Below are 71,126 nucleotides of genomic sequence, written 5' to 3' on the forward strand. Positions count from 1 at the left end.
AAATATGCCTGCAATTCAAATATCTGTCAAATTCCATCTAGTGTCTAGATTCTACACTCTCAAAGAGAATTCCATAACACTGAAATATAAACACAAAGTCTGAGGTTTCTCCTCCTTGTTAGAGACCAGTCAGAGAAAATAAAGGGCCAAGAATGACCCAGAGGAGGGGATTTCCATAGGGAGCACTGAAGGTCTGGGTCTGCGCACCACTTACATCACCGGCCAAGAAATACCCTTTCCTTGGAGAACACAGTCAACTTAAAGCCTTACTAAAGTCTTTAAAAAGAAATGTAATTTCCCATCACATCCAAGAAAAACAGTTAAAGCCAGACTTAGTTTGATGAAGACTAATTTGATAAGAATATCCTGAATTCTCTAATGAGACTATAAAAACATGAAATCAAATACAAGAGATTTTACCATCATAAACATGAATCATGAAAACATGCATTGGGCAAAGAACGATAATCAATTCTCAAGTTTTAGATGCCAACTGATATAATAATAAAGGAATGAAAAAAATCTGGTAAACAGTTGAAAAGACAAAAAAAATAGAGCTACATTGAATTCATCATTTGGCATTTCACCAAGTAGCAAATGTTCATTTTCAAAAGAGAAAAATGGAGGAAATTAAATCACACATGAGAAAGGAAACATCTTTTGAATGATCATCCATCTTTAAAGTCATGCACGTATGACTGTCTCCTCTCACTGGAGCTTCACAGTTCGTGCAGGGAAAAGCCACATACTTTATCTGAGGCACTGCGGTCACACTTACTGAGAAAGTCCACTCCTCGAAAGCCCGCAGAATCTCGTGATTGTTCTTCTCAGCATGGTATTAGAAATGCTGGTAATAACTATTTGGGAAAGACATAAAATATATGGGTAAAAAGTAGTAATCCACTGGACATGATGATAGGCTAAATGTTCCAAGAAAAGCATCCTCTAAACTGCTATAAATAATGAACGAGTTCAGCAAAGACTCAAGCCAGAGGAAACCCACACAGAGCCATTGTGTTTCTGTCAGTGAAAAATATCTTCTTATTAATGAAAGCATAAAAGGAAATATTCCATTCATAACCATGAACAAAAATAAAGTTACTTGAGAATTTTCCTTGAGCCTCAAGATTTACTCTAAGAAAACAATGAAACTATAACAGTTTAAGGAGGATATGAGTGAATGGAGAGCTACACTAGGTCATTGTTGGAAAAACAGCACTCAGTGAATGTGAGAGTTTCAAAGTTACTAGATCGAATAGGATCTGAATAATGGGCACCAGTCTTAGAGAACAGGAAAAACAGAACTCTGCCACAGGGTTTAAAATACATTAAAACTGACAAACAAACCCACACTTTTCAAAATACTCAGTTTCTAAGTGGGAGGAAAATCAGCTTAACATATCTATGTAGAATTTTTTGAGGTTATAATATAATTACATTACCCCTTTCTCGTACCTCTAAGCCCTCCCATACACCCCTCCCCTATACCCCAAATTCATTATCTCTTTTCTCACTAATTGCATGCATATATGTATATTCATATATGTGAACATATATATTCATATATATTCCTAGATATAACCTGTTCGGTCTGTATAATGCTACTTGTATGCATGTTTTTGGGGCTGACAATTTGGTATTGGATAGCCAATCGGTATGTTCTTTCTTGGGGAAGACTCCCTCTCCCACTCCCAGCTTTCCTCAGGTGCCTATAGTTCTTTGGGTAGGATCGGAGCTTCATCCATCCTTTCCCCCATCCACTTAGGCACGGCCATTGGTGTCATCCTTGCCCAGTTCATGTTTGGGCAGACATGTTGGTGAAACTTTATGGGTTTAGCTTCCAATATTACTGGGAGACACGACCTCAGAGGGAACTCCCAGATCTTTCTGTCTCTTACACTCTTTTTGCTCCCTCTTCTGCAATGTTCTATGAACCTTTGGTGTGGGAATGTTTGGTAGACATATTTAGGATAACCTTCCACGCTTAAGAGAACCAGCACCAAGTTCTGCTCTTCCTACAGTCAGCTCCATCTCAGGAAAACCACTACTGCAGCAAACTTCCATGGTTTGCCTTCCCTTAATAAAGGTCTTTGTGTTGGTGACTTTGCATGCCCTTAGTGCAGTGGTGTTGAGTTGATGTGGTGGGACCTACATCATTGTATCCTTGGGAAGGAGTAAAGGTTGGCAATTTGCAAAGAAAGCATTCATATGAAAGCCCGAGTCTTACTTGAAGTGGCTCTCTGGCTTACTGTTTGCCAGCGTGATCAGTTGGTCACACACATGTTCCTGCACTTTACCGTTCACCATATGATACAGCTGAACCATCACCAGAACTGGACTGATGGAGGTGGCTCTGTCCTCGAACCTCCAAACTGTGAACTAAATAAACTTCTGTATAGAGTTAAACTGCCTGGGGTGCTCCCTTATACTGATGCAGAGCTGATCGATACAACCACCTTTCGAATAAATGACCTGGCCAAAACCGATGCATCATCCTTGACCTTCCTTCTTTGCCTTTTTGCTCTAAGAGCTGTAGATCCAGAATCTACCCTCTCACACTCTGGCCTAAGCTATCGTAGCCTCTTGTGACACCACAGTTCTTTAACAGACCCCCTGCCTCTGTCATTGCTCCCCTATGATTTTGCTTCACCAGAGCCAGAGTGACCCTGGTAAGCTCTTAAGCCAGATACTACCTGTCTTTTGTGCAAAGCCATCCAAAGGCTTCCACCCAGAGGGTGAACACCTTGCTTTTCTGTTGGATGACCACTCTTCCTTTACTCACTCTGTGGTGACCTCCACCTTCCTGGTCTTGGAACCTCATGCTCCTGGGCACTTGTCTCTCTATTGGAGTCTTTGTTCTCCCAGATGTTTGTATGCTCACCGCCTCCTCTCTTCCAGGTCTTGTGCAGATGTCATATGGTGAATGGTCAGTCATCCTTGTGATAAGAATATCAATATTTGGGAGAATACACTGTCCAGAACTTATTTTTAAAGATAAAGAAAGTTACCTTAAGTTGGCTTGTAACATTTCTCTACGCTAAAAGGTCTACAAAAACCCTTGGGGAGGCTGAAGCTTTGAAGTTAGGGCTTAATTTATCCTCAAAGATGTAGCTAACCTTGACTGATGGATTCCCTTGTCTTCCAGGAAGGAGAAGGCAAGGGAAATGCCTAGGGAGACAGTACTGAAACATCAGAGGCTGTGCCCAGCCTCACCAGAGACTAGTGTCAACTGAGAAGACCATACAGGTAGAACAAAGGAGTATTTCTGCTGGCTCCAGTGGCACTGGAGATGGATGGAGACCAGAGTGTGGTCCAGTGCTGAGGCATCCTGGTGTGGTCCTAGAACACTCTGCATAGGTGGTAGGATGTGTGAAGATGTTAGTGAGAATATGGTGAGTTGAAGAGCAACTGTGATTAATTGTCCCACTGTCTTAGTTATGTTTTCTATTGCTGTGCTTAGTTTTAGATACCATGACTAAGACAACTTATAGAAGAGTTTGTTAGGCCTTACAGTTTCAAGGACTAAGTCCATGACTATATGCCAGGAAGTGTGGTAACAGATAAGCAGGCATGGTGTTGGAGCAGTAACTGAGAATTTACATTTTTATCTGTAAGTAGGAGGCAGAGAGAGCTAACTGGGAATTGTGTAGGCTTTTTTTTTTAAATTAATCATTCCATTCTTTTATATCTCAAATGATATCAGACTTCCAGGTTACCCACCCACCAGCCCCCATCCCACATCTGCCCTCCCCAACTCCTTTGCTTGTATGAGGGTACTCCCCGACCCAACCACACTCTTCTACCCCACCACTCCAGCATTCCCCTATGCTGGGGTATCAAGCCTCCCTGGGATCAAGGGCCTCTCTTCCTGTTGCTGTCAGACAAAGCCATCCTCTGCTACATATGTATCTGAAACCATGGATGCGATCAGGTACACTTTTTGGTTGGTGGTCTAGACTCTGGGAGAACTGGGTGGTCAGGCCAGCCTATGTTGTTCTTCTTAATGGGGTTGCAATGGCCCTCTGTTCCTCCAGTCCTTCCACTATCTCCCCCACTAGGTCCCCGAGCTCTTTCTAATGTTTGGCTCCAAGCATCCATATCTGCATTGGTCAGTTGCTGGCTGGACTTCCTCAGGAACTGCCATACTAGGTTTCTGTCAGCAAGCACGTCTTGACCATGACAACAATGTTGGGTTTGGTGTCTGCAGACAAGATGGATCCCCAGATGGGGCAGTCCCTAGTAGGCCCTTCTTTCAGTCTCTGTTCCATTTTTTGTCCCTGTTCTTCCTTTGGACAGGAACATTTCTGGGTTAAAAACTTTGAGATGGGTGGGTGTCACCATCCCTTGACCGAGGCCATGTCTATCTGCTGGAGGAGGTCTCTACTGGATCTCTCTCCTACTCAAAGCCCACGTCCAGTAACACACCTCCTTTAGCAAGGTCATACCTCCTAATCATCCTCAAAACATTTCATCAACTGGCAATCAAGTGTTCAAGTATATGGGCCTATGGCGGTGATTATCACTCAAACCACCACCCCTGCTCACACTGCAGATCCATGGGAGGACAAGACGTATTGCCAATTCGGGTGCCTGGATTTAAATACTTGGATTTGAATTTTTTTGACAATTTTCTTTCTTTTATTGGATATTTTTTATTTACATTTCAAATGTTATCCCCTTTCCTGGTTTCCCCTCCAGAAACCTGCTATCTCCCCCTGCTTCTATGAGGGTGTTCCCTCAGCTACCCATCCACTCCCTCCCACCTCCCCTCCCTGGCATTCCCCTACACTGGGGAATCAAGCCTTGACAGGACCAAGGGCCTTTCCTCCCATAGATGCCTGACAAGGCCATCCTCTGCGACATATGCGACTGGTGCCATGGGTCCATCCCTGTGTACTCTTGGGATGGTGGTTTAGTCCCTGGGAGCTCTGGGGGGCAGGGTCTGGTTGGTCGATATTGTTGTTCTTCTTATTGGATTGCAAACCCCTTCAGCTCCTTCAGTCCTTTCTCTAACTCCTCCATTGGGGACTCCATTCTCAGTTCAATGGTTGGCTGCAAGCATCTGCCTCTGTATTTGTCAGGCTCTGACAGAGCCTCTCAGGAGACAGTTATATCAAGCTCTTGTCAGCATGTACTTCTTGGCATCTGAAATATTGTCTGGGTTTGGTGGCTCTATATATATGGGATGGATCCCCAGGTGGGGCAGTCTCTGGATTGCCTTTCCTACAGTCACTGCTCTATCCTTGTCTCCATATTTCCTCCTGTGAGTATTTTTGTTCCCACTTCTAAGGACTGAAGCATGTATACTTTGGTCTTCCTAATTTTGGGGTCTAACTTCTTGAGTCCTTTGTGTATATTAGATATTAGCTTTCTATTGGATGTAGGATTGGTAAAGATCTTTCCCCAATCTGTTGGTTGCTGTTTTGTCCTAATGACAGTGTCCTTTGCAATTTTATGAGGTCCCATTGTCGATTCTTGATCTTAGAGCATAAGCCATTGGTGTTCTGTTCAGGAAATTTTTCCCAGTGCCCATGTGTTTGAGGCTCTTCCTTATTTTTTCTTCTATTAGTTTGAGTGTATCTGGTTTGATGTGGAGGTCCTTGATCCACTTGGACTTAAGCTTTGTACAGGGTGATAAGAATGGATCGATCTGCATTCTTCTACATGCTGACCTCCAGCTGAACCAGCACCATTTGTTGAAAATGCTCTTTTCCCCACTGGGTGGTTTTAGTTCCTTTGTCAAAGATCAAGTGACCATAGGTGTGTGGGTTCATTTCTGCATCTTCAATTCTATTCCAATGATCTACTTGCCTGTCTCTGTATCAATACCCCAATACCATACAGTTTGTTTGGTTTTTGTTTATTTGTTTGTTTTATCACTATTGCTCCGTAATACAGCTGGAGGTTAGGGATAGTGAGTCCCTAGAAGTTCTTTTATTGTTGAGAATCATTTTTGCTATCCTAGGTTTTTTGTTGTTCCAAATGAATTTGCAAATTTCTCTTTCTACCTCTGTGAAGAATTGAGTTGGAATTTTGATGGGGATTGCATTGAATCTGTTGATTGCTTTGGGCAAGATGGCCATTTTTACTATATTAATCCTGCCAATCTATGAGTATGGGAAATCTTTCCGTCTTCTGAGATCTTCTTCAATTTCTTCAGAGACTTGAAGTTCTTGTCATACAGATCTTTCACTTGCTGGGTTAGAGTCACACCGAGGTATTTTATATTATTTGTGACTATTATGAAGGGTGTCGTCTAACTAATTTCTTTCTTGGCCTGTTTATCCTTTGAGTAGAGAAATGCTATTGATTTGTTTGAGTTAATTTTATATCCAGCCACTTTACTGAAGTTGTTTATCAGGTTTAGGAGTTCTCTGATGGAGTTTTTGGGATCACTTAAGTATTCTATCATATCATCTGCAAATAGTGATATTTTGACTTATTCCTTTCCAATCTGTATCCCTTTGACCTCCTTTTGTTGTCTAATTGCTCCAGCTAGGACTTTGAGTAATATACTGAATAGGTAGGGAGAGTGAGCACTCTTGTCTAGTCCCTGATATTAGTGGGATTGCTTCAAGTTTCTCTCCATTTAGTGTGATGTTGGCTACTGGTTTGCTGTATATTGTTTTTACTATGTTTAGGTATGGGCCTTAAATTCCCAATCCTTCCAAGACTTTTAATATGAAGGGGTGTTGAATTTTGTCAAATACTTTCTCAGCATCTAATGAGATGATCGTGTGGTTTTTATGTATAGTGGATTACATTGATGCATTTTGTATATTGAACCATCCCTGCATCCCTGGAATGAAGCCTACTTGACTATGATGGATGATTTTTTTAATGTGTTCTTGGACTCAGTTTGTGAGAATTTTATTAAGTATTTTGGCATCCATATTCATAAGGGGAACTGGCCTGAAGTTCTCTTTCTTTGTTGGGTCTTTGTGTGGTTTAGGTATAAGCATAATTGTGGCTTCATAGAAGTAATTCGGTAGTGCTCCATCTGTTTCAATTTTGTGGAATAGTTTGGATAGTATTGGTTTGAGGTCTTCTATGAAGGTCTAATAGAATTCTTCACTAAACCCATCTGGTCCTGGACTTTTTTTGTTTGGGAGATTTTTAAATGCTTCTATTTCTTTAAGGGTTATGGGACTGTTTAGATGGCTTATCTGATCCTGATTTAACTTTGGTAACTGATACCTGTCTAGATTTCATCCAGATTTTCCAGTTTTGTTGAATATAGGCTTTTGTGGTAGGATCTGATGATTTTTTGAATTTCCTCAGATTCTGTTATTATGTGTCCCTTTTAATTTCTGATTTTGTTAATTTGCATACACTCTCTGTGCCCTCTGGTTAGTCTGGCTAAGGGTTTATCTATGTTGTTGATTTTCTCAAGGAACAAGCTCTTGGTTTTGTTGGTTCTTTTTATAGTTCCTTTTGTTTCTACCTGGTTGATTTCAGCCTGGAGTTTGATTATTTCCTGCTGTCTACTCCTCTTGGATGTATTTGCTTCTTTTTGTTCTAGAGCTTTTAAGTGTGCTGTCAAGCTGCTGATGTATGCTGTCTCCTGGATGCACTCAGAGCTGAGTTTTCCTCTTGGCACAGCTTTCATTGTGTCCCAGAAGTTTGGGTATGTCGTGCCTTCATTTTCATTAAATTCTAAAAAGTTTTTAATTTCTTTCTTCATTTCTTCCTTGACCAGGTTATCATTGAGTAGAGTATTGTTCAGCTTCCATGTGTATGTGAGCTTTCTGTTGTTTTTGTTGTTATTGAAGAGCAGTATTAGTCCATGGTGATCTGATAAGATCTCTATCTTCTTGTATCTGTTGAGGCCTGTTTTGTGATCAATTATATGGTCAATTTGGAGAAGGTACCATGAAGTGCTGAGAAGAAGGTATATTCTTTTGTTTTAGGATGAAATGTTCTATAGATAAGTCCATATGGTTCAAAACTTCTTTTAGTTTCTCTGTGTCTCTGTGTAGTTTCTGTTTCATGATCTGGCCATTGATGAGAGTGTGGTGTTGAAGTCTCCCACTATTATTGTGTGAGGTGCAATGTGTGCTTTGACCTTTAGTAAAGTTTCTTATATGAATGTGGGTGCCCTTGCATTTGGAGCATAGATATTGGGAATTAAGAGTTTATCTTGGTGGATTTTCCTTTGACAAGTATGAAGTGTACTTCCTTATCTTTATTGATAACTTTTGGTTGAAAGACTATTTTATTGAATATTAGAAAGGGTACTCCAGCTTGTTTCTTGGGATCATTTGCTTGAAATATTTTTTCCCAGACTTTTACTCTGAGGAAGTGTCTGTCTTTGTCACTGAGGTGTGTCTTATGTATGCAGCACAATTCGGGACCCTGTTTATGTATCAGGTCTGTTCATCTGTGTCTTATTATTGGGGAATTGAGTCCATTGATGTTGAAAGATATTAGGAACCAATGGGTGTTGTCTCCTATTATTTCTGTTGTTAGAGGTAGAATTGTGTTTGCGTGGCTGTTTTCTTTTGGGTTATTTGAAAGAAGATTACTTTCTTGCTTTTTCTAGGGTGAGGTTCCCTCCTTGTGCTGGAGTTTTCCATCTATTATCCTTTGTAGGGCTATATTTATGGAAAGATATTGTATAGATTTGGTTTTGTCATGGAATATCTTGATTTCTCCATCTATGGTAATTGAGAGTTTTGCTGGATATAGTAGCCTGGGCTGGCATTTGTGTTCTCTTAGGGTCTGTATGACACCTGCCCAGGATCTTCTAGCTTTCATAGTCTCTGTTGAGAAGTCTGGTGTAATTCTGATAGGTCTGCCTTTATATGTTACTTGACCTTTCCCCCTTACTGCTTTTAATATTCTTTCTTCATTTTGTGCATCTGGTGTTTTGACTATTATGTGACGGGAGGAATTTCTTTTCTGGTCCAATCTATTTGGAGTTCTGTAGGCTTCCTGTATGTTTATGGGCATCCCTTTCTTTAAGCTAGGGAAGTTTTTTTATTCTATAATTTTGTTGAATATATTTACTGGCCCTGTAAGTTGGTAATCTTCACTCTCTTCTATACCTATTATCCTTAGGTTTGATCTTCTCATTGTGTCCTGGATTTCCTGGATGTTTGGAGTTAAGAGCTTTTTGCGTTTTGCATTTTCTTTGACTGTTGTATCAATGTTTTCTATGGTGTCTTCTGCCCCTGAGATTCTCTCTTCTATCCCTCTTCTATTCTGTTGGTGATGCTTGCTTCTATGACTCCTGATCTCTTTCCTAGGTTTTCTATCTCCAGGTTTTAATCCCTTTGTGATTAAAAAATTGTTTCTACTTCAATTTTTAAATCCTGGATGGTTTTATTCAATTCCTTCACCTGTTTGGTTATGTTTTCCTGTAATTCTTTAAGGGATTTTTGTGTTTCTTTTTTAAGGGCTTCTACTTCTTTACCTATGTTGCCCTATATTTCTTTAAGGGAGTTATTTATGTCTTCTAACATTATCATGAGTTGTGATTTTAAATTAAAGACTAGCTTTTCTGGTGTGTTGGGGTATCCAGGGCTTGCTGTGGTGGGGAACTGGGTTCTGATGATGTCAAGTGGCCTTGGTTTCTGTTGCTTAGGTTCTTGCCCTTGCCTCTCGTCATCTGCTTATCTCTGGTGTTATCTGGTCTTTCTGTCTCTGATGGTGTCTTGTCCCTCCTGTAAGCTTGTGTGTCAGCACTCCTAGAAGATGAGCTCCCTGGGAATTTATAGCTGAACATTACTAAAATAGGTGAGGAAACTCTAAACTTGGGAGAAGGGAGAAGGAGGCCTTTACGACATTCATACTGAAGATGATGGGGTGCATCCTCAGCCTGCCAATATCCCACAGGCAGCCTGTCCAGTGTTTCCCTTTGCCAGAGGTCTGACATCAGGGGCACTTCCTCTATGAATTGGTTCTAGTGAAGCAGGACTATTCTTTAAATAGAGTCATGAGACCACTGGTACTGGACTATGGGGCCTCATGGACCCCAGTGTGTGGGAGGTATGTTCAAAAACACATTCAAGAATTTAGGAAGTGGCTAGTGCTTTTCCTCCCCTTCCCAGGCTTGTCTATTGGCTGAGGGTGGGTGGTGTCAAAATTAAACCCTGATGTGCTTGCATTTTTTCTGGGAACAACTAGAGACTTGGCTGGACGAGTGGTGGATGGGCTAGCAAATCTAGAGACTGAGTGAAGGGGCCTGAAGGGGAGTGAGAAGTGTCTCCTGGGCACTTTTAGGAAGCTCTTCTGTATAATGTTCTCTGTAACCTCCCCCTCCATGTTCCCAAAAGAATTTCATTAAAGACTGACATTTATTTTAAGATCTCTTTTGGAAGCCAGATTCAGATTTATTTGGAATGCTGTGCCTTGTGGAATGTTATGATTCTCAGTTCATATACAATAGTAGGCCATGGGTATAAGGTTGTTTACTCATATAATTTTAAAATATTTGTTTTTGTGGTTATGAATGTTTTGGCTGCATGTATGTATGCATACTCTGTGTGTGCCTAGTGCCTGACAAAGCCAGAGGAGGGCACTGGATCCCCTGGAACTTTATTATTTTGTGTGTGTGTGTGTGTGTGTGTGTGTGTGTGTGTGTGTGTGACACTTGTGGGGTAAGTGTGTGTCATGGCTCATGTGTAGAGGTCATAGGACAACTTTGTGGAGTTGATTCTCTCCTTCCACCTTTACTTAAGTTCCTGAGACCACCCCTAGGTTCTCAGGCCTATGTGACAAGCACTTTTACCTGCTAAGTGTCACACTTGCTTTTTATGGAATAATTTGGTAAACACCCCTGTATTGAGGAGCCATGATAAGAGATAGGGATACAGAGATAGTTAGGGTACAGCTCCGCCCTCATATTATCCACAGCATGCTGGAGAGACAGGCAAATACACATACGAAGGGGAAATTCCAAGTACACTGTAGGTAACTGAATGACATAAAAAAGTATGGGTCCTAATCCCTGGAGCCTGGGCACGCTCTCATACCTGGTGGGCACTCAATACTATCTCAAGATATTTTATAAGAGGAAGATTTGATCACAGAGAGAAAATAATGTGATTAAAGACGTGGTGATTGGAGTGGTGCACACTGAAGATGGGGTAAGAGGTCCCACAACAAAAAAAAATTCTGTAGGCTTCTAAAAATGAGAACAGAGAAGGAAACAGTTTCTTCCCTCAACCTCCCTAGGGTAACCATCCCTATGACACCTTGATTTATCCCAGTGAAACTTGGGGCTCCCAGAACTACAGTAGCATTAAGTCAAGAATTTTATGATACTTTGTTATAGCTGCCACAGTGAAGTAAGGGTATAGAATGGAATGGGTGCTCCAGCAATCACACTGTAAGGAGATTTCATATACTATAGGAAGGTGTCAGAAGGGAATTCAGAGAAGCAATGCTAACTCTTTCAACAAAGGAGGCTGTCTGTAGAAGGAGAGCTAAGGAACTGTGCAGTTCATACATGCTTGTTGATTGAGCCAACATTTTTGAACATCTGTTATAAATTAGGTCCTGCATTAGGATTACTAGGATTTGAAGACAACGAAGGAGCGTCAAGGAACTGAATGTCCAGAAGGGAGACTTGTTATAAAAGTCCTGGCTTATGGTCATACTGAACCAGTTAAACTCTCTGTTCGAGTCCCTCTATGTCAATCATAAAAAGAGTTGGTTCACTGAATGTTATGAGGACTGAATGATAAAATACCTGGGGAATTGTTTTGTAACTGTAAAGCATTATAGAAGTAAAAAATACTATAGAAATTAGGTATGTGAAAAATAAGACTTGCATCTTAATAGCTTCAAGGCACATGAGAAAGAGATAAGTGGTGTAGGATTCCTGGGGAGTAATAGAAGTGACAGATGATGCCAGCTTCAACCAAGGGCATCAGGACCACTTCCTGGAGTCATGGTTAAGCAGGCAATGGAGACAGGAGGGTTATCACAGAAATGTGAATGTGGCTTGATGGGAGGCATGGCCCACTGGTCACTGCCTGCCACTTTCCTAGGTGACCCTAAGCCCCCAGGAGATGAGGTGCAACGTTTCCTTAGATGAAGTGCGAAGGCTACCATCTTTACTTTTAACTCTCAAATTCTCCTTGGCTTCCCAGTTTCTACCATCTCCTCCCATAACTGTTGCCTGACTGCTTATCACAATGTTCAGGGCCAGCCTGGCTGCAAGACTGCAGTCAGCAATCTCTTTCAACACCAGGCTGGAATTAATAGTAGAACTTCACCTTCCTTGTTCTCTTTAAAACATCCTGCTGTCCTTAAGAAAATAGTTTTTTGTTGTTTTAATGAGAAAATTGTTCATTGTCAGGCCACAAGAAAGATGAAGAGAATAGTTGTTGGGGAGACAGGCTATCATTTTAAATCTAAAAGTCAAATGATATTTAAACTGTGCTCTATTTGACCTCTGCTAATATTGCCAGATCGTGTTACATTATGTTGAGAAGTTGCTGGAGAATGTTTTTACTGGAACAGAAGACTATGTTCAGATTTTAGTTCCTGGTTAAAAATAATAATGAGAGAAATGGTTGTTCTGAATGTTGTATGCTCCTCTCCAAGGGCATGGGAGGTTGCTGAATGCCTTCTTTCTGCCATGTGTGCCCAGTGCTGGGCAGCCTAGTGCACAGTGCAGGCTGGGGACTGCTGGGAGATCAGGTGAAGTTCTTGTACCTTGGTGTCTGAACTCAGAAATTAAAGGTTATGATTTTTAAGAAAAATTATAAAGCCCACAATCCTCTCTTCTTCTGATCACTGGCTGGAAGTCAGCCTCTTCCTTTTCTTCCTCTTCTCTCTCCTCCTTCTCCTCTGCCTCCCTTCTGTCTTTCATCATCCCTCCTTCCCCTTCTGTACACTTCTTTATGAGAGTGGTGATCTTTTATTCTATATTTCCAAGAAAGTTCAAATTTCAAATATTTTGTCTTCTATTCTCATATTAAATTGCAGTGGAAATGCAAATATTTGGATAACCAAGCAACAGTTTTGAAATATTTTTATGTTCTCTGGTAATATAAATGGCAACTATTTGCATAACACCATTCTCCTCCTGCCATTTAAATGTGAATGAAGAAAGTGAGGTGCAGTGTTGTTAAATGGCTCATCTAAGGTCCTTTTGGTCAGATTTTGTAGCCTGAGGTCAGCCATCATCTCTCTCCAACTCCTCAAATATACGTGTTTGTTTTTGTTTTTTTTCTGAAAAATTTGCCTGACGCTGTTTCACACTAATGGATAGAAGCAGTCATGGTCACAGGTCCACTGAATGCCCCTCTGCTCAGGCTCCACATAGCAGCCCAGCCTGCGATCATGGATTAGCTTATGAGCTCAGAAGGGCAGAGGCAGAGAAGAACAGAAAGACAGCTGGAAGAAACGGGAAGATTTGGGAAAGTGCTCACAATTATAACATTAGGTAAGTGGTACATATATTATGGTATTAAATATATATATGTATATGGTGTATATGTAAAAACACTAATGCACTATAATATAGTAAGAAAATACAATTGTTGACATTGGTTACTTCTGGATGGTAGAGTTAAGATTTTCTTTTCTAAGCTATAGCTCAGTGGAAGGACCTTTCTCGAACTCAGAATTCAATGATATGGCTACTATGACTCTGAAGCTTATCCTGTCTCTGCCTCCAAACTGGGGTCACAGGTGGGCCACACCCATTTAGCAATTATTTGGATTCTAGTGATGCCAACTCTAGTCCTCCTCACACTTGTGAGGCAAACACTTTAGCCACTGAGCCAACTCCCTGGCCCTCCTCTGGCTTTTTTGTTGAATTGACTCCACTTCTGCTAGGTCCTTGTGACCAGTACTTTTCTATGACCAAAATGAGCATTCAGAGGAATCAAATAACCAGTGACCAACCAGAAACTGACTAGCAATTTGTTCTATGGTCACACTGCTTACTATGATGAAATCTTACCTCAGGATTGTATTCTGTGGCCTTGTAAGATGACTTCAGAAAACTCACAACTTCACTCACAGGTAGAGAAGTTTTACAAAATATTTTCTGTTGATTATGATATTGATAAAAATGTATTATTGCTAGTTGGAAAACATGGAAATAATAAAGAAATAAATCTGCAATTATAAATCTTGGTAATTGACTCTACTAACACAACTACTTTTCTTTGTAATTTGTAGTTCCTTCTGCCTTTTTTTCTATATGTAATTTTTTTTCCAAGAGGGAGTCTTACTCTCTGGTCCTGCTTAACCTGGAACTCATTAGATAGTCCAGATGGCCTTGTGAACAATTGTCAATTCTCCTGCTTTCCGAGCACTGGGATTATAGGTCTGAACCATTATGCCCAACTTATAATACTTATGTATTAGTGTATGCATGTATATGATGTGTATGTATGTGGTATGCATGTGGAGGTCCCAGGCAAGTTTGTGGAGTTAGCCCTCTCCTTCTGTTTCTATGGGAATCCCTGATCAGACTCGAGTTGATGCCTTTGACAGCTGAGCCTTCTCACCCACCCCTTAGGCTTCGTTCCTTCCCACTCCTTTAACATTGTGAGCATTTCTTCCCTCATGTCACACAGTATTCTTTACAAACTCTTGTCCGTGATGACTGCATAAGATTCCAATGTAATGATTAACCAGCCCACTATAACGGTTCTTCCAGCATCAGAGAGCAGCCATTTCCTAGCTGGGAAGATTTAAATATTGCGGGGGGAAAGTCCTATGTACCCCAGACCAGAGGACAAACAGCATCTATGAAATGTTCTTGTAAGAAAATGAATATTGAATCTGCTTGAGTCTCTAAATCTAACTTCTAGGTTGTATGATAGGAAATACGGGTAGCAGGAAAACATGTTAGAGATATTAGGGAGCTACAGACTCTTGGAGACTCTACAAAACAAATAGAGTGTATTTTTGTTTTGCTTTTGTTTGGCAAATAAACTACCAGGGACTAAGAAATGGATAAAACTTTTGAATGAAAAGAAGTTTAAGAGGCTCCAGCCAGTTGTAACATATGAATGATATTTGGGTTCACACTTAAACTCTAAATACAATGTTTTCCAGAAAGTGAAATACTTAGAAATTTGGTTATTACATTAATATATTGTTAATCTCTTTAAATGTGATAAGAGCATTGTGGCTATGCTTTTAAAAAATGAATGTTTTAAAGACAAATATCAAAAAGTTTCATTTGAATGCATGTATTTAGGATCTGATTCAAAAATATAATTGGTGAGACATAGGAACTTATACATGGGAAAGACTGTCTTGACTGGACACAAACTGAAGATAAGTAATGGGTGCCTGAAGGTTGTTCTGCTGTTTCTTTTCTTTGGTCTAGGTGTGTGGTGCTTTCCATAACTGACAGAAAAAGGATGAAACAACATGGAAGTCAGCATCCCAGAGCCAGTCACTGATCTGCTCTATGGGGACAGATCCTGAATAGGACAGAACTCAGCGTAGTCTCAGCTCTCGTAGTTACTAATGTCCCTGGGCTTTTAACCTCTGAACTCCAGTCTTCACTTCTCTTTTTCTTTTCTGGTGTGTGTGTGTGTGTGTGTGTGTGTGTGTGTGTGTGTGTGTGTGTGTTTAGAGTAGCCAGAGGAGGGTGTTGAATGTCCTTCTCTGTTATTCTTGCCTTATTCCCTTAATACAGGGTTTCTCGCTGAAACTGGAGTTTGCTGTTTTGGCTAAATTGTCTGGTCAGCTAACCCAGCTGTCCTGTCTCTGCTTCCCATAATGTTAGGGCTTCAGGCAAACAGACAGCTACATCAAGCTTTTTACATAGGTGCCGGGGATCTGAACCCAGGTCCTCATGCCTGTGTGGTAAGCATTCTTACCCTCTAAGCCATTTTCCTGCTGCCCCTACATGCTTACATGGTTATAAAGTCTCACAGGGTTTCACTGAGAAGGAAACATGATGCTGTCTGGGAAAGCTCTTGGGGAAGTGGAGAACTTGGGTGTTTTAAGTCATGTATGGAAGATGGAATAAGGTGGAACAAGGGTTGCACCTCTTTCCCCGGAGTTCAGCCCCCACCCCCACAGCAAGGTAAGGCTTCTCTGTGTAGCCCCGGCTATCCCGGAACTCGCTTTGTAGACCAGGGTTGATTTGGACTAGAGCTCTGCCTGCCTCTGCCTTCTGAGTAGATATTAAAGGTGTGCGCCACCATGCCTGGCTGGCCTCAGCTTATGGATTGCTCTAGTGACTCTGCCATTTCTTGCACTTTGACTTGAGTTGTTTAGCTAGTGGTTACTGTGTAGTCCATATATCCAGAGCTGAGCTCAACTGGACTGTAGAAGGGTTTCTGGCAGTTGCTATAACCCAGTTTCGGTTCAGATCCATACCTACTATGGTTTTCTAGTATACAGAAACATTGCTCACAATAGTTCTGCTTCTGCTCCCCCAACCCACCCATTCCTGTCCCCACTCTTTTGGAGGTGATGCAAGAATTGGGGATTTTCTTTTTTCTTTTTTAAGTTAAATAGAAAATTGTGTAATGCACTTTATATTTAATCCTGTCATTACCCTTACTGACTCCTTTATCCTTTCATATGGTTTTAATTTACTATTTATGTATTTTCATTTGCTCCTGGAAAACTCCCTTGGTATTTCTTATAAATAAGACTAGCTTAGTAATAAACTCTGTTTTTGCAACTATCTTAATTTGTTCAGTTTGAAGACTAATTTTGATGGGCTCAGAGTTGCTGGTTGACAGTCTTCCTCTCAGAATTCCAAATCTGCCATCTCACTGTTTTCGAGCCTCTGTGGGTTAAGAAAATCAGCTGCTAACCTAACCAGGATCTTGGTGCTGGAAGAGTCTTTTTCTTTTGTTAAGAGTCTGTCTTTCAGAAGTTATTATGTTTCTAGGTCTGGATTGCTTTGAGTTTATTCTCCTTGGAGTATGCTGAACTTATATGTGTAGACTAAAATCTTTATTCCCATTGAGAAAGTTTTCAAATATTTAAACACTACTGTTTCCTGCCCTTCCCTCCTCTCCTGTCCCTTGACTCCCATCATGAAGGTGTGGGACATGGGCTCAGATCCCATTGGTCTCTGTGGCTTCGTTCAGGTTTTTTTCCTTTGCTAGTCATTATTCCTCTTCTTCAGAGCTCAGCTGGCTTACCTTCTGGTTCACTGGTTCTTCTGGCTGTTCATCTGATGATGAGACTTTAGGGGAGAATTTTAATTTTAATTGTTGTGCTCTTTTTTCAATCCCATAATTTATTTATAAATGAATAAAAAATTCTCATCCTTCTTAAGATTCTTTATTCGGCAAGACACAATGCTCATATTTTTTCCCAGTTTTCCTTTAGTCTTTGAACATATTTGAAGTTTACAGTTTTGTTTAGTCATGCTGTGCCCACACTTGCCTGGGGACGACCTCAACTGTTTACTTTTGCCCCGTGTGTAGGCTACTTCATTACATTTTTTACACATCTTGCTTTTTTTGTTGTTGTTGAAAACCAGAGCTTTTCTTTTTTTTTTACATTTATTATGTGTGTGCATGCAGTGCTAATGTGGAGGTCAGAGAGCAGAGAACTTTGGGTTGGTTCTCTCCTTATACTATGTAGATGCTCAGGGATGGAACTAAGACTATCAGGCCTGGACAAAAGTCTTTACACACTAGGCCTTCTCAGCAACCTGCAAAGCAGACACTTGATGTAATGGAGGGGAATCAAGGTTTGTTGATATTGCTGCTGTGTAAAATATTCTGAGCATAGCACAGGACTTGAGCTAATTGGTCTTCAAGCCCAAAGTTCTTCAGAGAGGACTTCCTACATGCTGGTGTGGAACCCACATCTCAGGAAAGCCCATGGCTTGAGATCCCAGTGTATTGGATGATGAATCCCTTTAAGGGTCCCCCAATACCATAGTAAGATCTGCTCCAATCCCTAAGGCCCTGCCATCTATAGCATTTGGCTTGTTTCCTCAGAATTACTAGAACATGCTGAGCTCCAGATGTCAAGTTCAAGGATCCTGGTCCATGCCTGGGCAACCTTCTCTGGAGAACTAACTGGACAAATTGAAGCCATCTTCTAGCCTCTTAATTCATGCTCAGATCAAACAAGAATGGTTCCTAAACTGCTTCAAGCTGAAATGATCAGTGCCTGGGACAGTAATTAGCCAGGGTGTCAGAGATGGCTGCGGCAGGTAAGGAGAAAATAGAAAAGCTCAAGGGAAGCCAGGAGAAAGGAGCAATGGCCAAGAGAGGTCTTTCCTAGGAAACAGCTCCTCTTCCTTTCCTGGTGAGGTTTAGGGCTAGCAGTGAGGTGATAAGAACAGGGGTCTGTCAGAGGTGTCTCCGGCCATTTCCAGACTGTACAGTTCATCTGAGAGGAGCACAAAGACAACACTAAGGCCCTCCAACCCCCAACCCCTCCAGCTCTTCCAAGCTGTCCATCTGTGCAAGAAGCTCCCATGAAACGGCTCCTTAGGTACAGTGTTGTGACAAGAGTGTGGGATTTGAATGCTGCAGACCTGGGTTTAACTGCAGGCTTTGCCACTTCACCACTGTGGTGAGTTGGCCGAGTCGTTAAGATTCTCTGAGCCTCTGTTTCTATATTGGTCAAAGAGGATGTTAGCCTTTGGTTTGCAGGACAGTAGCAGGGGATAGGATTGCATTTTTAAAGAGTGTGTCATACATGCTTGGTAATTAGTAAGTACTTTTCTGGTCCATCTTGTTAGCAGCCTTGGAAAAGAAGGAAGAACAAACCACTTCCTCTCTTCATGTAGCCTTTCTCCACAGCCTTCTTCACCTTGTCTGCCTGAAAGCCTGGCTTAGGGTCCTTATTATGAGTTGTCATAGCACCTTTATCTTATTACCTCCATTTAGCTGATAACTAGGGACTTAGCTGGGGATTTGCATGATTAATCCCTGTTTCTTGGAGTAACTTTAAAAAAATGTTATGCCTTTAAAATTTTTTTATATATTTACATTTTCAAATTACGTGTGTGTGTGTGTGTGTGTGTGTGTGTGTGTGTTTATGAGAGAGAGAGAGAGAGAGAGAGAGAGAGAGAGAGAGAGAGAGAGAGAGAGAACACATATGTGTGGAGGTCCAAGGACAGCTTGCAGGAGTTGGTTCCTAGGGATCCAACTCAGGTCGTCAGGTTGAACAGCCTCACTAACCAAAATCTTAGCTTATATTTCAATTCTATTCTTCCATTAAAAGAAGCAAGTTCTGTTTGGGTGGATCAATGATCTGTAGGTAAGAAAGATTGGTAAAAGAAACTTGTTTGTCACTATCCCCTCCATATCCTCTCTCCTCCCTCTTCGGCTGTCCAGCCAGGGTGCTTGAGGGCACTCTCTCCTGTAGCACGGGTTTCCCTGAGGGCACTCTTTCCTGTAGCACGGGTTTCCCTGAGCTCAGTCTGCAGCTTTGTGCTCTGTGTTCCTCCTTCAACTCAGCAGTCTTCTGTCCAGGAGGCTACTTGCCATTTGAGGCAGAGTTCTTCCACATTCCCCATCTCTTTGCGACAGCATCACCAATAGATGGGCTGGGATGTTCTTTGATTTGAGTTAGAGTCAGAACAGAAAAAGAAAGCTGAAGGAGGAGGTTTCTTGGATATATTGGGATCCCTAATTTTTTCTTTTTGAAGTCCTAAACTGGGGACCTTGTACATGCTAAGCAGGTGCTTAACCACTAACCTACAACCCCAGCCTTCCCGTGTAAGAGGAATATAGGCCCTCATCTCTCTCCTCCCTCCAGCCCTTTATCCTTCCCTCTCTCCCTTCTTCTCCCCACCCCTCTTTTTCTCTTTCCCCCTCCCCTCTCTCTTCAACGTTTTGAACACACTAATGTAACCTAGACTGGCCTTGAACTTTTGATCCTCCTGACTCAGTTTCTCAGTGCTGGGACTATAGGCATGCATGGCCATGCCCAGATCCTAGTTGTCATATCCCTTTCCTCGTGGCCTTTGCTATGTCTTCAGATTTTTCCTCTCCTTAGAGAACATGTTTCTCCTCGTACTTCCCCTGGCAACTTTGCATTATGACATTTGCCCTTGCTTTGTAGGGTCCTTTTTCTTCATTGTTTCTTCATTGAGAAGGCTCTGAGTCCACTCTTCATTTGCAGCACTGTCTCCCTGGAACTTAGTGTACTGCAGTGACTTATCCATAACCTCTTCGGAGCAGTCATGGAGCTGAGTCTGGACCCTAGACAGAGCCATGGGGATCGGCCTGTGGGATTTTCTGTGGTCTGTGGCAGCTGAGGTGGAGAGAGACAGCCACTCTGTGTTCAGTAGCTGGCATGAGCTACTCTGCTCCCTCAGCAATTCCAGGACAGTGGAGTCTGGCCACCCTCTGCCCTCAAGAAACTAAAAAGGAAACCCAAGGAAGAAATGTGCTCTACTGGCAGAGAGGCCTGCCCTGGGAAATGGGGACTTTCCTCCCGAGCTACAGTCACTACCCACCTCCACTAGCTTCAGAGCCTTCTGTAAGAGGCTGTGGGACACCCATCAATGTCCCCTCTACCCTCTTGCTGAGGCCCACAGTCTGCAGGAGGTTAACCTCAGGTCTCTTCCTAGTTGCTTCTGATTCATTTTCCTGCCTCTGGCCGGATAGAGGTTTAGAGGTTTGGCTGGGCCCTACTGCTTCGATATCTAAGCTATAGTTCTCGGCCCTGCCTGTGAAATAGCAATGGCCAGAATGAAGGGTGTCTTACCCCCCCCCGACCCCCAGCATTCTATCAGTCTCACCCTCCAGCCATAAATCTCTAGTTACACAACAGGAGACTGCTCACCTCCAGGGGTAGAAGAACTCCAGCTCTGTCACTTAGCTTGCAGAACAGCCAGGCCCTGATGGCCCAGTATGCACCCAGAGGGTCACACTTAAATCATTGGGGTGTCTTGACAATTCTGGCACCTGGAATCTGAGCCTCACCCCGAGATTCTGATTGTGTAGATATAGGCCAGGGCTGGAATCAGGATTTTGGAGGTAACCCAGATAATTCTGCATTAAGCCAGGGTACCTTTCATCTAAAACTTTGTCTATTATAGTACTTGAAACAGGAAAGCCCCTGTTGTTCTGTTGTTGCAGTTTTGACCGGGGTGGGGTGTGTGTGTTGGGGGCAGGGTGGTGGTGGTGTTTGTGCCTAGCAGGACCTTGACCTGCTCTGGTCCACCTGGATAGTTCTCCCAGGGAAGTCCATATCTGTGGTTTCCCTCTACGTATAATAGGAAGAACAGGTCTAATGCCTACGTGTAACTGCAGCTTCCCTTCCTACTAGGCTTGTTCACTTTCCAGGCTACCTAAATACCTCAGCACCCTACTGGGCCTGCCAGTTCTCCCTCCCCTGGACAGCAGGGACCTGTGGTCCTAGAGATAGATTCCTCCTTTCAGACCCTTCAGGCCCTTGGAAAGAGCCCAACCAGCCATTTTCCCAGGCTGGGCTGGGCTGGGCTGGGCTGGGCTTGAGGTGGCCGGGTGGGGGGGGGAGCGGCCAGGCCTGAGGTTTGGCGGCTTTCTGTGCTTTTCCTATTAACAGATATGCAGATGAATGCTTTTGAACACCAATAGTACAGAAGGTTTTAGAAACAAGACTGAAGCCCAGAGAAAACCTAATCATACACCTTGAAAAAAATCTTAGAGCTAGCTCCCTCCCACCGACTGTTGCTGCCCACGCCCCAAAATCAACTTTTCCCATGACTCACACGTGGCAGCTTGTGCACTTCTTTTATTATTAAATATAAAAGCAGCTTCCTATTTTTTAAATAGATATTTAAATGACCTTATATAAAATAATTCACCACTTCCAAGTATAAAAAAACGCAGTCTCACAGTTGGTGAGGCAGTGCTCCCTCTGGGCTTTCTTGGAGGGAAGAAGGGGTTCCTGTGCAGGGAAGCTCCAAAGGTGGGTTTGGGGCTCCTCCTGCTCTTATGCAACCAGGCACCCACAAAGAGCCTCTTGCAATGGGTTGGATTTGCTCTTCTGTCTTTAATAATGTATGTTTAAGATGGAGGGGTAGGAGAATGCCTTTTGTTTGTTTCTGTGTTTTTCTTCTATTTAAAAATACGTATTTTCTAGTGTGGAAATAGTCTGTAACTAGAAGGCTAAGTAAGCCCCACGGGAAAGTCTCCAGTGTCCTCACCCCCTCTGTTGTCTCAGGACAGGGCTGGTGGAGCCTATAGACCACTCTCCTCCGGATCCATGGCCTGAAAGATTAGCGACCCAGTAGCCAGGGAGGGCAGGAAAGGGGGGAGGCGGGGCAGCAGCATAAAGAGACCAAGGAGCAAGTAAGAGCCCTGTCACCCATGCCCAGGTCACCACAGACTAGCCTGGCTCAGGAAACAGAGCATCAGAGCAGAGTTGGAAGTAAATGACCCATTTTTTTTGATCCCTCTCTAGACCTGGCTTGCTTGGCTAGAGATGGCAGGGGGGGGGGGTAGGTGAGACTGGGAAGGTATCCTTCCCTACCAGAGTCAGGTCTGGAGAGCAAAGGCCAGAAGAGGGTGGGGCTGGAGCACAGAGCTCCATACCCAGAGCTCAGGACCAGACAACCTGCTCAGCTCCAGGCTTCAGGCAGTAGGGGAAGGCAGCTGGCAAGGGACTGGAGTATAGAGATCAACTTCAAGCTTAGGGGTACACACATATTTTCAAGACCCATTCTCATTTATAGCTCTGCCTGTGGCCTTTGTCTCTGTCTCCCCTTCTTCTCTCCCTTCCCCTAGTCACTTCCCTCCTGGGAATGTCAAAGTGCAAGATGCAAAAACCTGGGTAAGGAACACAGCCTAAAGACCAGCTCTGACTGGTAGCCCAGGCAGTTCTCCCACAGCTTCACCCTGGACAATCAAAGGCTGAGGCGGGGGAAGGTCGGGCTTAGGGGCTCCCTCAGTCAACATGTGAGGCCAGCTCAGTGCAAGAAGCTGAGGAGAGGTTGAAGGAAGTGGGAGAACATTCGGACGGATGATCGCTCATAGGGATGGATTGGACAGGCTGTTCAGCAGGCAGGTTCAGTATTCACAGTGCAATGGCTTCCTTCATGAGGGGTGCCTCTGCTGGCAAAAGAACTCTGGCAGGGGCTATGGGCAGGAGGAGATGAGGTTAGAGCTCAGTCTTCCTCTTGGCATCATGAGCCAGGTCAGATAGGTCCGGAGGGCTGGTCTCCCTCCTTCCTGGCTATCAGCAGAGGGCACTTAGGCAAGTTGAGGGTGTAGACCCCTTTAAGCTGTCATCACAAGCAGCCAAAGGCCTCCTCTTCCCGTTTTTTGGGCTTCGTGCCTTTATGCCTTTACGGGAAGTTGGGCAGATGCTGTCCCACCCTTTGAATGTCAGGCTCTCTTCTTGGGAAACAGGCCCCTGCCTGTCCACGTTGGGATTCCTTGGCACCAGTTGGGTCTTCTGGGCACAGGGCTCTTCTGCTCCTTCTCATCTGTCCTGATCTCCCATGGGCCATACAGGCTAGTGTGGCCCTTGCCAGGTTCTGGTTTTGAGAGGAGGGAACAGCCCCTAAGGGAAAGGGTCCTGAGCTGTTGAGCTGCCCTTCCTCAAATGCAGCGAGCCTCCAGGGCCCACAATAAATAGTGGCAGGATACTGGGGGCATCCTCCAGCCCTCTCTCTTTAGTTGAGAGTCTAAGGGTTAGGATGGAAAGATCCCCATCAAAGCTGCTTTCATCCAGTCTTGGTAGGCAGGAGCTCTGGTAGTGGCAGACCACATTCCCAGGAAGATGACAGGAGAGGGTAGTGGTGGACGTTGCCATAATGTCTCCTCCCATAAAGAGATAGTCCTGTGTGCCCAGCTGTAGGGAAAAGAAGGGAAGAAGGCTGGTCAGCAGAGGGAGTATGGGGAGGGTCGCTGAGGACATAGTTGGGGGAGGTGTGGCATTCCTGTGGGTTGTTGGCTGGCTTCAGGCAAGACTTCCTCTGGTCATTTCCTTGGCCCTCTAGGTGACCCCAGACACCACAGAGACACCAGGCAGCTTTGCCTGGCAGCAGTCCAAGCCTTTGGACAGACTGGCCTCACCTCCTACCTCTCCTCCTGGGAGAGTAGTGACCACAAAATGAGGGCCTAGGACTGGAGGAGGTCTAGGCTTATTGCTCAAGCAGATGGAAGCAGGGAACAAGCTCTTGAATGTCCCTACTAGGCCACTCCTCAGGTAAGGCCATCTTAGTAGTCTTAGACCAATGATCTAAGGGGATCTCTGCCAACTCTAGCAAAGAATTTTTCATGCCTCCATACCATGCCTTAGAGAGGGTCTGCACAGAAGACACTTGCTCAAAAGCAATCAAGTAGAAAGAAATTGGGCTTGATGGGCAGAGGGTAGAGACAGTGCCAGGAAAAGGGAGGGCTTGCCCTATCAACAGGCATGCTCACCCTGAGTAGCCTAGCCTCCTCCCAGATGGGATGAAGGACTTGCCTCTTGTCATCCATGGAAGCCAGGGCCCTGCCCTCTCTCCACCCCACCCCCATCTTTGTCCCCTTGCCCAGCATCCTCAGAACTCTTTGTTCCATAGCAGAAATCCCCTGGACTCTAGCCAACAGTTTGACTTTGGACCCTGGGTGGCGCCTCCCTAGTAATGTCCATAGCCCTACTGGTCAAGCCTGTGATGGGTAAGGAAGGAAGATGAGACCTACAGCCTTTGGCCCCCAGCCTATTCCCAGGCTTTGGATAGGAAACAAGCAGGAACTATAAACTGGACATGAGCCTTGTGGTATAGCCAGGCCACAGGCTTTGGCAGGGTCCACTGGGGAAGAAGGCCGCAGAGGGCATGCTCTGGCCTCTGACCCAACTCCTGCTTCCTGGGACCATGGACCCGAGTTTTCTGCAACCTAGTGTCCTTCCCTTAGTCCCCACTTCTGTGTGTCCCACTCATCTTCTTGTCAGAGTACTGGTCAGTCAGTTCCCATAGACTCCTTGAACCTGGAATGGGGACCAATTTAGATCTGAACCAACTGAGTAAAATCTTGAAATCCTTAGGTGAGAAACTTGAAGTCTTGGGCAGGTCTGAGAGTTAGGATGTGTGTAAAGGACAACTGGGTACAGAGAAACCAGGTCATACAGGTGGCAGAAACACAGCACTGAGCCCCAAAGTCCGCGGCAACCTTTACTCCCTGATTCAGTTTGGAGAGGCTCTGGATCCTTTGCAGTTGCTCCAGTGAGCCAGCTCATTCATCTCACCCATCTCCACCCACACTACAGCCAAGTGGGTCTGCAAGAGTCTAGATATGGGTTGCTGCTTGCTTTAATCCAAATAAATCTCCCTGGTTCTGAACATCTGTGAGATTTCCTCTGTCTGGGGAAGAGCTGAGACACATCATCCTACACACGGGACAGTTTGCTTACATGTGGCAAGGGGTATAACTGGAAACTTCAACAGATCACACAGCTACTTTGCCATCCAGTCAGTTAGCAAATCAACTAAGCACTCTGCTAGCTGGTTAGCCAATCAGCTCATCAATCAAAAATTAGTCAGTTAAGTAGTTACCAGCTAGTTAGTTGAATAGTCAGTCAGCTAACTAGCTGGCAAGATGAGTTCATCAGTTGGCTGGTTAATCACCCAGAAGGCTGATCAGTTAGAGAATTCTGGCCAGGGTTAATTGGTGATTCAGACCTGAAACCAGCTACCAACATTTACTAAATTTTTGACGAGGATGGAGGTGGCACTGTCTGTACTAAAATCCTGGATCGAAAATGAAGTGCAGAAAAAAATGGAAGATAGTTCCTGCCCTCTAGGGACTTACAATCTTCTTAGAAGGGCAAAATTTACATATACATATAAAATATGATTTAAAATACATAAAACAACATCCAAATGTGTATGGATTGATATAGCATGAGCCATATACAAAGGAGCAGAAGGGTATGAATTAAAAGGACAACCAGAAGGATGTGGGATATACTTCAGGAAGGAAAAGCTTCCTGACAGGCTGGTGTGGGTGGAGATAGAGAGGAAGAATACAGGTCACATCTCCATCAACACTGTGGACAAGGACAACAAAAGACATGCATCAGTGTGCAGGGGACCCAACGAGGAGTTCTAAAGTGACCAAAGTAGGAGCTAATACACTTTCCGTAGGCTCAGGGCATGGACAGAAAAACAACAAGGAGTTTTAACAAAGGTGAGCTCCAACTACACTTTGGCTAAAACAGTTAGGTGTCCAAGTGTGGGAGTATGGGATGGCGAAGGTCTGCTGGACAGAGGCTCGTGGGAAATAGAACTGGGGTTTTTAATAGACTACAAGCTCAACATATGACAATATATGATGCAGCTGTTAAAACTAATGTGATCTTAAATCTGCATGAGTAGAAGAGCACTGTCCAGATCAAGGAAGACAACCGTCCCACTGTACTCTGAGCTGGTCAGACAACATCTGGAGTACTGTGTCCAGGGCTGGGTGCCACATTTTCAGAGGGACATTGACAAACGAGTGTGTCCAGGATGGTGAGGGGTCTGAAAACCATATCATATAAGGAATGTTTAAGGGGCTTGGTCACACTTAACACAGAGAATTTTTAAAGGGGACATGAATAACTGACTTTAAATATCAGGCCTCAGGAGAAGATGAGAGAGGACTGGTCGGGAAAGGGGAGAAAGGAAGGCAGCTTTGCCCACATAAGGAAGGAATTCCCCCAGTGTTGTGTGCTGTGACCCCAGTGTTGTGTGTAGTTGAGCAGACTGGCATGCAGAGCACTTGCCTGAAACTGTGTGTGTGTGTGTGTGTGTGTGTGTGTGTGTGTGTGTGTGTGTGTGTGTGTGTGTGTTCAGGAAGCTGGCTGACTCCCTGTGGGGGTGCAGAGTAGCCCTTTTAGCTGGGACACTGGGCCAAATGACCTCTTGACAGCTCTCCCAAGACTAAATTTCTATGGCATCATGATCCTAAATCAGGGAGGCAGCAGTAACCTTGGCTTGGGAGCAGGAACAGATAAGGCACAGTTTGGTAAGAAGAGGATGCTGAGGAGGTCAGGGCTCAGTACCAAGCTGGGATTGCTTGTAATTGAAGGGGGCTGGCAGCCATGCAGAGGCTAGTGAAAATTCTGCATGGTGGTAAAGACCTTGTAAAAGCCTCATTAGAGGAGGAGGAATGTGGTTGCTTTGGGATCAGATGTAGCAACAGCAAGAATAGAAACATAATGAAGAGGTCACAGTAACTGGTCTCAGCTGGGGAGGGGATTCAGGAACAAGGGGAGACCTGAGGCCTGGAAGAGAGGGGCCTAGCTAGACTTGATGATGAATGAGTGGACTTGGGAGTAGGGTGGAGGAGAGGAAGTCAAGAGTGTGTGGACCGCCTGGGAGTCAGGTGGTTTCTACAACAGGGGTGGGTACCTAGTTTTTTTTAAGGGATAGAGAGATATCAAAGTCAGAGCCTTACCTTAGAATCCTTTCTACACTGGCAGTTCCACCTGTCTGTCCTCATCCTGGGCCAGGGAGCTGCAGGCGGAACACAGGGTTGACATAAGACTTCAGCAGGAGCATGGAACTGAGGGGACCTACTAGCTTATCCCCAACTTGCATATGGGTTCCATATGGATGAGATTTAGAAAACCCCAAACTGCTCAATTCTAGGAAGAAATCAGGAGAAAACTCCACTGTCATGGGAAGAAGAGAGGCTCTTCTTTCTTTGTACCCACTCTGTTCTGCAGCTCTGTTTACTTAGGGCAAGGGGGAGAAGCCTCTCTTTCAATCTAGAGGGGAAACAGGTCCCAAGACAGACATCAGTGACTCCTACAGCCCCACTCCAACTGCTCACCTGCCCTCTGGTCGCCCCACAGAAGAATCCAATGTCCGAGGGTCTCGATGGCTCTGAGAACAAGAAAGATTTATCTTACTGAGGTGCTGGCATGCCCCTAAGTGTTACTGAGTTGCAAGAATTCCTCCCACTGCTCCAAAGCATGCACAGCTGAGGAAGATTCCTGGACCTCTGAGGATGGGCACTCCTTCTTCTGTCCCCTCCTGTGTAGATCACCACCTATGGGCCCTCAAGCTCCCAGAATAGCATTCCTCTCCCTTCCTCTCCTCTCCCACTTGGTATTAAAATTCTCTCATTTTCTCATTCTTTCATTCTTTCATTCTCTCATTCCCTCATCCCCTCTCTCTCTCTCTCTCTCTCTCTCTCTCTCTCTCTCTCTCTCTCTCTCTCTCTCTCTCTCTCTCTCTCGCTTTCTCTCGCTCTCATTTCTGTGTAACAACCCTGGTTGCCCTGGAACTCACTCTGTAGCTCAGGCTGACCTCAAACTCACAGAGATCTGCCTGCCTCTGCCTTCTGAGTTCCCAGCCAAGAATTCTCTTTTTAACATGATTCTGTTCTCGTTCCTTCTTAATGATCTCAAGGAGGCTGGAGAGCTCTTTAATTAATTAATTAATTAATTAATCAGACAGAATCTCTCTATGTAGCTCTGGCTAGTCTAGAACTCATCCTTTCTTAATGATTTCCAGGAGGCTGGGGACCTAATTAATTAATTAATTAATTTCTCCGACAGGATCTCTTTATATAGCTTTGGCTAGCCTAAAACCTGCTTTGTCAACCAGTAGATCAGGCTGGCCAAAGAGGCCTGCCTGTGCCTCTGGATTGCTAGGGCTACATGCACACTACCACGCCTGGTAGCTCCTAATTCTTGAAGCCACACTCCATCACTACCTTCTACCCTTTGGGCTGTCATCCCCACCTTCCAGCAACTGCAGAACCTATTGGAACCTGGCTACCCTCCAGCCTGTAACCTACCCAGCCTTTGTCTTGCCCCATAGGATGTCCTCTTCTCCCGGAGTTCTCCTTACCCTCCGCTTCCAACTGTAGAACAGGAGGCCCCCGACAGCCAGCAAGACTAGGATGATGCCTAGCACCCAGAAGACAAACGCAGAGGTCTGGGGATCCTGAATAGAAGAGCCTGTGTCGGTCAAAGGAATGGAATTAAAACGGGCCACAGGCCTGGCTGCCCCCTCACTTGCTGGTCCTCCTTTCAGCTCTGCGGGGCTCCTTCGATCTCTAGTACTTTGGGCCACAGGCCTGGCTGCCCCCTCACTTGCTGGTCCTCCTTTCAGCTCTGCGGGGCTCCTTCGATCTCTAGTACTTTTCTTGCCCTCGAGCTCCCCAAGGGGCAGTACAATGCCCCAAGAGTGGCTTTTGGGAGGCAGTAACTTAGCATAGGGGGTGGCTGAGTTGCCGACTCGTTGGGGATTCAGTGTGGCAAAATGGGGAGAGCGTGGCTCCTGCTGGTCTTCGCGCAGTGTAGATGAACCATCCGTCTTCTCAGGAGTATTATTCAGTGTCTGGCCAGTGGGTCTCATAGGGTTCACCTCTGTCAACGGGGTGTCTGTTATATTCGTTGGCTGTTGATCCTCTGTTAATTTAGGGAATGGAGAAGATGCTGAGCGGGCCCAGGGTCTGTCAGTCTCTGCCTGGATGCTGCCCCCTACAGGATTGGAGGGGGAAAACTTCCTTTCCTGGGTCAAAAATCCCTCACTAGCCTCTCCAGAAGCTTCTTCTAAGACCCAGTTAGTGCCCATTGAAGATTCAATAATGTCTTCCACCCCAGGGATGGGGGCCCCCGCAGAAGGATGAGGTTGTGGGTCCTCGTGATTTGGTTGCTCTGTTGACTCGAGGGTCTGGCAGGTACTCCTGGGCGGTCGCTGCTTAGCACTGCCTGGGTCCTCTATGCGAAGAGGCAGATCACTGGGCAAGAGGGAGCTTCCCTCTGTCCTCTGAGAATCATCCCAAGCCAAGTCAGCCAGAGGGGCCATGGAGGGGGCAGGGGGCTGGTGAGGGGAGGCAGAGGCCAGGTCGCTGCTAGGGGTGGCTTTAGGGTACAGGCAGTTGCAATCAGGCTTGGTCACCACATCTGAAAGAACCACAGAGAGGGGGAGAGAGAAAGATGGGGAGGAGATAGAGTCACCAGCCTCTAGCACAGCTCCCCCAGAGGGGCTAAGAGGGGGATAAGGCTCTGGGGCATAGGAAGGGGTCCCTCTTCTAACAGCCCTGGGGCTGGGGAGAGGGCAGGACAGTAATAAACGATCATGACACAGAACTCAGGCATGAGGGATCAATATGCAGGGTATCATGGACTAGGGACCAAAAGCAAGGTACAGACAAACAGAGCAGGACTTGGGGTGAGGAAGATCACAGGACAGTGTACTAGGGTTCTAGCTGGCCGGAGGCCAAGCCAGGGGTTAGCAGCACCCAGGCCAGGGGCCTGAGCAATAGCTCCTGGATTAATACAAGACACTGAAGGCATCCAAGACACGGGTTTCATGCACAGCCAGGAGAGGAACCACCATAGCTGCTGTCACAGACAGGACAAGGCCGGGAGCTGGGAAGCAGCCAAGTTTGGAATTTCAGAATTGAAGCACTAAGGCTGGACTTGGCTATTGTCCGGTTGCAGGACCTCAGCCCCTGCCTTAGGGAGTAAGGCTGAACGTAGGACACACGTGGCACAGGATGCAGAGATGAGTACACGCAGAGTGCACAGGTAGAGAGAGTTTGAATGATGTTCAGACTTCAAATCCAGCCTTGTCCCTTGAGGGGACATCCAAGGCATCCTGGGGACTTCCGGAGCCAGGTTATCCTAGTGTTTTGCAGCCAAGCTCCTGGAGCAAGGACCCTGATTGCCAGGTGGAGCTCCTGCTCTTTCCACGGAACCCCCATTTATTCAGCCAGCCTGCAGAGCCCGGGGGGAGGCCACCATGCCTATGGCTTTCCGAGGAAGGTCCCATTACCCATTCACTACCATCACGGCCACCAGCAGGGGCCTTCTTGGTGCTGCCACATGAAGTTTGGCAGTGAAACAGTACATGCAGGCATAAGTCAGTGTGCATGCACACACATGTCAGCAAAGACATGTGCACAGGACCTTAAGGTACATGAAGCCACACGAGTACACAAAACACACAGAAACACAGTTAGCACCCAGGCTGCTTCTGGGATTCCCCCAATCCCATATCCCACCTTGCACACACCCTCCCTGTAGCTGGCCCCTTCTGTGCTTACCTCTGCTAGAGCATTTAGCAAAGCTGTCATTGCAGTTCTTGCTAAAAATATTCCAGTCCTTTTCAAGGAAATTCTTTGTTTCGTTAAAGAAATTCTTGATTTTCTCCAGCAACCGGAGAGGACTCTCTTTGTAAGTTTGGACACAGGCCTGGGAGAAGAGTGAAGCCCCCTCTGGTAAGCATGAACATGGGCCTCCTCTGTTATCTCTATCCAATTCTCTTAGGTTTTCTCTTTTCCCCCTTTGTTTCCTCCCTTACATCTCCTCTGCTTTGCAGCAGTATCAGTCTTGAGGTTGAGAGATGTCATTTCTCCAGACATCCATCTAACACATATGTAAGTGCCAGGTATATTGCCATATATTTACCTGGGCATTATGCAGTGAACAAAAGAGACGTGGTTCCTAGCCAAGCTGGGCACTAAGTCCAGCAGACACTAGCACTAAACCCATTGTTACAAGTCACAGTGGCTCCCAAGAGAGTGTCCTGAGCCATGTGAAGGCGTATAACCAATAGGTGCTAAAAGAGGGCCCAGGGAGAAGATCTCCAAAAGGATCAGCTAAAAGCTGAGTAGGGTAAGAGAAGGAAGTGGGGGTAGAGGTGATAGAAGATGCAAGGACCCTGGGACAGGAAAGCATGAGACGCCAAAAGACTGAAAGAAGGCTGGAGAGGCTGCAGCTCTGCAATGTAGGAAGAAAGTGGCAAGAGACACAGCTGGAAAGAGCCCTGCCAAGACCAAGAACTCGTTGGCTCTGCCAGGAACTTGTAAGCCACAGAGCCAACAGGAAACTGAAAACCTGCTGGGGAGGTGGTCCGTGGTATAAGACTTATCTTTCAGGAAAATCATCTTGGTGTGGTGTAGAGAGCAGACCTGGGTAGACCAGAAGAGATGAGGTCCTTGCTGGTGCCCCATTTTAGAGGAAGTGCCGAGGATGCCCTGCCCTGCCTGCTGAATGGCATTTCTCTTCTGCACTGGCCCAAGTGCTCACACACCCTCTGCAGCTCTGAGAAGTCATGCCCTCCTGGGTGCTTCCCTCCTCACCAGCTGCTCCTTCAGGCTCTGTGCCAGAGTTCCTTCTACATACTGCAGTGCCTCGGGGTTCTGCTCTGGGTCCACCTCACCTCTCACAGCAAGCTGTTCTGTGTGTGGTTACAGTCTCACCTACAGCCTATTTCCAGAATGCCAACTCTCTCCCTTAAAGTTGAGCTATTCTGGGAAGGCCAATAGGTTTTCCAAGGCTACTACAGCTCCCTTGATTACATCACTGCATCTCTCTGGCCCTCCCATAGCATGCTTATAACAGTTACTAGACAAATGAATGAATGAAATGACCTGGGCTTGGCTTCATCACTCAGCAGCTAGGTGAGAACAGACAGATGACTGGCTTTATGCGGATTCATCCCCTTGTTTGTGATGTTAGAACAACAGCACACCAGCCTCTCCCAGGAACTCTTAAGGCAGGCCAGCTGCCTCTGTCCTACATATGTCCCTGGCCTTATATGCTGTAAAAGAAACCTGGCATCCTCACCTAGAACCCTGACACCCAAGCTTTCTCAGCATGGAGGCGCCTGCTGGTTCAGGAGCTCATAATCCTTTTCGGAGCAGTGTGGCTGGCCTTGGCTCCTTGGGCTTACACTCTTTCTTGCCCCCAAGTCACCACTCAGCATGCACTGAGTGAATAGTCATCGACCCAGGGAAGACTGAGGAGCTTCTATCTCAACCATTGATGCGGCATCATCTCAAAACGCAGATTCCCAGGCTCACTGATGGGCCCAGGAAAGTCGAGTCTGTAACGGTGTATGCTGGGCCTCTGCATTTTCAAATAAGCTCTTTAGGTGAATAGCTGCACAGTATAGAACCATCCTTTCCTCAACCATATAGCCACTCCAGAAAATCTGGTTTCCTGTCCCCTTTGGGAGCAGAGTGTTTCTACTTTGTGGTCTCTGTTTCCTCTCTCTTCTCCCCATCTGCCTCCAACAGCAATCTCCATGCTTCCAAATCAGATGGACCAACAGACACTGTCACCCCTTATCTTACTTGACTTCTCAGCCTCCTTTGATAAAGCTTCTGGCTCCTCCTATCTGTAAGCCCTGAGGTGCTGCCCTCTCTAGGCTTTCCTCCTACCTCAGGCTTGTGTTTCATTCAGGATCCTGGATCCCGTTCTCCTCTTACCAGGGTGAGAAGGGTGGACTGGGCTGTGCAGTTCTGTGGTTCCACACACAGTGTCTGTGTGTCCATCATTCACAGTCACAAGCAGCAACTACAGCTGTCTGATTTGCCTCACACCAAACTGAGCTCTTCCTTCAAACCTACTCTGCCTGTGGTCATCCTTCTTTTGACATCAGTGAGAGCTCCAGGGACTCCAGATGAAAACATCTGCCTCACCCTTTCCCTTTTTCCCAGGAAGCATCACACCCTATCTGTCTGGAGGGATCCCGCTCACTCACCTTCATTTTCCCTGCTCTGCTCTGATTCAAGTCACCACCATCTTCAGCTTGGCTGAACCTCCCACTGACCAGTCCACCACCAGATGGCCTTCCATCATATCATCGTGTCACTCTAGTTTATGGTGGCTTCTTTCAAATTTAAGACAAAAAGCTCACCTCTTCAACACCATGAATTAGTGGTGTGCTTCCTGACTTTGCTCCCTCCTGTCAACATCCCATGCCTGACCCATGCCCTTTGGGCTTCTGAATGCGAACCTCTCTGGTTACCCTAGGGCTTGAGTGTAGTGCTCCTCACTCCAGAATGTTTCTCTGTGTGTGGCTCCTACTGCTCTTCCTCGTGCTGGAGCACCAGTTAAAGTCTTCTTGCTGCCTTCTCTTCCCATCTGCATCCTCATTCTGTTAGGGTCCTCACTGCACTCTCAGTCTCAGGTTCCTGTTCCTCCCACTACTACTCAGGGCTCCCCTCGCCTGCTCTACTCTTCTCCAATGCTATTATCACCATCAGCCGTCCACACACTTGCTCATTTTCGCTGGCTCTCTTATGAGTGTGGGGATTTTTACTTTTTTTTTTTTTAAATCACAGCTCATTCCTGGTGTCCAGAACAGCACTTGATATACAGTGGCCACTCAATAAGGTTTTGCTGAATGGAGGAAGAACCCTTTTGATTATATTTACAGGTGTCATCATTTAACAGCTGCCTACCTCACTGTAAGGGTGGGAAGGGGAATTTCTTGTTCCAAGGATATCCTCAGGGTCCACACTGTGCCTTCTGTCTAATGAATGCTTGATGAAGGTGGATGGAGTAAAGAAGTGAATGGGCGAGGGAGTAGGTTAGTGAGGTTCAGGCAAGGCAAGCATATGAGGCAGGGTGGGACCTCTGCAGCCTCCCTCTGCCCCTTCCCTGGTGCTCCTGCCCCAGTCACCCTACCTCGTTCTGTTCCTTATAGTCCTTGATAAAGCAGCTGTTCAGTTTCATAGAGAGTTCCTGTAGCCTCTCGGTGGCGTTGGCGTTGGGGGTGTTGTCTTTAAAGCGCATGGTTTCCTCGATTATGACTTGTACCAAAACAAAGGCCTTCTTTAGGTAGCAAACGGGATCGTCCTGGAATACAGGAACCAGGAGCTTAGTCCCTGGCCATGGTGGCCAGGCTTTATATGAGACAGACGACCAACCACACCCGAGGCAGATAGAGAGCTGTAGCCTGCCTCCTGTACTCTTGAGGAAGGGACATACCACCCTGGCGATGAGGATGATGATACCCTAGGCCTGTCTTTTATTACCTTTCTTTAAATCAACCATAACTGAGAATTGGGCTAGCATGACAGAAAAGTAGATTCTGATTAGAGAGAGCGTTGGATTTCTGAAATGCAGCTTTAGTCAGGAGACACACAGGGGAGGGTGGGTTTCATTCAGCCTTGCTGCCCCTTAGTGCGCTCTCTCTCTCTGTCTCTCTCTCTCTCTGTCTGTCTGTCTCTCTCTCCTTTCAACTTACTTCCACAAAAGTTTTTTTGTTTGTTTGTTTTGTTTTTTTGGTTTTTGTTTTGTTTTTCCATATGGCCCCTTTAAATCCTCCAAAATATAAAGATACTGAGGACTATCTTATTATCAAAAGCGTAGCCTTGGATTTTGTCTCCAAGGATACCGAAAATGGTTAAAGACAGAAGCTACTTTTATCTCTGCATCTCTAGTGCCTGATCCAGTGAATAGGTGAAGGAGCAGGAGAATGGATGGATGGAGCCCTGAGACTATGCAGACCATGGCATGGTCAAAGAAGAGATGGTCTAGTGCTGAGAGCTCAGAGACGGAAGGGATTCTGGATAGCCTGATTGTTCTCTTGAGGCTGGAAGATAGGAGGTGTGGCACAGGGATCGATGGGGCACATGGGAAGTGATGGGAAGACATCGCAAAGAGCTGATGGAAAAGCTGGGGAGCAGAACAAAGCAAAGGAGAGAGATGAATGAACATAGGGTGTGGTGGGTACTGTGGACTTGGAACTAGATTGTCTGCTTTCTCCTAGAGCCATGGGCTTCCTGACAGGTAAGGAGAAATAAGTGAAGGCTTTGGGGTTTCAGAGGGCTCCCCCTAGTGGTAAGATGAAGAGTGCCCTAGAATCAGGGAAGTCAGGAAGCCCCTGAAAATTTCCTCGGGACTGGGGAGTATAAAGGGACAGCACCCTAAGGTTAGGTGTGAGGTAGAAAGCCAGGCTAGACTGTCTTCCTTTCTCTGGCTAATGGATTGGAGGAGATGTGATCTAAAAAAATAAAGCACATGGTATAACATTCCTGGGTTCAAATTAGGCCTCTATCACTAAGTATGCTCCTGAATCTCTGCATGGGTAACAAGCAATATCCGTGGACCTCAGAATGGTACTGTTAGGATTAATTGGGGAATGTGCCTAGCATTTAGCAAGTGCCTGATTTCTTCCAGGTCAAAGTATGAAAACAGCAAAGGACTTAAGCTCTGGACTCTGCCCAGCCCTGAAAGTTGGAACTTGACACTTGAAGCACCCAGGGATTCCCATATCCCCATCCTGTCTGCTCTAGGTTTTCTGCTGCTTTCATGCAGTTCCATGCCACCACAGGATGGGCTCTGAATATAAAGTTAAGCACCCGGGGCCTTACAAACACTTGCTACTCACCAGCTGTTCCTGGTCTACAAATTTATATTCGATCAGGCATGCAGTCTCCATTTGGCTGTCGATCTGTGAGATAGAACAGGCCAGCAGTTACATGGTACCTATAGGTCAGCTCAGCTTCAGGATGGGGACCCAGGTTTTGGGGTGAATGACATTTTAACTTTACCTCCCTAAAACAATGCCAAAATGACAGAGCTACAGCTAGGGGAAAAGCTGTATCTTCCAAAAGCTCAGAGGACTTAAAAACAGACAGACACTTCTATGACCTATGAAATCACGCAGTCTCGTTTGTATAAGGAAGAAGCATCTCTAGGAAAATATAGGAAGTAATCTTTTCTGGAGGTGGTAAGCACTCTATGGTGAAAAGCCTCAAAGAGAGGCCGGCCAAGTTCTGGGGAGTCTGGGTCTCTAGCCCCAGCCTCTCCCTGAAGCAATGTTCTAACCCTCAGAGACCATGATGGCACCATGGACCAGGGAAGCTGCACGCAGAGAGTGCTGTTAAGAAGGGAGATTGGGAGGTTCAGCCCCAGGGCCCAAGTTCAGGGCTCTGCAGATGACCTTACCCACTGCTGCCCCACCCTGTCAAGCTCGTGGAAAGACAATACATTCTTTAGTGAGAGGAGCAGAAGCCATGACAACAACTGGATCCTGCCTGGCTAGATGACCCTTTAGACTTGTTGATGATTCTTTAAGCCTATTAGAATGGGATCTGGGTTCCTTCCCAGCCCAGATGAGCAGGATACCCCAACCTCAGGGGCAAGAGCCAGGGAAGTAAAAGCAGAAGGCAGGGAGTTAGGTTAGAGCCTCCCATATAAATTTGGGTGGGGCCCTGGTGCCAGGCTGTCAGGGGATCCAGCTATCTAGGAGCAGGACAAACCATCTGGACCCAGCAGGCAGACCAGGCTGACTTCCCAAAGGAGGCATTGTCTGAGTCAGAGCAGGGTCAAGGAGCCTTTTAGAATCCATAGTGGACATTCCTGGGCTACCATTAACTCAGGCAACAGTTAGAAGCCTATCCTACTCACTATAGTAGACCTAGATGAAAGGGTTGGGAGGAGCTAAGGTGTTCACCTCAAGAAGATCAATGAGACACCAGGATAGCCATTATCCAGTTAACTATTTTCTCTAAGCCCTCTCTTGGACTCTGCCATCTGGCTGCTGTCTCCGTTTCCTTAATGAGGAGAAGGCGAGGTCTCATACTCACCAACTGCTGCAAAATCTGTAGGTGTCCATTCCCAATCATGTGGCTACAGTGCTCCGACACCTCGGCAACACTCCTGCTCACGAGGAGACAGACCAGCAGCAGCCGGGAGCCCATCCATGTCTGTAACAGGAGAAAGGCATGGCTTTCCAGCACTTCCTCTCCCTTCCCAGAATGCAGCACTCCCCAGTTAGATTCTTATCAGCCAGTGCACCAGCTCACTCTCCCCTTGATAATAACCCAAATGCCATCTTCTCCAAGATTAACTCTTCTTAGGTTAACCCAGGTTAGCCCAACAATACAGAGAACTTAAAAAAATTCAAACGACTTATTTATTTTTGTTTTGTGTTTATGAATGTTTTGCTTGCTTGCATGTACACACTCTATGTGCTTGCCTCTTCGAATCCCCTGGACCTAGAGGTATGAATGGTTGTTCTGGGATTTGAACCTGGATCCACTGCAAGAACAAGTGTCTTTAGATCATGAGCCATCTTTCCAGCTTACAGAGGATGTCTAATGATAATACTAATGGTGCACCAACCAATATAAGTGTTGGTGACTGAGAGACTCAAGGGTAAGGTTTTCTGTCTTTCAACTTTAACACTGAGACAAATCGAGACCTTGTAAGCTGGCTTTCAGATTGCAAGCCAGAACCATTCATTACCATTGGTGCCTACCTTCTTTCCCACCTGGTTCCACAGGTTAGGTTCTACAGGGGACCAAGCACTGGGAACTCAACGCGAGTGGCAGACCTCCTAGAGACTTAAACTTGCAGTTCAAGAAGAGTCCATCTGACTAATCAAAGACAATGCTGTGTCTCCCTGCTGGCATCTGCCTATCTGAGACGCATCAGGCCCTTCCTCTAGTCAGCAGGCTCTTGCCACAGCAAGGAAGTTCTCTCCCTTTCATCAACACCCATCTGGCTCAGTAGCTGCTCATCCCCAGGGTAACAGGTCTGGCTCCTGACACCTTACCAGGTCCTTCCTTCCTCCTCTACCCTAAGATGCTTCCATCCCTATGGGCTCTAATAGGGAATCCCAGGAGATGGCCAGCCTGAGGCAGAGGGGCTCTTGGGCTTTCTTCCCCTGGCCTGAGGCTGCCATTCTGAGCATTCTGGCTGCTGATATCCCCCAATTCAGGGAAATGCTGGCAGGGTGGAGTGATGACTGGCACCTTCTTGGATCTGGGCTCTGCCCCAATAGTCCAGATGATGAGACAAATGCTGCAAATAGGAGTGCATTGGAAAAACACAGGGAGGCTCTGAAACAGTCCATAACAACATTGGTTTACATCTAAAGCCCGAAGCTTTGCCAGTGCATGCCAAGGAGGAAAGGCAGCATTGGCTGGGCAGTGTGGAGGGAAGAGGGACCACAGTGAGGCCTTAAAGAGTGGAAGACAGAGATGGGCATTGAGACACAGGGTTGCCCAATGCCATTAAGCACAGGACCTGTTAAGGTCCTTGCTGACGAGAGAGAGAGAGAGAGAGAGAGAGAGAGAGAGAGAGAGAGAGAGAGAAGATGCAACCAGCTATGGGTTGATACTGCATTGGGCATGGTTGGGCAGTTGGAAAGTTAGCCCTGAATAGGAGTGGCAGCCCAGATCTCCAGAATCCCAGGCTCAGGACCTGTTAAAGGAAATGACTGTGGAGAAGATAGCTCTGGCCCAGGCTGGTGTCACTCAACGTGTCAACCCATCGTGTCTGTGGTATGAAGGAAAGGACCTTGCAGTGGAGATGTTCAGAAATACCTCAGTCTGGGATCTTCAAGACATTGGTGTTTGAAGATAGCAAGGTAAAGACATTACTTCAAGACCACCAGGTTTTGGTGGCTTTTCAAGCATGCACAGCCATTGGCTTCAAAGATGACCCAAGGGGGCCACTCCTGGATCTGGATCTGTAACCCCAGTGCTACCTTAGACAGGGTACGGATGGACACCCAAGGGTTAATACTCTAGCCTGCATCTGGCTGGACAGGCTCTTCCTGGCTTGCTTCTTCCTCCCACCCACTGCTTCAGCCTCTGTCTAAGAGAGCAGCCCTGGAAGGAAACTGCTGCCGTCTCAGAACACTTCAAGACATCACATCATGCTCCATTTCCCAATCAGTAAAGTCTCTGCAGAGACCTGGCTGGACTGCCGGACTGAACCCTCCGACTCATCTTGTCTAATTCTGCCTCCTCTCGTTTCCCCTTCTAGTCTTTCTTCTTCCTTTCTTCTCTCTCTCTCTCTCTCTCTCTCTCTCTCTCTCTCTCTCTCTCTGCTTGTTGCTTACTGTTTAAGTTTTCATCCCTTCCCCACCTAACCCCATCTCCTGCCTCTCACTGGCCCCCCTCCCTATGGTTCTACTTTTCTCTCCCCTAAACACCTGCAACCCTCTCTTCTGCCTATAACAGTTCTGTTCCTACCCTCTAGGTTTTCCCTCTCATTCTCCCCAGAAGCAAACCCACTTGCTGTTCATTGAAAGTACCATCCTCCACTCTGTAAGTGCCACACCGTATCATCTGCTGCCACTACTGGGGACACTTGTGAGCAGCCCACCATCCTCTGCAGCTCTGAACTCTCCTTGCACTTTCCTCAGTCAGACGCACAGCCCAGAATAGCCCCATCTCATTGAACCAAATTCTTCAAGAACAGATTCAGGTCCAGTTCCCCTCAGAGAGCCGCCCAGGTCCCTAACAGTTCCTGCACCTCCATTGAACAAGTAGCAGCATGCCTGTCTCCTTTTTGCTGCCAACAGGTTGCTCAGCACAGGTCCTGACATAAAGTTGGGTGACCCTGAATTTTCCCTACCCAGAAGACCCACTCCCAATTGGGGCCTAAAACCATGTGCAACAGCCAAAGGGAGATGTCTACTGGGGATGATGCCACACTCGGGTCTCTGTCACTCGGAAACTGGTTGACCACCCTGGCAGACACTGGGCCCGTACCAATTGCTGCAAACCTCCCCCACCCCCACCCCCGCCTTCATATCTCTCTCTCTCTCTCTCTCTCTCTCTCTCTCTCTCTCTCTCTCTCTCTCTCTCTCTCTCTCTCTCCTGCCTGTGGGTAGCTCAGTGTTCTCCTCCGTGCAATGGGATGAGCAACCTTCCCTTTACCTCGCAAAGCGCTGGAGTCCTGGGAGCAGCTATTGAAATACCGCGGGCCTCAGCCCTGTTCTAGAAGCAATAAGGAAGCCAGAACCCAGGGCCGGGAAGCCTGGGCAGCTGGCGAAAAGGGGCCGCGCCGAGCCGCCTGCTGCTTGCTGCAGAGCTCCTGTCCCAGCCCAGCCCGGGCCCCGCGCGCCACGGTTGCAGCTTACCGAAGAAGGGCAGCGCCCCGCGGCGCCCCGCGCGGTCATACGGGCAGCTGGGTCCCGGCACGGCGTGTTGGCCGCCCTGGTTCGTTCGCTTCCTTGCTCGCTAGTGGCTGGAGAGCCTGCGCCGCGGTCGAGGGCCACGCTGCTGTCCCGGGATGCAGAGAGCCGCAGCGACACCGAGAGCACCGAGGCAAACTTTCACTTTCCCCTGGCCGAGCTTCGCTGGCCAGTCCTCGGCACAGCCTTTTAAGCGGGCGGGCTGGCGGGGCATGTGGTTTATGGGAAATCACCCTGGCCCTCCGCCAGACACACACACACACACACACACACACACACACACACACACACACACAAAACACACTCACAGGCACTGACACATACTACACCCCAGAGGCCCACTGAACCGCCGACTCCCTTCCCCCAAGCGGGCCGCCTAGTCCTCCCCGCTAGCTCTCTTTCCAGTCGCTCTGTGGCTGTGCAAGCTCCGCAGCCTTCAGCAGAGTAACCGGGGCTCCACCGCCCTCCCCCTCCTCTCTCGAGCACTGGACAAGACACTGCCTTTCCTTCTGTGCTCGCCACTGTTGTCAATCTCGTGTGATTGTTCTCTGTCTAATGCTGGCCCCTAGGGACTTTCCCCTCCAGGCCCAAAAATCCTCAAATCTGAGCAGGAAAAGGCAGAGTACATTGAACAGGACTTGAATGGGGATGGACCAGCACAGATGACCGAGGCCTCTCTGCTGTAGCTCCATTCAACTCTTATGGAGCCCAGGGCAGCAGGTTTGCAAGTTGGCTTGCTCCCTCCTATGTATGTTTTGTCCAAAGAACCGGCTAAATTCCCTGTCCCCTGGCTATAGGGACAATCCAGCTACCTGGTCAGGAGAGGAGGGATCTGGTCCTGTGACAACTAGCCGGGTGGTTCTGTATTCTGTGCCAGAAGCTCCAGGTGCTTGACTTGAAAAGGAAGCTGGTCCCCTGCTCTTGGGCTGCTGAACCCAGCTCAGGTGGACAGGTTGGTGTGCCTGGGCCCTTGGTTTCCCTCAACTCTGTTGGAAATGCATTTGTGGAGACAATCACATTTTGTCTTTACATGAGAATGAATCTAAATTAACTGATCAAGAGGAGCCTATTAATTATACTGCCAACAGCTGGACCTTTTTCTTCCTTGCATTCATCCTGATTCGATGTGTTTTAATCCCTTCATGCCCAGATGAATGGCCTGGTCTCAAAGAGGCACCTTTTGTCACTTATCCTCCAGATCCCTTGCTCAGCCTGGCTCTGAGCAATAATGTCACTCCCATAAGCCTTTGCTCAGGCTGCTTCCTCGAACATGAAGTCTTCTTTTCCCCATCCATCTTAAGGTGAATGTCTCATCTGGTCAGGTTGTAATCAATCACATCTTATCTTCGTCTTGCAAAGCTTCCTGAGATGCTTCAGGCTGGTACAGAGTTCCTTTTTTTCTGTGTCCCCACTGGACTCAGCCCATTCCTCCCAGTTAAATTGGCATTCATTCACTCCCTACATTATTTTAAACTGGTGGTTCTCAATTTGTGGGTGGCAACCTCTTTGGGGTTGCACATCAGATACCCTGCATGTCATATGTTTTATATTGCAATTCATAACAGTAGCAAACTTACAGTTATGAGGTAGCAATGGAATAATTTTATGGCAGCGGGGGTCAGGGTGGGGGCTCACCACACCATGAGGAGCTGTATTAAAAGGTCTCAGCATTAAGAAGGTTTAGAACCATTGTATACTAGTGATACTAGTGATTACATTTGACCTGCACCCTGAGCAGGAGCCTTCCTCTAGGTGGCACTCGGTTTCACTCACCTGTGAACTGATAAATAGCACATAATAGGAACTAAGTTAACTGGACAGATGGAATGGATAAGTCACCTGACAGATATTCACTGATAACTACAGGCTAAGCCCCTTGCTGGACCCTGGAGGTGCAACAGTGAACGTGATGTCATGGCTCCTACTCATTCTCATGTGTCTGTGGCCACTGGAAGCTGAGGGTTGGGGTAGTGACTGGGACTTAGGGCTTCCCAGAGGAATGCAGAGACATGATCAAGGCTTATTTCCTTCTTTGGTGGAATGTTCTTTAAGTGGAATGGAACGATAAAAGATTTAACCACATCCCTTAAGACAAAAAGCAAGAGGAAGCAAGATAAGCCTGCATGCAGAGTTGATGAGAAAAAAGGTCCCATTTTACTGGTTCCATTCTCCCTTACCAACTGGTTTCTGCCCCAGGCTCATGGAGCTTGGAGTTTGAACTGAACTGAGTCTGGAAGATTGCAAGTATCCTTTACATCAGCACAAGGACAAGCTCAGCCATCTATCTCCTAAGTGCAAAGCAAGGAATCCCCTTCCCACGCAAGGGAAACGCTTCACATATTAGGCTTTTCCTGAACCCACCACTTACAAGGTATTAGCCTTTGACAGCTCTGCTTAGTCATTTGCTGTGTGCCTCTGGATGGGTACACATCAAAGTCTATAAAATGGAGCCAATGATTTCCCTTCCATTAAGTTATTAGGCAAACTAAAGCAATGATGTGTGTGTGTGTGTGTGTGTGTGTGTGTGTGTGTGTGTGCGCACATACCATGGCACTTATGTAGGAGTCAGATGAAAACTAGTGGGAGTTGGGTTTCTCACTATGCAGGCCCCAGGGGTTGAACTCTGGTCATCAGTCTTGGTGGCAGACATCTTTAACCCCCAACCGCCTCACCAGCTCCCATTTTATTATTTTTATCTTATATTCTCTAATTACTGACACAACAGTGGTGGTGTGGACTTGAGAATCTCAATGCCAGAATCTCTCCCATCTCCACCACTCACTTGCTCTATCATTAGGCAAATCCTTTCTGTTCTTTCCTCATTTGCCCAAGGTCAATAATAAGATCTCTGTTGGTGTGGCCTTGCAGAGGAATAAGCCAGACCATCCATAACTGACTTCCACAGTGGGACTTGTAGCTACCTTATTCACGTTACTTTAAATTAAGGCACTATGCTTCTGGTGGCTAACCAAACTTGGCCTTCATGCACAAGGAAGTCAAGTTTGGAAGAGCTGCTCCACCTGCTCTCTGACCACCCAAGAGACTGATTTTGGTATGTCCTCCCCTGGCTGACTCTCTAGAGTCTTGACTGGGTTTCAGGGTCCTGTGGATCCAGACAGGCCTGTGTGAGCCCTTCCATGCAAGGGAAGTGATGGAATCATAGAATTGAAACTTTTTTAAATGAGGAAGTAGAGACCCAGTCAGGCTAAGCCACCTCTTCCAGAGTCATACAAGAATTATGTGAGTCTGGACGGAGACACTGAGAGTGAAGTCTGGGATGAGAGGACTCTGGGCTCCATGCGGTGGATCAGACCATCTGCAGTCTTCCACACTGACTACTGGTAGAGTCATGTCCGGAGCCAGGTCCTGGGGGAAGGGAGAGAGGAATTTGGCACTGTTTGAGATTTGGGGTTCCAGGGATTTCCAAATTGCAGCATCACCAAGGAGGTGGCACTCTGCTGACCCTGGGGGAGGGCAGAGGGAGTTTGAGAGAGACCCTCCTTGTTAGAGCAATGAACCGAGGGAAGGGTGAGTGATTGAAAAGAGAGAAATTAAGATGGGTGGCAGGAAATGGGAGGAAACCTCACTTGTAGATTGGTCTAAAACAATTTGTCAGGCAACTTCCTCTGGAGATCTTTCTAGCAAAGTGACTGTTATCACACAGGGTGCTCCTCCCACCACAGTGCATCTCTTATTTTTTCCACCCTTTCTTGTCTTTCTCCCTCCTCTTTTCTACAAAAGCGGGTTCGTGGAAATAGATCAGAATAAGTACTAGAGCCTGGTTGTACAATGCTGTTCTGAGTCTCAGTGTTCTTGGCAAGGCACTATACTAAGGTCAGAGTGTGTTAGACAACCCATGCACACCAGATTAACCAGGTTAGGAAAGGAGAGGCCCGTGTGGTCTCTGGTCCTGCCCACTGCCCTTTAAATTGCATCTGCAGAGCAGACATAATGGAGGGACCCTCAGGACCCAGTTTTCCCATCATTTAAATGGAAATGGTAGCTTCCAACTTCCGGTGCTTAGGACTACAGTAGACTTTGTGTTTAAAAATTACAAAGTGCCAGTAGTTGATGTTCAGAGAAGCCACCTATGTTTGCCTAGACCACCTCTCCCCATCGGAAGGAAGCCAGCCTTTTCCCTTATTCCTGTCATTACCAAAAGACTTGCTGGCTTCCAGGCTCATGATGTAGGAGGCTTGCCCTTGGAGCACAGACTCAGCTAGAAGGGCTGTCTTCTCACCAGCCCAGCTGTTTCCCCAGGCTCCAGGTTCCTGACTTCTGTAATCCGGATGAATCTAACCCAAAATTAAGATGCATTTTATTTACAGTTCAATTTTGACTTATCCTGTGCCCTCCACAAAGTTTAAAGTCAAAAATCCCCGACAGAGGAATGTTCCTGAAAGTGTTCATCTTTCTTTGGAAAAAGAGAAGCACCAAGAGGAGGGCATGTCCTCTGTTGTCTAGGCCATGCACCAAGCTTGCTTCATATCCTTGGTCTTGTGTGGTTTCAGAGCAAATGAAGCAGAGAATTACCTGGAATGAGGGCATGAGGAACTTGTCCGCTAGTGCAGTAAACATTTCTGAGTGCCTGCCGAGTGCTGGCCTGTGCTCGTTCATGGCCAGGTGAATTGTATAACCTTCCTGCTTACAGGCTACCTGGGAAAATATGTCAAGGGACAATTTTTTTATTGAATATTTTTTATTTACATTTCAAATGTTATCCCCTTCCCCGGTTTCCCATCCATAAATCCCCTATCCCATCCCTCTCCCCCTGCTTCTATGAGGGTGCTCCCCCACCCATCCAACCACCTCTTCCTGCCTCCCTGCCCTGACATTCCCTACACTGGGGGGTCCAGCCTTGGCAGGACCAAGGGCTTCTCCTCCCATTGATGCCCTACATAAATGCAGCTGGAGCCATGGGTCTGTCCATGTGTACTCTTTGGTTGGTGGTTTAGTCCCTGGGAGCTCTGGTTGGTTGGTATTGTTGTTCTTATGGGGTTGTAAACCCCTTCAGCTCATCAAGGGACAATTTAACAAGAAACAGTGATGGTGAAGAAATGTCCCAGTGCCCAGTGTTACCCAGTGCAATTGGAAACCCTCAACAGGGAAGAGACCAAGAATTGAAAGAGTTCAAGTCAGAGACAGCCAGGGGGCACAGATCTCTCTGTTTTATGTCATGGGATTTTCTTGCCTTGATTCTTTTAGGCCGTTTTGCTTAGTGTTAAGTAGAAGAATGAGTGAGGGCAGAAGACACACCTTAGGATTGCCCCCTAAGAGGGCTAAGAGATCCTAACCTGCTCATCTTTGTGGTTTCCCTGGTCAGTCAGCCCTAGGACCTTCAGCCAGCTGAAAAATAAATCTCCTTTCAGTTTGCTCGTCCTGGGCTTCTCTCCCCTGGGAAAAGGAAATGTCATAACATTCCTCTGAAGTGAAATATGACAAGGAAGACCATTTGCTCTGTATGCATCAGCATGCCTGAGTTAAAATCTCACCTCATGCTAGCTCTGTGCATGGTCCCATTTCCCATTTATACAATGAGGATAACCATTAGCACCTTCCTTACAAACTGTTATGAGGAGCAGTTGAGTTTTCTGCACAATGCCCATACCATCACTGGACCACAGTAGTCCACTAATGCAGCGTTGTCATTATTGAAGGGTTGGTGAGGCTAAAAGGGTCTGCTGTTCTAGCAGGGCCAAGCCTGGCCCCCCTTAGATAGGATTCTAGGGAGGCTCCACTATGGCCTCCTCAACCAAGGAACACTGGAGAAGAGGCTATATGGGCAGGGCAGGATGTAGCCAGGAATCCCACTTCTGGATATCACGTGGGGGGAAAACCCTGCTTTGGGGACCAAGGGCCTGGGGTATGGGCTTACTCCTCAGACAAGAGGAGTAGAAAGGGTTTCATTCTCACTCTTTGGTATAGAACTTTCACAGTTGCTGTCAGGAACAGGAAGACTCTGTTTCTTGAGAACCTCTTTTTTTCTGAGCACACTGGACCCACAGACCCCATAACCACCATTTTGTTCATTCATTAGAAAGCTTCCTGGCTGCTGGAACCCCAAAGAGCTCTCAGTTCTTCCCCTTCCATGCTGGCATGCAACTCTGGGCGGCTGAACACTAGAGCAAGGCCATTCACCCTGGAGCAACCTGCTCTTCTCTCCTCCCAGGAGAGCCTGAGGCAAAGTCCAAGCACGGCCTACTGAACCATCTGTAGTCCTCTGAGGCTGTTAGGTAAGAACTGCGTTATGGGAATTAAATGTCTTTAGGACTCATCACAGCACTCTGGGCTAGAAGTAGCTGAGGGAGCTGGAGTGGATACCCCACTCCCTTCTATAATGTAGCAGCAGGAATTGAAGATTTGACTTCATCCTAAATCTTAACCTTATCTACCTATGTATAGGGATATCTAATGAGTTGAACTTCCCAAGCCTCGGGGTTTTTTTTATGTGTAAAATGAGGATCATCATAATCCGAATCTCACATGTTAGTGATCAGATCAAATTGTAAAATGTTCTGTTGCTTTAGGAGCAACGTGGCAGTGTTCTCTGAAATCAGAGCTGTCCACCCTCAGATCTCAGATCTGCTGTTTCCTAGCTGTGACACCAGGGATAATATGTGAGACACTTTGGAGCTTCAGTTTCCTCATTCATTAGGTAGAAGCTGTGCAGCTTGTCTCAAAGCACAATACAAAGGCAGAGGAGAGTAGACTGGGGCCCAGTGACTTCTAGCTATAGTTTTTCCTTGAAATCATGGCAACAGTGTCATCCAAAAGAGCACACCACCAAAAGCAAACCAGGAGTGTGTACATCTTACATTCCTCTCTGCCATAGCTCTCCATGCTGTAATCATTCAGTAAATGTTTGCTAATTGACTGAGGATGGTTGACCGTGGCCTCTGGTGCCAACCTTCTTGAAATACCAAAACTAATTCTGAGGCCTGAAGCCCTTGTTGGCTCTGGGCCTTCTCTAGAGCTGGAATGGCCTAGAGCCTTTTCCTCTCCTTTCACCCCAGCTTAGGTCAGATATCTGCTTCCTTTAAAGCTCATAAGGTAATATTTCTTTACACTGTGATTTCATTTTTGCAAGGAAAGCGTCATGCTAAAGCTAGCTTATTGTGAAACAGAAGATTAGAACATGTATATTTAGAACACAACAATAGAAATCATATTCCTGTCCTTCCTAGAGTTTTAAAAATAAAACTGTGGATAATTCGCCTAGTTTTTAAAGCTAAAAAAGATAAAACTCCAGCTTCCCAGAGGAGACCTTCCTGGAGTTGAGTTTCAGGGGCTTCTCTATTGTAGACTCACATCAGCTTGGATACTTTATGCCTCCCAGGGTCAACACTCCTTTTTTGCAAAAGAGAACTGCAGCTGTCAAAGTGAGTTCCCGGGACCCCGGGACCAGTCACATCATTCACTTAACAAGTGTTCCCTGAATAACTTTTGGAAGGCCCTACACACTAGAGGGGAAATTCAGACTCATCCTGATTCCCTCAGAGCTCACAGTAGAGGAGGCCACCCTGTAACACATGGTTTTCACATTGCCAGAGGTGCTTCAGTAGAGAGAGAAAGAAGTGCTTTCTGAGGAGGAGATCCTGCAGGTGCATTGAGAGCAAATGTGACCCTGGTATGGAAGGAGGGAACAAGCATCCCAGAGAGGGGCAGCAGCATGCACAGAAGCCAGGAGGGGGTGGTGGCAGTGTGGAGGGCTCTAAGTAATGCCAAGACTCTGGAATAGTTGGAGCTGGTGAGGGAGACCAGAAAAAGTGGGTAAGAGGCAGTATCAACAGCACTAATGGCACCTACAGGTCAACCGTGTGACATTTGACTTTGCTTTGCAAACTGCTGGGAAGTCACGGGTCACATGGCAGGATCAGGTCCAGCCATTCATTCAGCAAATATTTTTGAGAGTAGAATCTTTGATTTTGATTCATAAAATATGGTAAGGAGTAACTGAGGGACGACACTTTCCACTTTACTGACAGAGCCATCTCTCCGTTCCCCAAGGCTGCTTTTTATCTCCCATAGAACTCACTTTACTTATTTGTACTTTATTAAGTCTTGCCAAGTAGATGAGTGAATGGAGTCCAAGAGCTCAAGCCATTTCCAAATGTTGCAGATGACTCTTTTCTTCTCTGGCTTCAAAGTAGAGCTCTGGCCATCTCACAGTGGCTTGTCCCAGGCTGGCCGAAGAGTCACATGCTTGTCACAGGCCCTCTACCACATGGGTGAATTATAAATTCCAGCAGAATAGCACATCTATAGGCCAGTAATTCACACTGTCTGTTCAGGTGGAACCTGGGGAGCATGCCCAAGCTCCTCCAAAGGCTTGAGAGACCTGTTTGTGCACCAAGATTCTGGGGAAGCCATTATCCCCCCTCTCTTTTAGTCTGCCTTTGCTCCATGCTACCCCTCCGTAGGGCCATCACTCTAATAGCTAGCATCACCAGCTACACCTTGCCCGTGTGACTGGCAGCCTCACACACTCACTCATCAATGTTGACACTTTTAGAGTGGTCCCAACCTTCAGCTGCAGCCTTTCCTTGTATTACATATCCTTAGACCTCACATAAGTTGGATATTTGCCCATTGGCTACAGCCTCACTAAATGTTTACTATGTCTTGGCTGACGTTTACTCAAGGTTAATTGCTGGAATCTCCCAAATATAGAGATAGCCAGTCTACTGTCAAGAAGGTCACAGTCCTGTGGGGCTGCAGGCAATTAGGCAAGCAAGCAGGCAATTACTGCATCCATCACTAAGGAGGCACAGGTAAGGGACAGCTTGCAATGTAAGTTCCTAGAGCTGGGTAAACCAAGGGAAAAGAGAAAGGCAGAGAGGTAGAGTATGCCAGGGAAAGTGAGTAACAGAGACAAGTGGGAGAAGGAAGAGAGGTTCTATGAGGCTGAGTGTAAGACAGATGGCTGGAGGCCTTGTCAAGGTGGTAAAGGCTGGCTATGTGGGTGCTCCATGACACCTTCCCCATGTCAGAGGTGACCCAGTGCAGGCTGTCTGCTGCTGTCTCCTCCAGGAAGATCCCGTTTCTGCAACCCCTGTGGCAGTGTCTTTGTTGGGGCCCTAAGGCATACTATATCTTTTCCCGTGTCTCTTTATGGTTCAGTTTACTTTAGCCTTATGTCTGCACCTGTTGTACCAGGGTAGGGACACTTCTAGAACAGGAGATGGCATTTCATTTCCTGTGTACATGTTTACTAAGGACCTGCTCTGGGCCAGGTATTTAGCACTGAGCTATACCAGAGAATGAGATGGACAAATTGAATGGAAATAGCTAAGCCCTCACCTGATGTCCCTGTAGCAGTCCTCCATGACAGCCCTCAGAGATTGCTTCAAAGGATCAAGGAATCTGTCCAAAGGAAGGAAGTCAGTCCCCTCTCATCTGGTGCCCCTAACTGTGTGACTCTCACCCAACTATTTAGCATCGGTGATGGGAGAGAAGCTTGTCATGGGGAAATGTTTCATGAAATGTGAAAGTGCTTGATAAATCTTAAAGCAGCCTTCAAGGGCAGAAGCTTAGATGGCCAGCCCAGGCTCAGCTCCCCTCAGCTTGCCTCATCCTCCCCCCAGCTTCTTTCCTTGCATTTCTAGAGGCCACGAGAAACTTGCAGTGGTTCTGGGAGGCTTCCTGTGTGGGGCTGCGTTTCTGAGACTGCAGTTTATCCACTGAGCCTCTAATTCTGGGTTTCTGTAACCACAGAATTGAACTGCATCCACATTTCAACATCGGAGGAATGAGAAGTTCTCAAACATGTTCAAACAGTGAGGCCTCTAGAAGCTTGAGTCCCCCGCCCCCGTGTGTGTGTGTGTGTGTGTGTGTGTGTGTGTGTGTGTGTGTGTGTGTTTAGCTACAAAAACAATTTTAAAAATAGTACATCAACTGCACATCAGAGACCACTAGTACCCTGCTTTTTATGCAAGCAAGACAAACCAGGCATCAAAGATTTAAGGAAAATATTGGTTCCCGAGTCATAAATAAAGGATATGTGGCACTCTCATCTTCACAGTGATGGAAGGGGGTGATATCTAGGGGTGAGGCTTCTGCTCCAGTAGAGAGCCTCTGAGACTCTGAGAGGTCTGGGTCTCAGAAGAGGGTCGATCCAACTGGGGACTACAACTCAGTGGTAGAGTATTTGACTAGCACGTGTCAGTCCCCAGGTCCATTTCCCAGTACTGGTTAAAAAATAAACAAAAAACATAATAAAACTGGCCCAAACTAGTCATCCCAGCACTTGGGAGACTGAGGCAGGGGGATGGTCAGCCCAGGCTATATAACAAAGCTCTGTCTTTAAGTGAACAAGCTGGTAATAATAATAATGATAATAATAATAATAATAATAATAATAGTAGTAGTAGTAGTAGTAGTAATAGTAGTAGTAGTAGCAGCAGCAGTACTTAAACAACAACAACACCCCAGAACAATTAAACATTTCTAATGGCTTAGAGTCATAAGGGCTCAGTTGCCATAGATTTTCTTATTCTCCATTACCTCCTTTTCATATGCTACTTCCCAAAATTTAGGATAGGCTAAGTTCCCCTCCCCCTTCATTATTCCTAGAAAAATCAGGAAACATTGTAGCTAGCAAGGAGGATAGATCAAAACTATCTGGGTTCAAATCGGGCCTGTGCACTTAGTAACTCTGTATCCTGTGTCACGCTCTCTGGGCCTCAGTGGCTTGTTTGTAAAATGGCATCCTCACAGTAGGGACCTCAATGAGTCAATACAGGGCCAGCACTTCTCTGTGAAATGCTGGGATGTAAACAGTTTTAGCTTGTTGGCCATGCTCTGTCCTTGCACCAACTATTCAGTTGTATTTTATCATAAAAGTAGCTGTGACAGCGCATACAGGAATGGGTGTGTTCCATTAAGATTTGTGAAAACTTTCAGAGGGCCATATTTGCTTTGAAGCTCACAGTTGGCTGACTCTTGAGGCCAAAAAGTGTTTGACATGCGGCGAGCACTCAACAAATGCTGGCCGTTATTACTCACAAATAAACTACACATGTGAGCGCCTGCTTGGAACCAGGGCTGCTCTATGTTCTGGGAATAAAACCATATACAGCACAGACAAGGTCCCTGTGCCCCAGGACTGCCCATTCTGCATGGAGAGACACAAGAAAAATAAAATGAGGAAACAGAGAATAATACCAGCCCTGAGTGCTACCTGGAACTAAAACAATAGTCACACCAGCACTGGCTAAATCAAAGGAGAAGTCAGGGAGGCCTCTTGGAGGGTGTGACATGTAGCTAAGACCAGGGTGGCAGAAGGAGCCAGCTCTGTGGCTATTGCCAAAAGAGGATTCCAGGCAAAGAACAGGCTAGTATGCTTCTCTCTGGGGCCATCCGCCTAGCTCTGCACCAGCGGCAGAGAAGTGTGGGAAAGGTCAGGAAAAGGGGGAGAGGAGAGCAGGGAGGAAGAGCAGTGGACAGGAGGAAAAACCCAGTTCTTTGGCATCTTGTGCATCAGGGTGCATAGCACTGGCTGCAGTAGGGAAGTGCTTCTTCCTTTCTCTCGACCCTCAGCTCTTCTCCCAGGATCTTTCTTTCTCTCAGTGTCTTAGCCATCAGCTTAGACATGGAATCATTTTTATACCCCACATCTATCGAAGTCCTTGGCTTGCTAAGGCCAGCTAACTAACTACTACCTTAAGCCAGAACCTTCCCTTCTCACCATCTACAGGTGAGGAAAGCCCAGAGCCCCCTACCTCCTTACAGGGCAGGCTGAACATCACTCCCATAGGGAAGAGCTTTATGTCTGATTGAGAATGTGCGTGTGGATTCTGGGCCCTGAGAATCCCACTCCAAACCCCACTTTTTTCCTTGTCTCTCAGGTCTGTAGCCTTCTCTCACTGTTTAGTCTTCTCTGCTCATAAAGACTTCTAGGATGGCCTAGCCCAGGAAGGCCACCCATGTGACACTGGTCTTCTATGATGAACAAATTATAAACGTTGACAGTTGGAGCTGCAGCCAGCCTGTCAAGAGTGACAGCTTTTCCAAACTGGGTCTGGCCCAGAGCCTTCTGGGAGAATATGTCTCTTCCCTTCCTTCTCTTCTTACTTCCAAAGAAGCGTCACCAGATGTTGTCCCCAATTAAGTTACACTTACTGACTCTTGCACTCTCTCTAATATGGGTCTGGTAACCACCATTGCTTGGAGGGCCTGCCTTGTTCCGTTGCCTGAGGCCAGAGGGGAAGTGGCACTGCTCTCTTCTTCATGGCCCTTATGTCATTTCTTGAGAGTTTCTACAGCTGCCTGAGTCACTGACAACTGTGTTAGGCCAGCCGACACGTGGCACCGTGAGCCAAGCATGTAGGCGGGTGGCATGATGTGGATACGCTCTCCACACTTTGTTGTCTTGTGTTGCTGTCTTGGTACCCAGAATGCTGGCTGGAGAAGGAAAAGTCTGGCCCCTCTTCTTGTCAACAATGACATTCTGCTGGGAGCTGACCCTTCCAGCGTGAGTCATCAGGAAGGGCAGTCTACCTCTGCCCAGTTGAGGAGCAAGTGCTGGCAAAAAAAGAGCTTGCCTTCCTGACACTACCAAAACAGCTAGGATTTTGCAGCTGCAGAAAAATCTTGTGTCTGAAGAAGGAGTTCAGAACAGACCCTCTTCTAACCCTCAGAATGGGGACACTCTTCAAATTCCTTCTCTCTCCCCCCACAAGTCAGACTGTAGGCTGGTGTAGGCTGATACGCTTACACATGACTATGCTTGTGCCCCATCCTGGCTGCAGTGCTCTGTGACGCCTTTGTGATGAAGCTCAGATACCTTAGCTTGGCTTTAACGTCTGTCCTGAGCACCCTTTACCTTATGGCCTTTGCCCCAGTAGGTCGGCCTCTTGCATTCTGAGTGTGACAATGGTGCGTGTGTTTGTCCCATATTTGCGCGTTTATCAGGCTGACTTTCTGAGCTGCTTCCTTCTTTGGAATACATCTTGCTTTCCAGATGCGCCCAGAGCCCACACTCCTCCTCCCTCACATCACTCATCCATCTATTAGAAAATTCTATTAGTTGGACATGATAAAACATGCCTGTCATCTCAGTGCTGAGGAGGTCAAGGCAGGAGGATCATAAATTTGAGGCATTTCCAGGGAGGGGAGACGCCATTGAGCTTGTGTGTGCCAGCCCAATGCCTTGCTCTGAAGATCCTGCTTAATTCATGCTAGACGCTCTCAGAGCCGCCAGGCCTGAGGAACAGATTTTCACACATTTGCAAGGTAGCAAGTATCTTAGGGGACTTGGCTGGTGTACATGGAGAAATACCTTCCCCAGCCTAGAGAGATCAGAGAAGATGACTGGAGGAAGGAGCACATCCTCACTGAGCGCTTGTGCCATGAGTAGAAGTTGGGTAGGCAAGGGAACTAGGGTGGGAAGGAGGTGGCAAGGGTGTTGACAGGAGGAAGCAGAAAGTAGGAAGACGATGCATTCTAGGAACAGAAAGACTGTGACAGTCTGGAGTAGAGGATGTAAACCGGGTGGTGAGGCTACCCAGGGAAGGGCCTTTTGTAGTTAGTAAGGTAACCAGAGTCGCAAGAAGTCAATGAATTGGTAGCAGTGACTTAAAATGATCAGGTTTGCACCTTGGAAATTCTGAAGTGACTGGAGTCACTCCAGAGCATAGACTAGAAGAGGCCCAGAAGGCGCCATGGAAGGCTAATGGAAGGATTTGCATAGAAGCGATGGTGACTTAATCCAAGTGATGTGGGGGAGCAAAGGCAAGGAGGAGAGATCTAAGTGCTTTCCAGCAAAGAGGACTGGTGGCTGCTGAGGTGTGGGGTGGCAAGGAGGAACAAGCATGGCTTCCTGGTTTTGATCGAGCAGGTCCTGGGGCAGGAGGATGGTCGGCTCAAACATGAATATATCCATTTGAGCTGCCTGAGGACTAGTCCAGGACAAGTGTCTAGGTGTAAGGAGAGAACCTCCCACCTCACTGTGCCTAGCTCTTCCCAGAATACTCAACTTTCTCTGTGAATGATCATGTTTATGACCAGAGAATTATCAAAGGTTCATCAGTGAAGATGTCCTGGCCATTCATAGTAATCATGGCAGGGAGAAGGGCCCGACCCAGAAGGAGTGGAGATTTAAAAGCGCTTTAAAGGGGTGTTGACGAGTGAGATTGATTACCAGGAGTACCTGGTAAAGGGAGAACAGCCAGGACCACATATAGCTTACCATCATGGACAGTGCAGACTAGGGATTAGTTAAAGAAGCTGGTTTAGGGATTAAGAGGTTAGTTAATGAGGTGAGAATACAGTTCAGTGGTAAAGCACTTACTTAGCATGGATAAGGTCCTATGTTGGTTCTCTAGTGCTACTCTAGTACCACAAAAAGCAGCACTAGAAAAGATAAAGAAGAGCGAGTAAGAGGAGTTGGGCTGTAGACTTACTAAGTTCCTAGTGACATCTGACGGACTGGTAGCTGGAGGTGTGCAGTGGGTCGCTGGACATTGGGGTCTGAGGCTGAGGAACATCTGGAGTTATAATCATTCAGGGTCCTGGCTAGAGATCACCCTTTCTACCCTTACCCCATATTAATTTATAACTACAAAACAGCAGATCATAAAGTTTTCTGGCATGTTTTTCTGTCTCCCACATTAGAATTCGACTTCCCTCAGCCAAGTTTTAGTCTGTTCCCCTTCACTGAGCAGGTATCTAGGAGTGCTCTGAGTGGCTCTCCAGGCAAATGCTGACCAGAAGCAACTTGACTGACAGGGGTGTATGCCTGGGATGGAGGTGAGAAACATGGCAGCAGGTATCTGGATAGAGAGAGGAGAGGGTTCCTGGACCAGAGTGTGGGAGTCAACACCTCAGAAACGAGGAAGAAGGGGAGGCAGACCATTCAGAGGGTGATCCTTGGGCATCTAGCTTAAAAAGAGTTTGCACCTTGTGCTTTCATAGGACTCCTGGCTAGTCAGATTGATTGAGAAGTGACTGTGACTGTGTAGCATCGCGTGCTTCACAGCTCTAGTGTGAAATCCCTCTTTAGGGCAGGACCCAGGACAGCTTTCCCCAGTCCAGACACGTGAGGGAGGAGTCTGCGATTGGATTAGAAGAACAGAGCTGCGGATGAGTTTGTAGTGATGGCCACTGGTGGTGCTGAATAACTACCACAGCTTCCTAACTTTTCTTCTGACCCCATTTTGGCAGGAAATTCTCCATACAGAGAAGTCTTTCAAAAGTGTGACTCGAATCCTGTTACTTCCCAGCTCAAGACTGACACTTAGACGAAAAAGCAAGCTCCCTGGAGAGATGAGGCCCTAGAGATCTCTGACTTCATTCCCCAACCTCCCATACTCCTTCCTTTCAACCTCACAGCCACCCTTACCTGAGAGCATCCTTCCGCTGCAAAGCCTCTCCCAAAACTACTATCTTCTCTCTCCTTCACCGTTTTCAGGTCGCTGTTCAGATGTCTCCTCCTCTACATTTTCCCTGAACCTAGTAATAATAAGTACGGCAGACTGGCAGAGCCTTGAGCGTACCAGCTGTGAAGGGGCATCCCCAGGGTACAGAGGAGCATGTGCTGACTTGAACAGCCAGAAACTAGTCCCAAGACAGAGCTCATGGCGGCAGCAGCAGAGAGCACGGGCCAGGTGTTCCTGACTCTTGCTGCCACTCTGGGGATGTGCCCAGACCAGAGAAAGAAAAACAGACCCCGGCTCCTCTCTTCAGACTTTTTCCTGTGTAGGCGAGTGTGATGAAGGAAAAATAACCAGGGGAGGAAACTGTCGGGGAGATAGGCTCTGAAGACCCTGAGGAGTCAGGGACCCTGGCTTATAGGGAGCTGAGAGAGTCTGCCGAGACTCCCCTCTGAGAACCGAGAAGCACCGAACTACATACTGGACCTCTAAGGGACCGTGTGGGTCAATTTCCAGGGGAAAAGCAGGGACTTGCCTCTGGAGGGAGGGCCCTTGCTACTGAAACCCTTCCCTTGGCATCTTCGCAATTTGCTTGTTCCTCCAGCTTCTGGGAATTCCCCACTTCCTGATAGGAAGGCTGGAGCCTTGGTGGGATTTTCCTTAGCCTAGGAATTCAGGGCACATCCTAGCTTCTAATATGATGCCTTTACCTTTCACATACTGATCCCCCTCCCCAACACACACACACACACACACACACACACACACACACACACACACACACCCTGGAGCAGATTTTCTCCTCACAATTGCCTCAGGAGCTGTTGTCCTTGGAGGCCACACTTAGAGAATGGCCCCTCTTATGGTGGTCACTCAACTGCTGACACTCTCAAGCTGTTGAACCTACAGCCCTCAAAGCCCCAAGGGTCCCTGTTTCTGGCTCAGACTCTGCTGGCACACATCAGGAGCCTCCTGCTGTCTGCCACATGACGCACTCCAGCACTCACACAGTCCCTCACCCTGCCTCTGCCTGTTCTAAGTGTTCTTTTCCTCCTCCTGGCCACGCAGAGGCTCAGCTGTGAAGACTTGGTTACGCAGAGGCCTCAGGGACCCTGGTGGAGTAAGCGTCTACTGGCTGGTGTCTAGGGTCTAGACAGCAGCCACATGAATCTTGAGTATGTGTCTGGTCTGAGACATGTCCCAGGCCAGCTGTTGACTCACGGGTCTCAGAGCACCTGCTGCTTCTCAGGGGCAGTCTCTTAATTCATTTCATCAACTGATATCTCTGCCAGGCCTCAGGACAAGGTACTGAATGGGGGAAGAACACAGAATGAGGATATCATGGCTCCTGCCATTCAGCGGCTCCAGGCTCATCCTAACAATGACATAAATGCCTCAGTGAATGTCAGGCTCTGGGCTGGGGTGTGGGTGTGAAGTTAGTATAGGACAGGCATCAGGGGAGACATTAGAAGGAAGGAGAAGATAGCATTCCCGCACAGCAGCTCAACTGTGGAGAGGGGCAGCATCTCCACTTTGAAGCTGGGGAACCATCTTGCTCTTCTTTGTTATCTCCCTGAGCTAAGGACATGGAGGCAAAGGAGAGGGGGTAATGAGGGAGGGCAGGAGACAGCTGAGAAAGATACAAAGGGCTATCAAAGGAGGAGTGAGCCCATTGGGTCCTATAGAAGAAGTGCCCTAGGTACACTTGTCTACCAGCTCTGGAGACCCCGCCCTTCCTCACACGCTTTCTGATCTCTGCCTTCAGCTTCACTTGTCTTCACGTCTTCTTACTCGCTTTGATCTGTGGGTGTTCAGCTCTTTGTTAGCCTTTGGGAAAAGCCCAGACACACCCCCGTAGCCATGATACTCCTCCAGTATGGGACTAAGTAATGGGTAAAACATGTCGAGGAACTTAGGTTGCATTTGGGGAGGAAGACATTGAAACAGTAAGTCCATCCTATCCTAGAAGTACCTGAAAAACTGGTACTTTCAGCTTTGGCTTACAGTCTACCTTCCAAGATGTCTTCTCTAAGCCTTGTCTGTTTGGCTGTCCTTCACTCACCACCGATTACACTGTGAGGCTTCCTTGTTACCTTTCAGCCTACCAGCACCCATCTCCTTGTCCCCGTCAGAGCTTGAGCATCTAGAAGGGACAGTTACTCTCTACTGGAGTCTTAGTTTCTTACACAATTGCACACATTTGCAGAGTAAGTTTAACATGGTGACTTTGAAACATCTTACTGTAAGACACACCAGAGACACTGGCAGCATACTTGGAGAAGAAGAAATGGTTCGCTCTGAGTAATGAGGATCAGAAGAGGCAGGAGAAAGTGTAATTGCAGGCAGGCAGGCACTGAGGGTATCCAGGTCCTCAAAAACAACAAGCCCAGTGCATCCCGGTGTGGGGTGGGAGGAACACAGCAGGGTCAAAGGCCCAGAGTCAGTGTATATATGGTTTACTCCAAGATCCGGTGCACAGTGAAGAATGAACAGAAGATGGGGGCAAGGAATCTCCTTCCTCAGATCAAGGAGTCTGCCAGTGAGTCTGCTCTTTGTTCTGTAGACTCAAGAGTTCCTCTGAGAAACTGTAACAAGGGGATAGAACCTGAGGAAGATTAAACTGATAGTGATGTGATGGGTCTATTTGAGGAATGAAGGACTAGAGTTATCTCTCTGCCTCTCTGCCTCTCTTTGTCTCTGCCTCTCTTTGTCTCTGCCTCCCTCTCTGCCTCTCTTTGTCTCTGCCTCTCTTTGTCTCTGCCTTTGTCTCTGCCTCTCTTTGTCTCCCTGCCTCTCTGCCTCTCTTTGTCTCCCTGCCTCTCTGCCTCTCTGCCTCTCTGCCTCTCTGCCTCTCTGCCTCTCTGCCTCTCTGCCTCTCTGCCTCTCTGCCTCTGCCCGCTTGGAGTGACGAAGAGGCCAGTGGGGAATTAGCAGAGAAGTCAGTTAGAAAGTGTTGTAATGTCAGGAAATAGACGACAGTGAGTAAAGAAAGACAGAAGCAAAATTAGTGGCAACTGGATATGGGAAGTGAGACTTCATCATCTAATCCGAGTGGCTGAGGGGGTACAAGAGGAGCAGATACCAAGGCAGGGGAAGAGAGACACACCATGGCATTCTGAGTTGTTATCAGGGAAGTAATTCTTAGACTTTGACACCACAATGAGGAAAGAAGAGTCTCAGAAGTCATCCTTCGTTCCAGGGCATCTTGATAAGAAGCTATGGGTGCCTTCTGCCTTGAGTGTTTAGAGGAATTCAAAGCTTACACACATGACATCTTTTTATTCTGGGAAAATGTTTCACAGACCTCACCCTCTTTTTGCCCACTCACCACCATAGCAACTATTATGCTTAACAACAGAGAGGTGATTGATGTCAGGAGGATGGGGTGGCGCAAAGGACACTGAGACTCTGTGTCATCATGGATGACCTCAGTGGTCCAGCCTACAGCCTAGCCTTTTAGATACTTAGTATATGCATCTCTGTCCTACTGCATCTTGACTTTCCACCATTACACTTTTAGAGCTTGTCACTACCCAGAACTACCTCAGCTCTGAAATTGATCATCCTGACATCCTTCTAGATCCTCAATGTCTCTGTTTAATCTGATTTTCTTTATTTGAACTCTCAGCTCTCTTCTTCCTCAGTCTGAAGCCCACCTTCCTTATTCACTGTCCTTTCTCATAGCTCAGAATCTCCTCTATAGCACAAGTTCTTTGTTGCACCCCTGGCACAATCCCAAACATGGATACAAAAGCTTCCCTCTTCCTGGAATGTTGGCGACATGGCCACATGGATTTCTGCTGGAGAAAGTTGCCTAGACCATCATGGTTTTTCTTCAATCTGAGCCTCAGAAAAACCTGCTGTGCTTTTCTCGGGGCATCTGTTTTTCTCCTTGAACAATTGTCTTTGAAAGTCCCATTTCTAATTCTTAAGCCTTCAACATCTGAATTTTCAACAGATGATAAAGCTTCTTCTTCCAACAAGAAAATGGGCCAGCTATGGTGCATGCCACCATGAGGCCAGCCTGGGCGATGTATAAAGATCAGTTCAAAAACACTAAAGGGTGGGGATGTTTCTCAGCGACCAGCACTTGCCTAGCATGTGCAAAGCTCTGTATTTAATCCCCACTAACACAAAACAAATGATGGAATAAAGTAAAGCCTGGACACAGGAACTCCTCCAAGTGTCCCAAAAACCGTCATGCCAGTCCCTCCTCTGCAGTTGACCTCCTGGCTTAATGGAAGGTGTGTGCCCCTGACCTTGTCTCTTTTTCTTTTTTTCTTGGGACCTTCTCCCTATTTTCCTTACTTTTAAAGGACTTCCTTTGCCCAACTCTCAAGTCAAGCCCTCCTTTGCTCCAACCTCTTCCACCTATTACCACCCCCTGCTTCCTGGAAAAAATCATCTCAAACACCCCCCATTGGCCCTACAGCTGTGGTGTTTTCCCTCGAACGCAATGTAAGAGAACTGTAGTCTGCAGTGCCACTGATGACCTTCTCCACGTGGATGATGCTCTTGCTCTCGGATGTGTGACTTTCCTCCCATGTGAGCCACTTCTTTCTTCCGCCTTAGCTTCTGTGATGTTTTCCTGTTTCACTTCCTCTTTCAAACACTAAACACTGGAGCCAATAAGATACTCACCGAGGTTTGTCTCTTTCAAATATTAACCGGCAGCTGCCCCGTATGGCTGATACTTCAAGTGCCCTCCATGTTGACCTTGTCCCGTGTTACTCCTGTTTCCAGCCCTCTTTCCTGAGCCTCGGATCTCCATCACCAGTTACATATAGGGTTTTCAGACATGGAAGACAAACACTAAGAATGTCTGGCTAATTGAGTTTTAGATTAATAAGTGATGTTTTTTTTAAAAAAAAAAACATGGGTATACCCCCATATACTGTTTAGGGATGATTTATACTAAAAATCACTGGTTGTTCATCTAAAACTCAAGTTTAACTGAGTGTCCTTGTTTATGTGGCAATCCTGTGGCTTGACACCTTTATCTGAGGCCTTACAGGCAGGTTGTTCCACACAATTAGAACCATGGGTGAACTTCTACGAACCATCCACTGGGTTATACAAGTGAAGAGAGTCCTCCACTCCTTTGGTCTTCTTTGCTCCTAGGCTCTCTTAAATGGCCCTAACATGAAGTGCAAAGAGTTATAATGTGGTTCCTCCATGTCATGTGATGGTTACAGAAGGCCTGAGAATGCCCAGCCTTGTAATCATCTCAGCCAAGGTCATCCAAATCTTCTGCCTGCCACAGTTTTCTTTTTGATGCTTGTTGGGAGATTATCACACAATGGCTAAACAGTTTTATTTAAATTCATGTTTTATCACAACTCTTATTAGTTTGAATTCCAAAATCCCAAACTCTTATGGGCCCCTGATGCCCTGCCTAGCACAGCCTTTTCTTTCCCTCACTCCCTCCCTCCTGTTTGTGAGCCACTGTTCCTCTCTCTACTGCCATTCCAAGTTTCTCATAGTTCCTTGAGAATTCCCAGTTGGTTCTTGCCTTGAGTTTTCCCACATACACTCTTTCCCTGGAACAATCTTTTCCTCTTTTCTTGTTCTTAGCTCAGGATAGCCCTTCAGCCTTAGCCACTGTCCTTTGTTATCCTTCAACCCTGTACTTTCTTCTTGGAGAATATGTCGTCTTCTACTGACCTGGTATTCTTTGAGCCTGACCTTGTCTGCCTCTCCTTTGCATCCCGAACCTTGTACAGATAATGTGTGCAATTCATATTTCAGGAATTAATGAGAGCCTGGTCCCTCGCCCCACCCATTCTCAGAGGGCTCCTCTTGTCTTCTTGTAAGCTCCAGCACAAAGTAGCCCTAAGAAACAGATGGTTGAAAAAAAGACCCCTGCATGCCCGCTGGCCTGTTGTGTGTCCATGAGTGTCCACTTGGACCTTCTCAGTCAGAAATAACAGCAGAGATCTCATGATGGAGAGCTTTGATTTTGTTTGCTTGATATTTTCATTCAATGTATGCATAATGCTAGCAACCCAAGGCTGGGAGCACTCTCAGGTCTTCTTTGGCCATCCCATGGCTTGGAAAAATTATCCCTACAGTTCTTTATATCTCAAAAGATCTGGGCAACATTTGCATTGCAGCTATAGGACTCAGGCATTCATAAGTAAAGACCAAAATGTCCAAAGAGGAACAGATGGTGTTGGAGCCAAAGGACGGAGAATATGACCTGAGCAACATGTAATTACCACCGAGCCCTGCCGGCACTTTGCAATGATGGAGAGACATAGACAAGAGTGACGGCGGCCATATTAACTGGATGAAGAGTACATGGATGACTAGGTGAACATGGATGACTTGTACAAGTGACTTTGCCAGTGGAACCTCCAATCCAGAGGCCCAGTGAGTCACCAGGCAAAGATCAAGTGTCCTCAAGGACAGCATCACCAGGATCCTTGCTCTGGAGGTTGCCATGTAGTTGAGTGCTGGCAAATACCATGACAGAAAGCAATCCAAGTAATGACCTGTTGTCTTTCGAAGTTTTGAGCTCTGAGTAGTACCTCAGGGAGTGCCTCCTGAACAGAGTCCCCAGCCTCAACCTGTTTCTATTGATATGTCATCTTCCCTTCTGAGGATTCTCAGGGGAAGAGGCTCTATACTGACATAAACATGCTCACCAAATTCCCAGTGGACCCTCACATAGTGGATGTACTCTATCAGCTACTAAGAATTCTGCCTGAGAATGCATACTGTTGCCAAAATGAGAAAAATCTTCCTCATGAGAGTGATAGTTTGTGTACACCCCTTTCCCCTGACCAAAACAGAAAAGGAAAACAGAAAAAGAAAAAAAAATGGCTAGATTTTACATCTATGTGTCTTCAAGTGGAGTGTCTCAGTCTTCCAGGTCCAAGGTCAAAACTCAGCCCCTTTCTGGCGTTCTTTGAATTATGCATAACCACAGGAGAGAGGCCGAACAGTCAGAGACCCTGGAAGCCTCAGGCAGCATGATGCTAATGAGTGGAAGTCAGAAGTCAGCACCTACAGCAGCTTGGTCTCTAGGGCTTGTTCCCGAAGTGTGTGGCCTCCCAGCATGGCCCCCCACCCTCCATGAAGACTGATTAGCAAGCTCTGTGTTGCATTTGGGGATTAAGGAAGGTGTCTAGGATACCTGCTTAGCAGACTGCTACAAGGGGAGGTGTGTGTGTGTCCTAAAATTAAGGATTTATCAGGGCCAAATTAAGTTTGGGAACCACCATAGCAAGTGATCACAACTCTGTGTGGAGTGAGAGCCCTCTTGGAGAACATGGGAATGCCCAAGGAGAAGTCATCAATGAGAACATGCTAGACAGGACATATGGTTTGTTGTAGGAACAGAAGTGAGTAAACAAAAACTGAAGAGGAACTAGTGTTGTGGAGGTGGAGGACGATGTGGAGGTATGAAGGCCGGAAACCAGGGGCAGCACTTAAGAAGCAAAGGTTGAGCAACAGTCAGCTGCCCCAGAAAGGGGGAGCTCTGGGAAGTGACTTCTGGGTTCGGAAAAAAGGATGTCAGCAGTAGCCCAAAGAGGAACATTAGCTCATTTCTTGGGTTCACTCCATTATCACTCTATGGACCCTCAATGATCAGGCCCTGTTTTGCTGCCCCACCTCCCCATCAAGTTCTACAACTGGGAGACTAGTTTCTGACTTGGGGAAAGGTCAGTAGCACATCTAGATAAAGTCCAGTGCATACAGGTTAGACTACAGCTTTGCCGTCTAGTCTTGAGAACCTGGAACTGTGTACTGGCATTGGTAAGGTCCCCACCTTGGTATAGATCCAATGGAAGCTCTGGCGTGTCTACAGCTCAATTCTGTCCCTTTGTCAGCTAAGACATGATCCCAAGACGGCTCTTGAAGACTGTATTACTCTCTGTACTCTTTTCAAAAGTATTTTTATCGTATTAATTCGGTGTGGTATATGTGTGCATTTGTGTGTCTGTATGTCTGTGTGTGTCTGTATGTCTGTGTGTGTCTGTATGGGGGGGTGGGGGCAGAGGTCAGAGGACAACTTGTAGGAGTTCACTCTCTTCTTCCACCACATGGGCTCTGGAGGTTGAATTCATGTTGTCAGGCTTGGCAACAAATACCTTTATCTACTGAGCCACCCCACTGGCCCTATGTGCCTTCCACTGCCATGTGCTCTTCTGTATAAAGTCTGTCTTGCACCTCTCCCTCCTATGAGCCCAAGTCTGCCTTCAAAAGGAGCTATGACTTCCATCATTCCCCACCTCATTTTACCACTCTAGAAAAAAACAAAAATCAAAAAACAAAACCACCTTTATCCACATCTCTTTTAGTAAAGCAAAGACCAAAACAAGCAACAAGTCCACCATGGTGGGGACCTGGGAATCCTGACAAGGGGTGCTTGCAGCTGTGTCTAGCTCCTTGTCTGTGTTCCTGTCCCCTCCCCGGGTCAAAGCCTCATGGCCTTTGACCTTTTGGGTCTTTGGTGAAACTTCCTTTTCTTCATCTCAATTCAGTCACAGAGACCCCCTTCATTTGTTCATTTGTGGGTAATCTAGCCCTTCGAGTTCTCAGGCTAAAGGGATCTCCATTCCACACAGCTCCATACTCAAAGACGGTTTACAGGTGATATTTTCTCCTGACAGGACTCGGGGCATACAAAGCTTTCATAGTTATGTTTTCATAAATATCACTTTTTAAATCATAACACTGTCATCCTCAAAAACTTTTGGAAAGTCCTCATACCTGGAAGTTAGGGGAGAAGGGATCCTTTGTTGGACTTTGACTCCCTTGGTTTAGGTTCTGGAGAAAGTAGGAGTGGGTCTTCTTTGTCTGCCCCAGAGTCTCTATGAGCTTGCGTGTGCCTCCCTCTCTAATGCCCCCTCTCACTTCCCACCATAGGCTTCCAATCCACAGAGCATGGGAATCTGGGCAAGGGGAGCATCTTAAGGTGTAGGGAGAACTCAGAGAGCTCAGAAGACCTTCATGTGAGATCTTAGCTCCTGAGTGGCCAGCCCCATATCACTCGAAAGCATTTGTAAACTGCAGCTTCCAAATGTCTGGCCTCACCCTATTGTTTAAGGGACACAAGGCTTGACTCCAACACCACTGCCATTGGCCTCCATGGACCTTGGGCAAGGACTTTCTTTCTTTCTCTAGACTTTAAATGAAAGTAATGAAAGTGGATCCTGTGGCCCACCCTCAGTTGGCCTTTTCTTTTCTTTCCTCCAAAGCACAAATCTGCTCCAGCTTGACCTGGTTTCTTATACCTTCTCAAGACTCTAGACAGGAGGACAAGTTAACACCGCCCCCTCCCCCCATTAGCTTTAATTGATTTGGAATGGCTGCATTGAAGAGTCTACATCCTGAGTTAGTGGGAAAAGATATACTACAGTCAATGACTGCTGTGGGAAAGAGACAAGAGTCCTGGTGTGTGACAAGAGGCATGTCATGTGTGCCTACATTGGCTTACACCCTTTCAACCTGCCATATTTGACTGAAGCAATTTACTCTTTCTGAAATTCCCTCTTTTCTCTTTCACTTGTCCCAGTTCTTCTGAAGTCTGATTCTTGAAGAACTTGGAGTACTTTCCCCGCGCACAAAAACTCCTGGTTCATAACATTGTATTGTAGTCAGGAATTTTGTTAGCAGCATGGTAGAGCTCTTCTTGTTACGGGGGCCGGGGTGGGACAGTAACCGCATGAGATGATTTGTTTCTTAGTTACTTTCCCTGTTTCTGCTTTTAGAAATTATGGCTGCAGCAGCTATCAACAAAAAGATAACATGGACGCTCCTGTGCTCCTGCGATGTCGACTGGAGGCTGCGTGGTGAGGTTAAGTTCATCCTGCTGGGTGTGTATCTGTGCTCCTAACGCTCTGGGGTGGAGCACTAAGGCCTGCGGCTTAGCTCCTCTTTTAGTCACCCCCCACTCCCACCCCAGTGGCTGTGATAAAAAGCGGCAGGGGAAGAAAGGGTTTCTTTGGGTGTGGAATTCCAGATTACAGTCTGTCATTTAGGGAAAGTCAAGGCATGAACTTGAAGCAACTAATCACATCCATTTTCAAGAACAGAGAGAAATGGATGCCCACTGCCTAGTGCTCAGCCAGATTTCTCCATGCTTCTATAGTCCAGGGCCCAGAACCGAGTCATGAGGTCCCCACTTTCAGGCGTTTTTCCCGTTGTTTTTGTTATTGTTTTCTTTTGTTGTCAGTTTGACACAATCTAGAAGAACCTCTAGCTTGAGGTTTTCTCAATTGAGAAAACGCCTCGATTTATAAGCAAGTCTATGGGGCATAGTCCTGGTTAGTGGATTGATGTGGGAGGGCCCAGATCACCAGGAGTCGTGCCGCCCTGGGTAGGTGGTCCGGAGTTGTTAGAAAGCAGGCTGAGCAAGCTGTGGGAAGCGAGCCAGTAAGCCGCACCCCCCTGGCTCTGCTCCAGTTACTACCTCCAGGTTGCTGCCCTGGCTCCCTAGGTACTAGAGAGTGACCTGCAAATTGTCATGTAAATAAGCCCTTTCTTCCCTAAGGTGCTTTTGGGCACTGCGTTCTTATCACAGCAGTAGAAACCCTAAGACACTGGGTCTTCCCACATCAATTAAAAAATTCAAGACAATCTCTCACAGACATGTCTATGTCCAACCCCCCCCCCCCCCCGAGATTCTCTTCCCAGTTGATTCCAGGGTGTGATTAATAACTTTTCTTGTGGCGGTGATAAAATTCTTGAAAGAAGCAACTTAAGAGAGGAAACTTTTACTTTTGGCTCTGTAGGTGGTGGGGAAGGTGTGGCGGCAGTAGAATGAACCACCTCACCACTCTATCTCCTGATGATGTATCACAGAAGCGAGTCTGGTGTGGGTACTCGAGTTTTTCTGAGTGTGAAAGCTTTACTGAACATAAAACAGACAGGGAGGGAGATGCTGCTAGTGCAGACCAGCCGCTGAACCGCCCACGTCAGACATCTTCAGGCAGGTCCACTAGGTTTAGTCAGAGTAAGACCCACAACTGGTTCCTTAGAGTCTGGTTTCAAAATAAGGGTGGGGCTTCTAGGGAGAAGAGGTGGGGAAGTTCCAGCTGTTAGGAAAGTTCGAAGGTTCAGAAGTGAGAACCAAGAATCTGCTCTGGAAAAATGTCATTGGCAGCAGCCAGAGTCCACTCTGCTCTTCCGGCACGAGACTTTGCTGGCTTTGCTGGTTCATACTGCCTTTTCCCGCCTGTGTGTACCATCTTCCCTGAAACCATGAGTGTTGTAAGCCTCTGAGAATTATTAGCCTGTCAAGTCACTTATAGTCTTGATGTCCTGGAGCTGATGTCAGCTGTGTAGTGTCCCCAGAGCAGAGTGAGTCCCCTGAAAGTAATGTGTCTCGTAAGAGCTATAAATCCAGGCCTGTCCTGTGATGCTTCAGAAGCTTCAAGGTTCCCGGTCACTGCTGCTGGCTGTGATCCCTGCTCTCCGCTGTACTCTGTGTGGTGCTTGGGGGTGGGGTGGGGGCGTGCGGGCGGGGGGGGGGGTTAGGGATGGCTGCAGGAAAGACAGGAAATAAAAACTCATTGTCTGACGACGTTAGTCCAGTGAATGATTGTCCCCTCCCTTGCCCTTGTATTTGGTTCCCCGCTGCTTGCTGTGTTCTTGTTCTCAGCTGAAGTCTGAATTGTGTGTGCTCATTTTTTCTTTCCAGTTTTTTACAGGCATTTTGAAGACAGACTCTGAACCCCACTTCCAGGGTCTGCCTCCCTTGCACTATACCAGGCTAACTTTGCCCAGCTTATGGGAAGTTGGACACAATGGGGACTGTACTGATTAAATAGCTGAATGGAGAGGAGGAGGGGTAAATTAGTCTAGAAGAAGGGTATCCCAGGAAAGCCCTAGTCATCTTTCTGAAAGCCAGCAGCCAATCTGGGGTACCCATTACCTCTTTAGCCTGGCGCTTCCACTGCCAGCTCTAGGCTGGGCCATGCTCCCACAGCCTCTGGGGAGCATGGTTGGCCTTCGGATCTGTGTTTCAGTTGGCCCTGTGAACAGAGCCTGTTCCAAGACCAATGTGAGTGATTTGGCCACCTCCCTGTTTTATAAGTCCCATTCCTGAGCTGGGTTCTACAAACATCTCTTTGCCTTTCTATATTCAGAGACAGAATATCTAGTCCATTCTCAAGGCCTTCATGCAACTCCTCCTGCACTGAGTAGGGGACTTGGTGAGCCACAAGTCTGAGCATGGGTAAGATGTGAGCATGGGCGAGATGTGACATGGGTGAGATGTGACATGGGCAGCAGTTTGAGAAAAGCATGAGAGGCCCCTGCTCTCCTGTAACTCCAAGCCCATTGGGGTGACCAGAACACAAGGCTTATTGCGAAACCCTCCGAGGCAATGCTTGCGTGATAAGCACCACATGTGTGGAGAAAGCTTAGCCCAGCCCTGTCTAAGTTTGCCTGGGTGGGCTGGGGTCTGGGAGGGACCCACAGAAGGATGAAGAGGAGGGCTGAGCATGCAGTTTAGTGGTAGAGTATGCATACGACTGTAGCTTCAAACCCCAACTGCAGTCTCTGTCTATGTCTCTCTGTCCTGCCTCTCTCTCTCTCTCTCTTTCTCTCTCTCTCTCTCTCTCTCTCTCTCTCACACACACACACACACACACAGAGAGAGAGACAGAGACAGAGACACAAAGGGGGCAAGAGTGGTACTAGGAGGAGGGTTTTTCTAAGAACATGGTAAACTAGTTCAGCTAGTCAGCAGCTTCATGATTTTGGGCAAATCATCTAATCTGTCTCTATCACTGAGGTTCTTGAGCGCCTGAGATTCTGGGTTGACATGGCACAGAGGTGTAGTCTTGTTGCTGGTGTAGTCTGAGCATTTGCTGGTCTAGCTGCAGAGGCCCAGGCCAGTAGGCTGAGCAGGCCTGTCATCTGAAGCCTATTTTCTTCCAGTGACCTTTGGCTTGGAGAGTGAGACCTGAGAGGCCTGGGTGAGAACTGTATCCCAAAGACGAGACCAGGTGCCTTAAGCCTGGCTTCAGCTCACCCAGCCATCCTTTTTACTCACTTCCAAGGACACAATGACAAAGATGAAAAGGACCCTAGCTAGGAGGGGGGATGGGGTGGGGGCAGAGAAGCCTCATGAGCAGCAGCCAGAACAGACAAAGATGCGCTGTTTCCCCAGCTTGTGACATTTGTTTGCAAACAGCAGTGTTTTCCTGGGACACTGTGCTTGTGTCTACCAGACCAACAGAGGCTATCTGTGTTCCAACCCCTCCCTGTCAGAGGCTCCATCTCTGGCCTCCACGGGACTCGATGCTTGACCATGCTTGATCTCTGCCCTGGCTCTCCATCCTCGAGGTCTGAGCTGCCTTGGCACTCAGATAGGTAGAGAAGGCAGACTGACCTCAGCGGGAGTGTAGTGCAGGTGCACTGCAGCTTTGGGGATTACCCAGCAGAATGTCAGGCAGGGAGTGTGTACCTGGCACAACCCCCCAAACATGCCTCTGGCTGACTCCACCTGCACCTCATCTGGGGCCCCTCAGCACTGGGAAGTCCAGACTGGCCCAGTCATATGAGGTAAAGGAGCCGGTGTCTGGAATCTTGAAGCCAGATGTGCACATCTGCTGCATGGGGTCAAAGCCACCCAGGGCATCTGAGCTCCACACTCATATACAAGTAGTCATAGTCAGGCTGTTGTTTCTGGATTGAGGGAGCTATGTTCCGCCGCCTGAGGTCATGAGGATCGAAGGAGATGAGAGTGCAGAGGCATTGAGTGGGTCCTGCCCCAGGTTGGTGGTCAATAATTTTAATGACATGCATGGTCTGAGTCAATATTGACTCCATCCTTCTAGCAGCAAAACCCGAAAGTCATTCAGTCCTCCTTTTCTCACATTCCTCACCAAAACCACTAGAAATTCTTGCCTTCTTGGCCAGGTATGATAGCAAATACCTTTAATCTCAGCAGTGGGGAGGCAAGACAGGTAGATCTCTTGAGTTCGAGACCAGCCTGGTCTATAGAGAAAGAGTTCTAGAACAGACAGGACTACCCAGTGAAACCCTGTCTGAACAAAACAGCAACAAGAAACCCTGCCTTCCTTTCCACTATCCAAGACCTCGCCTCTTCTCACTTCTTGCTGTTCCTGTTCACCCAAGCTGTCACTGAAGCTTTCCAGAATACTACCCATTGCCTGTCAGTCCTTTCTAAATATAGAATCCAGAGGGTACATACAACCTTCCATGGCTCTCTACTTCCTTCTCAACAGTCCACGCTTTCTAGCAGGGAGGACAGCTCCTAATCTGCCCACTGCCATCTCCATGACACTCATGACATGGGACACACATTCCCCAGTGCCCACTCAATTCCATCTTCCCCACCCTGTACAAGGGCCTTTACCCCTGCAGTTACTGTTTTCTGCCTCAACCTCATTCTGCCTTCCTCACACCAGGGAACTTCCTGATTTAATCTCTGTATTGTTGTCTGTTACATCTCCTAGATCTCACAAGGATTCCCATTCGAATGAGGCAATCTCACAAGAAGTCTGGGAAACAGCTTAGGCAACCTACTTCTCTCAATGGCAAAACCCTCAGGTTTTCTACAGAAAAGGGGTGATCTCAACAGGTCTGTGGTACAGGGTTGAGAGGCAATGGACAATGGCTACTCTGTCCCTCTGTCTCCTCCTCTTTAAGATTTTCTTACCTGGGAGTCAGATACATACTTGGCTACAGACACATGTCTTTGGTCCCATCTGCACAGCTGAAGTTAGTTACACTCATGGGTCCCAACTTTCCCAGCTGCTTCCTTGAAGGGGGAAAAAGGAAAGTAGTGTAGACAATACAAGCAAAAAGCTGTCTGGCTTATGAAATGACTCCTTCTCCTTCTCCTTCTCCTTCTCCTTCTCCTTCTCCTTCTCCCTCTCCTTCTCCTTCTCCTTCTCCTTCTCCTTCTCCTCCTTCTCCTCCTTCTCCTTCTCCCTTCTTCTTCCTCCCCCTTCCTTCTCCTTCCCTGCCTTCTCCCTCTCCTCCTCCCACCCCTTCTCCCCCATAGAGATAGGGTTTCTCTGTGTAGCCCTGGCTGGCCTGGAACTCAGAAATCCACCTGCCTCTGCCTCCCAAGTGCTGGGATCAAAGGTGTGTGTGTGCCACCACCACCAGACTGAAGTTGGGGTTTCTGATCCAGTTCTCAGAGCAAACACACTCTGTCTTATTTCCAGTGCCTTCTCAAGATGCTGTCCTCTTGAGAGCCACTCCATCTGAGCACTGTATCTGAGGCCGCTCCAGGCTCTCTCTTCTGCCCCACTGTCCCT

At 46.9% G+C, this 71,126-nt stretch overlaps 1 protein-coding gene across 14 annotated transcripts; it reads right to left on the reverse strand.

Annotated features, from left to right (window-relative positions):
- Nucleotides 1-21,616: 21,616 nt before the first annotated feature.
- Csf1 (colony stimulating factor 1) lies at nt 21,617-40,671 on the reverse strand. Of its 14 annotated transcripts, none has more exons than XM_087634697.1 (10): nt 40,454-40,671; nt 37,164-37,283; nt 35,963-36,025; nt 34,255-34,425; nt 34,029-34,109; nt 30,882-31,029; nt 28,676-28,785; nt 27,651-27,703; nt 27,273-27,331; nt 21,617-23,700 (listed from the first exon to the last, which is right to left on the reverse strand). In XM_087634697.1, exons 1-9 carry the CDS (start codon nt 40,490-40,492, stop codon nt 27,286-27,288), a joined length of 831 nt encoding a protein of 276 aa, XP_087490823.1. In that variant the 5' UTR covers nt 40,493-40,671; the 3' UTR covers nt 21,617-23,700; nt 27,273-27,285.
- Nucleotides 40,672-71,126: the final 30,455 nt, after the last annotated feature.

The sequence above is a fragment of the Rattus norvegicus genome, chromosome 2 (assembly GCF_021556685.1).
Source record: "Rattus norvegicus strain SHRSP/BbbUtx chromosome 2, alternate assembly SHRSP_T2T, whole genome shotgun sequence".
Lineage (NCBI taxonomy): Eukaryota > Metazoa > Chordata > Mammalia > Rodentia > Muridae > Rattus > Rattus norvegicus.

Excerpts from the sequence above, each read along its gene's own strand:
- Csf1 (XM_087634683.1), bottom strand. The coding sequence starts at position 40,492 with ATGACCGCGCGGGGCGCCGCGGGGCGCTGCCCTTCTTCG. Across the intron at positions 34,426-35,962 it reads TTGTAGACCAGGAACAGCTG|GACGATCCCGTTTGCTACCT; the intron begins GTGAGTAGCAAG and ends CCTGTATTCCAG. Across the intron at positions 23,701-27,272 it reads AGTGTAGAAAGGATTCTAAG|CTGGGCACACAGGACTATCT; the intron begins GTAAGGCTCTGA and ends TTTTCCCTACAG.